The 72,089-nt window shown below is 36.1% G+C and overlaps 1 protein-coding gene, 1 long non-coding RNA gene and 2 pseudogenes across 7 annotated transcripts; 3 read left to right on the forward strand and 1 right to left on the reverse strand.

Moving 5' to 3' along the window:
- Window positions 1-24,294: 24,294 nt before the first annotated feature.
- Window positions 24,295-26,000, forward strand: LOC113348350 (probable sugar phosphate/phosphate translocator At5g25400). Its single transcript, XM_026592074.1, has one exon. It carries the CDS (start codon window positions 24,487-24,489, stop codon window positions 25,534-25,536), a length of 1,050 nt encoding a protein of 349 aa, XP_026447859.1. The 5' UTR covers window positions 24,295-24,486; the 3' UTR covers window positions 25,537-26,000.
- Window positions 26,001-29,264: 3,264 nt separating this feature from the next.
- Window positions 29,265-37,302, forward strand: LOC113351586 (annotated as a pseudogene).
- A 14,542-nt stretch (window positions 37,303-51,844) lies between these two features.
- Window positions 51,845-53,974, forward strand: LOC113351587 (annotated as a pseudogene).
- An 8,470-nt stretch (window positions 53,975-62,444) lies between these two features.
- LOC113348351 lies at window positions 62,445-67,004 on the reverse strand. Of its 6 annotated transcripts, none has more exons than XR_003359587.1 (7): window positions 66,681-67,004; window positions 66,283-66,452; window positions 65,947-66,179; window positions 65,072-65,130; window positions 64,786-64,982; window positions 63,227-63,303; window positions 62,446-63,130 (listed from the first exon to the last, which is right to left on the reverse strand). It is a non-coding gene; the product is annotated as an uncharacterized LOC113348351 (long non-coding RNA). The 6 variants fall into 6 exon arrangements; XR_003359585.1 differs by having other exon boundaries at window positions 62,447-62,849; window positions 62,936-63,303; XR_003359586.1 differs by having other exon boundaries at window positions 62,449-62,849.
- Between the last annotated feature and the right edge of the window lie 5,085 nt (window positions 67,005-72,089).

Genomic DNA, 72,089 nt, shown 5'->3' on the forward strand with positions numbered 1-72,089 from the left:
ATCTTTTCTCTCATATCTTGGTCTAAAAATCTTAAACTAATCTCTCAGTTCTCATCATCTCCACTCTCAATCACAGATCGAACCACGAAGGAGAAGAAACAACGAAGTTTCTCTGTTGGAGTTCGGGGACTAAGAACAAAAAATAATGAAGGAGAATAAACTAGATTACTGCTGCAGCAGTGGGCCGATTGCAGTTCCGAAATAATTTTATTCCAAATCAATTTTGACTAATATATATTATTTTGCCGGAAATGAAATCTATAATTTTATGTATATGTCGTACTAATTATCTTTAGATAGTGAAGATCACACTTATAGCTCGAGAAAAAAGGTTCCTAAACTGTTTAGCAATGGTCAAGCTTTCACTATATAGTAACGCTTATATGTGTTGTAAGGAGATCAATATACTACTTATTGATAAATGACGAACACTTTTAGCATGATAAAACTGTTCCTAAAGTATTTTGCAACAGTCTGCACTATTACGACATAGCAACACTTATATATGTTGCAACAGATCCATGGACTCTTTCTTCTTCGCCCCCATTTAACCCGATTGTGACCCGTTTTTCTGGGTAAAATTTCAGACTCTAAAATCTTCCATTTTTGATGGAAATTTTCAAAATATCTTTCAACCCAAATACTATTTTAACTATCATTAATCATTTGCTGGAAAATTTTTTAAGAGAAACAATCAACAATTGATCAAAATCGAAAAAATTAAAAAATTTAGAAAACTTTTTTTTGATTGAAATTTCAATCTGGGAATTCTCTAATTATCGATGATATTTTATGAAATTTCTTTCAATTTATGACAGATATAATTATTAAGATCTCTCTGTTGAAAAAAAAATCCGAAAGAAAACGATAGAGAATCGGTTAATTTCGATTTTTTCTTCTTCTTTTTTTGGATCCAATTTTGAGGACCATGAAAGTGTGACGGACAATCACCCTATAGAAGGCCTCGTAGAATCGGCCAATAAGAAGGAAAAAGAAAAAAAAAAAAGAGGTGGACGGGATTCGAACCCGTGGCCTTTGAGTTAATTTGACAAAAAAAAACCAGCTATAACAAGGGCTTTTTGGTCCAAAAAAGAGACCAACCATGGACACCAAATTCAACCTTTTTGTATCAATTGATGTCTTAGAATTTACAAAAAAGTGTCCATATAAAGGTCCTCCCTTGCTTCGCTCGGTCTGCCCAATTATAAAGAAATAGAATGGAAAAAAAGACCATTTAAACTTATTAGTGGAAGCGTATGATAGTAAAATTAATATGGAATATACTGTACATTATCTCTCTAGAAATATTTTAATATACTTTACTTCGTCCCGTAAAAGAGTAACTAATAATTAGCTCTTATCTTATGTATGGGTGCACAAAATTACAAGACACTAACGTCATTAAGTGATATCTAAATGGTCTTTGAGCCGTAAATAATCTTTGTGCATTGTTGTGGAATTCGTGATCTATTATTGATAAGACTATGTAACAAACCTATTGCAATAAAACCTCAATTTTGTGGGACGGGGTGAAAAATAGACATCTACTATCTCATTAATTTTCATTTACAGAAATCTTACTGAATTTTTTGTCAGTAAAAAGAGAGATGGGAGATTGCGAATCCAATGATTCCAATCCCTTTGCATTTTCTTTCTCCTAGGTCCCAAATAGTGTTTTTCTAAAAACGAAAATAAAAATGAAATCCTCTTCTCCACCTAGTTAGCAATTCGGGATTCGGCAAACGTACGAGTATTATACGGTTTTGTAAAATCCAGATTCGGTCCAAAATTCGGTCAACGGGACGTGATTCGTCATTAATTCGGAACGGCATACGTACGTGTATAATTCGATTTATAAATGTGAGTGCGGTTCTGAAAATTCGGTATCTATATATAACAAATAATTTGTATTTATAAGGTCATAGACCAATTTTTATGCATATGTGTGAGTTATTTAAGGAAAAAATAAACTCAATATGATGATATTAATAATATATACAAAATTAGTTATCCAAAAGGACGTCGTATGGTGGTTTAGATGCTTGGTTAGTGAGTTTGAGATCTCTCTCACCTTCACCTTCAAATCTCTTCAGTCGTTTTTGTTTCATAAAAATTACAACACGTCTAATATTCGGTCGTGTATGTTCGGGAGGCAGTAAAGCCCAAAAAGTGGAGTCTTTTAAAAGTAAAAGCTAAAGAATTTATGGAGAATTAAGCGGATGTATCATTCGGGATACGTAAAATTCGTGAACGATTCGCGAATAATCCGGGAATGCCACATAATACGCGACTTGGGTTCGGAGTTGCAAACGTACGCGAATAAGACGGTAAAATTCATGATACGGAAAAATTCGCGAATGATTCGCGAATCATTCGCGAACTTACTAACTAGGCTTCTCCATAGTTTCTTCTCTAGCAATCATTTCCTTTTTTTCCGGTGGTAAAATAATTGCCTTTTCTTCTTCATTAGCCACAGTTAGGTAACTATATGAAGTGTTGTTTTATGGAAAATGTCTGACAATATTTCTCTTGAACATCTTAATTACCTGGTTCCTTAAATATGTGAACTTAAAGTATCCAAAATTTCTCTGTTTCTTCTTGTGTGTGTTTGGTAGTGCAGATGCATTTGAGATGGTGCAGGGAAGCAATGTTGCGTCATCATGGCGCAGTATTTAGATTGGCATGTGCAACTCTGGCCTAATCCAAGGAAATTCCGGCGAGTCAGAGCAGCTGACTCGGTAACTGACTCAAGTCCATGACCGTTAACTTGATCGTTAGATTTAACGGTCGACCGTCAATGATTTGACCAGTGACCTCCGACACATTTTCCAATCACCTGGTATGATTTCTCCGGTCAACTTCCGGCGATGACCCCAATTTTCCAGCGACTAATTTTTGGCAAAGATTTTATTGGCCTATTTTCACATACTTGTTTGATGGGATTGGTGGACTTCTTGATGATGGATTTTGGAGGATTTGACCTAGTTTTGGAAACAAGAGAGATATTAAATGAAGACTTCTACAACTTTTTAAAAGATCATGTATTCTACAACTATTTGGAGCTATTGGAGAGAGCCGGATATAGTCCAAGGGTTTACTTTTTTTTTTAATTTTTTTTTTATAATAATACTATGATGAACTCCAAAGCTATGAGTGGTTAAATTCAATATTATTGGTTAAGGATGTAGTCCTATATCTTCAACTTGTGCTTGATTTATGGATTAGTTTTCTCTCTTTGTTATCGTTCAAACTTCAACTGTTTTTATAATCACATGATTGATGTATTGTGATACAATTTTGATGTTTATTTAGTTGAATGGCCAATTAATTGAACTCACATCCTTGTCCATAGCTAATTTAGGATTTTTCATCAAACGATAACTCCAAATTCAATTAGCATAATATGATCATGGTTTGTAGTGATACTCTCTTATGATCAGATGTAGAGTCTGAATATTGTCCGAATTGTTTGCCCAATGTGTGAAAATTACATTGATTAGCTTATTTCTGAAAACTTAATTCTCATAGGAATTGAACTTAATTAGCACAAGAATTAGGTTATTCATTAGGTAGAATTCACATCCGCAGCTCTATTGTGTTTGTTGATGAACTTAGGAAATTAACGGAGTATCTTGCTCTCTTGATAATATAGGTCTTTTGATAAAAAAATAAATAAATTGCAATTCTAATTATTTTTTCAACAACTTGTTTGAGATTCAAGATGAATTCCTTGAACAATATCTCAACTCATTGATTACTTTGCTTTTGATTTACTTTTTATTGCTTTCATAAATTCTGAAAAATCCTCCATTGTTACTTTGGAAATTGAAAAATATAATAACTATAACCACCTCTCTATGGAAACGAACTCTTTCTTATCGCATACTTCATTTATATTTAGTTGAATGAGAAAGTGAAATTATTTTTGTCGCATACCACAACGATCAATCCTGCACATATTCAAAAAATAAATGCCGATGTTGACATTTGAATAACAAAATTTTTACTCCCCCTGAAGGAAAGCTAGGTAAATACTCTATCTGAACATCTTTGTTATTTCCCTGTCGTGATCTTTGTTATTCCCCTTTTGTAGTAAGAAATACCACAAAACAAGATGATATGTTTCTCCGCCTTAGTCTATGCTTTACTCTTCCGTTATATAAAGATTTAAGCACATATATCCTTTCCTAGTGATCATAAATCACTTGTTCACTCCATATATTTCTCCCCTTTTTAGTCACAAAAATGACAAAAAACGAATAAACATAAGAGCAAACTGAAAGGATCTTACAAATCCATAATACTTGTACAACCTATAGAGTTAAGAATGAAGGATTCACATACCATTTTAGATAACCAATACTAAAACCGAAACTTTGTTTTAATATGTTACCAAGGAAACAATTGCCCGAAGCAATTTTTCCTTAGTCTGATTGATCAACCAATATTAGTTAGTTACAACTGAACCAATTATGTATGTATAATCACTTTATTCGATTAGACACAAAAAGAGATCATAATTAACTCAGTTTCTCTTATATGGTTCTAATTATTCATGGAATAACTTAGACATTCTTTTAGATAAGACAAAAAATATGTTAGTTAACTAGTTTTTCTTATCAAGAAATCAACTAGACTTGAATAATCGAATCCTAACTTTCGATAAGCCTAAACTAATATCAGAATTAACTTAGTTGCTCTTATCAGGAATTAAAGAGACTAAAACAAATGATCCCTATTTCGTTAAGCAAAAACAATTGATACCAATCAATAACTAAGATACCAATTCAATAAGTCAAAATAGAATTGACATAGTTTTTCTTAACCGAAACAATTGGAACACAACAATCAATCCATACAATCATAATGGAAATATTAATTGCACCAAATTTCGTTAAGAAAAAGCAAAATATATGCAAAAAATCAAGCTTTTCTTAACATGATAAATGATTAACTAACACAAAATCGTACCTTATGTTTCGACATGACAAACTAAGATCACAATTAACTTAGTTTTCATATCAGGAAATATTAGAATCATAATTCTTCGCTTGGTTCTCACAACCACTCTCCCCATAAAGATATATCATTGAGCACCAGTTCAATAAGAACTCCCCCCCTGTAGTAGTGGGATGCAAAAACAAAAAAACAACAACCAAAGCAATCTTTACCAGAGAAAGGGTGAAACTGGTTTTTAGCTAATACGTGCCAACAGTAAAAGCCTAAACTGAAACTCATATGTTATGTTAATACACAACTGATGTAGACATAAATTGATAATAACATCATTATGAATTTCACACATGAACTCGGATCGCTATTATCCAATGTTTAGGCAAAATAATTATTATAATGATAGTTTCAAGTTTTGCCTACCGCTCGACAAGGTCATATCATAAAAGACCCGATTATAGAAAGAGAGAAGATTTTCTAAATACGAAGACAATATCTGATGTTCCAAATTGGAGAAAGGTTGTTTCGCAAAGTATCCAAAAGGTAAATTGTCCTAATGGTATGAATAGAAATCCGCTCCTACGAAACTCATCTATAAATGGGTCCCAAAGTCTTCCTTTTTAAAGGAGGGACCAAAACTTAGTCACAAGAATGACAGTCAATTGATAAATGTTGGGAAAATATTTTTGAGAGTCTTCTTGAAAGACTAAGAATAAACATCTTGTTGTATAAAGTCTCTTGTACGAATTAATGTTGTGATAATGACACTCTTCATCACAAGTCAAACAATAAATACAAGATATGGAACAAGAGAAAGCAAACCAAACAAGAGGTCAAGAATGATGATTTTGTCTTAATCACCTGTGACGAACAAGACAAGGCTCAACTCAACACAACCTAATTGTATTGAAATATGCATGTTCACCTTTATTCTCAATATTTTTAAAGGTGAGAAAGCACAAGAAAACTGAGCACATGACCTCTCGGTTATTATATGACTAATTAACATCTTCAGGGAGATTTTTCTCTTCTTTACTCATACCTTATATATCCATAATTGAGAATTTGATATAAATGGTAATTTTGAGTTTATGGTGCTTATATATACAGGTCGTATATGTGTATCTCTTTTTTAGACGGTTAAAACGAGCCAAAAATCACTTAATTCAGACATCATGTGCAAAAGGTATTCCTAAAACAATTTTGTATGTGAATTCATGCTAGGATCAGTCCCTACCTAGCCTAAGGAACATGTTAGGATCGGTCACTACCTATCCTAAGGACCATGTTAAGATCGGTTCCTACCTAATCCGTACGAAGGAGTGGAAAAATTGTTTTTCCCATAAATTCTTCGTTTAAACTCGGAATGACCTCATTCTTATTGCGTTGGTTTTGTATTTTCATTTCCTACAATATTGAGATAATTGCAATTCTTGAATTTTTGTTAAATATTTATGGTTTATTACATTTGAATTTATGAGATAAACCGTTGTGTTTCAGTCTCATTTAATTGGCTCAATCTCTTTATGATTCGTGTGACATTTTAATTTAGCGGGACTAAGTTCTAGCCTTTTTGAATAGGATTTATCAAAGGATCATGAAGAGATACTGATTAAAACTCATTAAGGGAGCAATCTTAGCCAATTAATTTGATACAAAAGATAGTGCATCTTGCATCTTACGAACTTTGCATCCCCATTGCAAGTGTCATTTATTACTACAAAAACAACAGTGTTTAGTAACATAAAAAGTATGAGTTTTAATGTCACCTTTTTGTGGATCCACTTGCATTGGAGCTTGACGAGTTTTCTTCTTCTTATCTTTGTTCAACGTTGTTGATTTCTTGACATTAGCTGAAGTGCTCTCTTTGAGGTCTGCACTTGAAGAGTCTGGTTGAACATGAATCTTAGGCATGACATATTTTATTTCTTTACAAGAAATATGAGCATCATTGACATCAGTGGAAGCCTCTGGTTGAGAAGAATTTGTAGCTTTGACAAATTTTACCTCTTTACTAATATTTGAAACATCTATTCCCTTATAACCCAATCCTCATGTATCACGATGATTTCTACCTGCTTCTAGCATTAAGGTTAAATTTTTTGAGCTATCATTGCGCTTTTTAAATTTTAAATTTTTTTCTTCCAACGTCTTGATTTTATCAAGAGCACCAGTTAGATCAGTCTCGAGGAGTTTTTCTCGAGTGAGATATGCACCTTCTTTTTCTTTAGAAGATTTTATCTTCAAGGAAGAATTATCCCTGTGATAAAGAAGCTCTGCTCTTGAGGAAGCCAGATCAAGAACAAGTTGATCATTTTCGGCTTTCATTGAATCGTAACTTCAAATTTTACCTTCTCTTTCAAGTGCAAGATTAAGTTCTGTTGCACAAGATAAAAAATTCTCACTTAAATCTTGTAGCTCGGAGGTTTTTGATACACACATGATCCCCAGAATTTTCATCTCATATGAAAGGTTTTTCAGAATCAAGGTCATTGATCATCAGTACAGGACTTAAGTTAATCTCATATTGATATTATTCATATATATTTTCAACTAAGCCGGTAGAGATCAATGAGGATGTCATTTCTAAGAATTTCTTAAAATCAAAACTTCCAAAGCCTTTTGTTACGTTAATTGAGTTTTTTCTTCTCTTTGCCTTGATCTTACTTTACTTTGAATCATGTCTTATAGGTTGGATCCCACTAAACACAGATTCTTAGATATTTTCGTGTTTGCCTGCTCTGATACCAATTGAAAAGACGAGGGTACCACTACGGGAAAAATCATCATTGACGACACAAGATAAGAGTTGCAGTACCCCTACGACAACTCCATTTCATGCATTGTGGAACGGGGGTATTTTAGAAAGTCCAAGTTTTTCTACAATGGTTGACAAGTGTTGTAAAGGGTGATGTGATTCATGGTTCGACAATAGTTTGTCAATGTTGTGATTCTCTTTCGATTTTTTTTGATAACCTAACACAACTCTTGCTTGTATTGTAGAACAATCGTGGACAACATAAGTAGCATATCGTAGAAACATATGCAACAACAATTACCAGTATTATGAATAATATTTGCAAAACACTTGTATGAATTGTCGAACTATCTTGGACAACACAAACTTATGTTGTAAAGTAACTGTTTCGTAGTCGAAAACTGGAAGACAACATCGATTAGTATTGTGAATACTACTATCATTACACTTCCTAGAGTTGTATAACTATACTGAACAACTCCTACTTATGTTGCAAGATTTGTTTTTACAATACCCTTAACAGTTGTAATATTTGAAGTAACAACTTCTGTTTTCTGTAAATGAATGTGTAACTACAACTTTTATTAGAAATTGTGCGCATAAAACTATTTTGAAAAAAAAAATTATAGCTGAAACTGGATTGCCGAAAGTATTTCACATTCACATTAACCTGCCAGTGCAATACACTTACATTCATTCAAGTTAACCTACTAGTGTATGCATACTAGGATCCGTCCATCCATTTACAGGTAAGATTCCTTCGGAATATTCTACAAAACCTTAAACAAACCCTATTTATGCATATTGTATGCATACTAGGATCCAAGATCAAAACCTCGCCGGGAGTGGACTACTCTAAGACAGAAACTTAGTAAGAACGACGAATCCCTCAATTTACAGGTAAGATTCCTTCGGAATATTCTACGAAACCTTAAAGAAACCCTATGTCTTCATATTGTATGCAAACCAAGCTCCAAGATCGAAACCTGGCCGCGAGTTGACTACTCTGAGTCAGAAACTTGGTAAGAACGACGAATCCATCCATTAACAAATAAGATTCCTTCGGAATATTCTACGAAACCTTAAACAAACCCTATTTTTTCATATTGTATGCATACCAGGCTCCGAGATCGAAACCTGGCCACGAGTTGACTACTTTAAGTCAGAAACCTTGTAAGAAGGACGAATCCATCCATTTACAGGTAAGATTTCTTCAGAATATTCTACGAAATCTTAAACAAACCCTATTTGTGCATATTGTATGCATACCAGGCTCCGAGATCGAAACCTGGCCGGGAGTGGACTACTCTAAGTCAGAAACTTATTAAGAACGACGAATCCATCCATTTACAGGTAAGATTCCTTCGGAATATTATACGAAACCTTAAAGAAACCCTATTTCTTCATATTGTTTGCAAACCAGGCTCTGATATCGAAACCTGGCCGCGATTTGACTACTCTAAGTCAGAAACTTGGTAAGAACGACGAATTCATCCATTTACATGTAAGATTCCTTCGGATTATTCTATAAACCTTAAACAAACCATATTTCAGCATATTGTATCCATACCAGGCTCCGAGATCGAAAGCTGGCCGCGAGTGGACTACTATAAGTCAGAAACTTAGTAAGAATGACGAATCCATCCATTTACAGGCAAGATTCCTTCGGAATATTCTACGAAACCTTAAAGAAACCCTATTTCTTCATATTATATGCAAACCAGGCTCCGAGATTGAAACCTAGCCGCGAGTTGACTACTCTGAGTCAGAAACTTGGTAAGAACGACGAATCCATCCATTTACATGTAAGATTCCTTCGGAATATTCTACGAAACCTTAAAAAAACCATATTTCAGCATATTGTATGCATACCAGGCTCCGAGATCGAAACCTGGCCGCGAGTTGACTACTCTAAGTCAGAAACTTGGTAAGAACGACGAATCCATCCATTTACATGTAAGATTCCTTCGGAATATTCTACGGAACCTTAAACAACCCATATTTTTGCATATTGTATGCATATCAGGCTCCGAGATCGAAACCTGGCCGCGAGTTGACTACTATAAGCCAGAAACTTGGTAAGAACGACAAATCCATCCATTACAGGTAAGATTCCTTCAGAATATTCTATAAAACCTTAAACAAACCCTATTTATGCATATTGTATGCATACTAGGATCCGAGATCAAAACCTCGCCGGGAGTGGACTACTCTAAGTCAGAAACTTAGTAAGAACGACGAATCCCTCAATATACAGGTAAGATTCTTTCGGAATATTCTACGAAACCTTAAAGAAACCCTATTTCTTCATATTGTATGCAAACCAGGCTCCGAGATGGAAACCTAGCCGCGAGTTGACTACTTTGAGTCAGAAACTTGGTAAGAACGACGAATCCATCCATTTAAAAATAAAATTCCTTCGGAATATTCTACGAAACCTTAAACAAACCCTATTTCTCCATATTGTATGCAAACCAGGCTCCGAGATCGAAACCTGGCAGTGAATGGACTACTCTAAGTCGGAAACTTGGTAAGAACGACGAATCCATCCATTTACAAGTAAGATTCCTTTAAAATATTTTGAGGCTTAGTCACCTGAGCATTTTTTTTGGACATTATATTTTGTTTCACAACTCTTATAAAGGGTTGTCTTAAAATTAGTATATTAAAGAACCACAAACTTGACAGAACTTGTGATAGTGTAGGAATGGTTAGTGGTGTAGACTTTCATGCAGGAGGCTGAGGATCAAATCCCCCCCATCCTCATTTCTTCCAACGTTCTATATTTTTACTTCAACAACACTTATAAGTGTTGTTATGCATTTTTATTAAGAAAAAAAAAACAACCAAAACTTGTGAACGGTAAGGATGGTTGATGAGCTAGACTTCCATGCAGTAGATTCATGTTCGAAACTCCCTTCTAATCTCATTTTTTCCAACATTCTATATTTTTACTTCAACAACACTTATAAGTGTTGTTATACGTTTTTATTAAAAAAAAAGAAAAAAAAACAGAACTTGTGAACTGTAAGGATGGTTGATGAGCCAGACTTCCAAGCAGTAGGTTCATGTTCGAATCTCCCCTCTAACACTATTTTTCATCATCATATTTTGGTGTTCTTCAACAACTCTTGTGAAAATTGTGATAGGCTTAGTCACTACCTTTATGGAACAGAGTTGTTATAGCTAAATGTCGTCACAACGTTTTTGCTTAAGGAGTTGTCGTTTGTTTTCTTAGCGCAACCCCTTGTTTCCTAAGGTTTGGCAGTGATGATATACGACAACTCTTCCTTTGAAACCAGTTGTAAAACATATGACTTTCTACGATGTTTAGCGAAGAGTTGTAAATCTCCAGTTGTAGATGTATATTTTTCCCGTAGTGTACCCAAATACACCACAATTTTTTTGTTTCAACCTATAAGTCTTATACCAAGTGTGATCGTCTATGGACAAAGTCGAGACAATACGACAACTTGATATTCATTTGATAATAGTTACAGTATAAGATCGAGTGGCCATAGGATCAAAGTCAAGTGATTAGGATTAACGTACAAGTGTAATTTACTTTATTATAATAAAACAATGATAAAGAAGAAGTAAAGTAAATGACACAACAAGATTCTGTTAACGAGCAAACCGCAAATGCAGAAAAACTCCGGGACCTAGTCCAGTTTTGAATACTCTCAGAATTAAGTCGCTACATAAAGTACAATGCCAACTTCGTATATTTGAGACTAAGTAAACTACCCCTAGTTACGTATCCATGCGTCTACGACCTACCGGTCACGCACGTGAATCCCAAGATAGAAAGTCAATCTTGAGTTGATTTATCGATGCAAAATCTTAAGAAGTCAACTCCTTTTGATTATCTTCCAAACAGAAAGGAACAAATCTGTTTGGTAACCATTATATTCAGTTTTTAGCACAAAGATATGTTGAGTTATGACAAAGGCTCTTCCATTTAATCTAATAAACTCCTTTGTCGGGTAAGATAAATCTGAATCAGTAACTTATATTCAGATTCACAACTATCAGATTCAGATATTGTAAAATACCACCAAATGAAGTGATCCACGTGGCCCATAAAATCTCTTGATTTGGTTATACCTGCTGGATTCACTTCTACGAGATGTTTTTTTTTCTAACTCCACTAGTTATCTCATCCGGAACTTACTTGTTACACATGACCTAAGTGTTAGAGCGTTGCTCGGTCGAACTCGCATGCGTTGCTCGGTCGAACTCGCATGCGTTGCTATCTCAAGCATGTTTGTCAATGTTAGTGATCAAAACTATATGTCTATTATAGATAAGTCTCGTACTAGGATAGAAAGTGTAGTTGACCTCAAATACTTCATGGAGATTCATCATACAAGTAGAAGAACTACTCAAGGAACCGGTGGAACTTCTCGACAAAAAGGTATGTGAATAGTTGAACTTATCTATCACTCAAAAGTTTATCTACTCTATCTCTTACTCTTTGAGACAAGAAGTCGTATGCTATATATATAAACTTGGATTATACATATTTGGTATTTCGAACCGAGTATACCTCGCCTATCTATATCTCGAAATATGTGTTGGTAAGCTTTTCGCTTCGATCAAGTTTATCTTTACCTAGTGACGAAAGTCATAATATGTTTCAATCATCTTGAAAATTGCTTTGATGAGAAATGGTGTAACAACTGTATAACGTCCTCTAAGAATGTTTCAACGATTGAAATGAGAGTTTAAATTACATAACCAATGGTGGACATAAGCATTTTTGTAGAAACACATTTATGTATAAGTCCTATTCCTTGAACCAAAGTTTACGAACTTTGTTGATCAATAGAACCGTAAGAATGACATGATCCAAGTCCGCGAACTCAGTCCCCGAACTTCCGAAGTTCTCAAACCCGAGAATTTCTGCTGGATTTGACAAACTACTTGCGTGAAGCTAAGTCCGCAAACTCAGTCCACAAACCGGCGAAGTTCTCATACCCGAGAATTTTTGCTGGAGTTTGTAAACTCTGCTCGGTAACTTAAGTCCGCGAACCTAGTCTGCGAACTTGAGAAGGTTATATATCTGAAGATGATTTCTGAACTTAAACTTAAAAAAACTAAGGAATGCAGTTTGCAAACCGTGGCTATAAAAGTTCATGAACCGATTCAAGTGAATCAAATCATCTTTGCTTCAATTGTGTCTTGTGTAGTACATAAGATTTCCTTGCAATGGAACAACTCTCTAACTAGTTCATATTGAAGTCATTTGAACCAGTTATGGTAAAGAAGAACATGGTTCATATGAAATGCTCATATGGCTAACCTTTTGGTTAACTATTGTTGAACCAACAAGTGCATACGTTTGTGTACGGTTAACAAACCTAAAAACGTGCATTGTGAAGTGTGTATAACAAGCTAAGTTTTCGATCTAAGAGGTTGAGAAATATTAGCTTGAATATAAATCAGGTTTTCATCTAAGTTGGATATTGATTGCTTTGTTACCAAGGTAACTTAATTGCAAACCCTGATTTGAAAGACTATATAAAGGAGATATCTAGTATTGTGAAAAACTAATCCCCACACCTTACGTGTGATACTAGTTTGCGTGCTAGAGTCGTTTCTCCTTTAACCTTTTGTTTTCTTCTTCTAAAACCAGGTTAACGACTTAAAGACTTCATTGGGATTGTGAAGCCAGATCGATACTACTTTTATCGTAGTTGTGTTATCTGATCTTGCACCTTCTATCGTACGAGTACAATCAGATTGATTGGCTTGAGATTATATCTCCGATGGGCAAGATATAAAAAGTAGTCACAAACATCTTCGTCTCATTGTTTGTGATTCCGCAATATCTTGTTTCTCTACCATACGATTAAGATTGTTGTGAGGTGATTGATAACTCTAGGTTGTTCTTTGGGAATATAATACCGGATTATCAATTGGTTCCTTTTCACCTTGCTTATTATCAAAAGACGGAACAAAACCTTTAGGGTTTATCTGTGGGAGACAAATTGATCCTTTGATAGACTTGTCTGTGTGAGATAGATTTGTTTATTGTAAAAGCCTGCGATTTTGGGTCGTAGAAATTCTTAGTTGTGGGTGAGATCAGCTAAGGGAATCAAGTGCACAGTATCCTGCTGGGATCAGAGGCGTAGGGACTACAACTGTACCTTGGATCACTGGGAGACTGATTGGGGTTCAACTACAGTACATTCCGAAGTTAGCTTAGAGTAGGCTAGTGTCTGTAGCGTCTTAATACAGTGTGTGTTCAATCAGGACTAGGTCTCGGGGTTTTTCTGCATTTGCGGTTTCCTCGTTAACAAAATTTCTGGTGTATGTGTTATTTCAATTTACGCATTATATTGTTTTATCTTTATAATTGAAATAATACAGTTTGTTCATTTAGATCGTCAATTAGAATAATCTAACCTTTGGTTGTTTATTGTCATTGATTGATCCTTGGATATTGGTCTTTGGTACCATCCTAGTTATTCCTTGTGTTTGATTAAATACTCGCTGATTTCTATTAGCTTGAGTAAATCAAAAACAAGAGAGAGATATTAACTCCTTGAGATACTTTTACCTAGATTGAGTCTGTCTGTCTAGTTGATTCTCTAGAAAGTATTTCGGAGTTAGTCCATAAAGTATTAGGTGTTGTTGTTAGACCCCCGCTTTTTCAGTTGGCATCAGAGCAGGCAAACACGTTCAAGACCTTACAAGTCTGTGTTTGTAGCGATCTGACTCTATGGACAGAGGTGCTATCTCTATTAACGTACCACCAATCTTCGATGGCTCTAATTACTTATGGTGGAAAATTGTTGTGCGATCTTTTCTTCAAGCGCATGATTTTCAATCATGGGTATATGTTGTTATGGTTATTATGTTCCCGTTGTGGCAGTTGGAGATGTAATCGTTCCCAAGAATATTGGTGAATATAATCCTGCCGAGATACTTGCTGCAAAGCAAAATTCCGACGGCTTGAATGCCATCATGCATGCCATTACCCCGGATCTTCGGTACCATATGGCTTCATGCTCCACGTCTAAAGATGCTTGGGATACTTTAGAAACTGTATTTGAAGGTAACACCATCGAAAAGGAAGCTATTCTTCAAAACCTTAACTTTGATTGGGAAAACATTCATATGGCAGAAGAAGAGTCATTTGACGAATTTTATCATAAAATGTCTGAAATTGTTAATGCATCTTGTGCATTGGGTAGGACTATTCCTGAAAGGGAAATTGTGATGAAGATTCTCAGATCGCTGCCATCTAAATACGAATATAAAAAACATGCTATCGTTGAGGGAAATAACCTTGATACTCTTTCGCGAAACACGCTTGTTGGGAAGCTTAAAATTTTCGATCGCGAACTTAAATCAAGAGATAAACATCACTGGTCTAGTGGCCATGTTACTACTCCTGCTGGAAAATCTCATTGTCCTAAATTGATTGATAAGAAAATTGAGAATTGCTTTGTGTATACGTTGTCTCGGTTTATACAACAACTTAAGAAAATTCTTAGACAAAGTAAAAGAAAGTCTTAAAAATAGGTTCGATCAATCAAAAAGGAGGATAAGAGAGTTCAGAAAACTGTACTAGTGAAACTGGTCTCGTGTGCTATAAAAGTGTTCATACTTCCAAAGGTCCAGATACTGAGGTGAATAAGATAACTAAAGCATGGATGAATACTCTTTATTATTGTCCTGATGATGAAATCTGTGACTGTTCTCTTAATCTCTTTGCTGAAAATCACAATCGTGATTCTTATACGACATGTCGAATAACTCTGACTGTGTCTCGTAAGCCGTGTCAGCAAATGCCACCAATCACAATCGTGATTCTTATACGACATGTCGAATAACTCTGACTGTGTCTCGTAAGCCGTGTCAGCAAATGCCACCCGACTATGTATTAATCTCCAGTCATCTTGACAACAAGGGTGATACAGAAAAACACAAGATGCTACCAAAACTCTCGGTTTCCTTGTGTAAAAATCAGGATCATCTTAGCACGAATGATCAAAAGCAATCCTTCTCTGCTAAACGCTGTGTGCAGAAAAAGAAGAAGAAATCTCCTGTGAAATCTTTTTTCCCTTAAAAAATAATTTCTAGAACGGTGCAGGATTTGCGCAAATCAAAAATCAAGTTCTTCAAAACTGTGATTAAAAGGGAAAAGAATGTTGTGCATAACTCTTATTTCGAAAGAATAAGCAAAAACTTGGATTAACAAATAATTCCTCCCCTCACGAGATATATCCAGTCCTATATTGGATTGGAATGATTATGATTTGTAATCTTGTTGTTCATGATTCTTTCGTCTATCACTCTTAGGCAAGAATCATGATTTTCGAGAGGGTTGTGTTGGAATGTGTATGTTAATTCTCTAGGAGTTTTTGGCTTTTGTTTATTCTCCGTTTGTACCGTTATTGTTCATGTACGGTTATGACTCTTTAAAAGACTTTTTCTGGTGATAACCTAATTCTGTTAGGGTTTGGTAAAAGGTCGTTTTAGGAAATTCTTCATCTTCATTCTTTTAAAATGAAGTTTCTCCTCTTCTGGATGATCATTTCATTTATCTTCTCTATCATTTCCTCCTCTAGTCTTTCAAGCAAAGAAAGTGATGTATGGATTGTTTTATTTCCCTCTAAGAAGATTCGTTTTGATTCTTCCGATAATGAGATGTGTTAACCATGAATCTTGTCTTGGATCAAGTACGTGCCCTGAAAAGTGAACTCTAAGCTTCCTCCAAAAGACTTGAAGAAAAGGTGGATAATCTTGAATCCAGGATTGATCTAATCGAAGATGAGCCTGATGAATATAGGAAATATGAGAATAATTTTCAAAGTAAGTGAAATGCATCATAGAAGTTTGTTTGTTGCCTAGTTTGTCTTCTTTTTGGTTTAGTTGGAAGAATAACTAGTGCTTTGAATAGCAATGATTGTGACTAGACATAGCTATTATTTTTCATCTTCTTGTTTTTTTTAGGTTTATTGGTATTAAATTCTAAAAATATTTGGAGGATGATGTTTTTGCAGTATTAATCTTTATGATTTGTTATATTGCAATTTGTGATGGGATTGGTGTTTACTACCGTGAACTATGTTTGTCACATACTTTGTCAAAAGTAACGTCGTTCGTGGTCGGTTAAAATCTTGATGGAAGATAGGTTAAAATCTTTTGTTTTCAAGGATTATGTCAATTAATTGTCAATTATCTTGATGGAAGATAGGTTAAAATCTTTTGTTTTCAAGGATTATGTCTATTAATTGTCGTTATGCAAATAGTGATTGAAGATAGAATGAATCCTTGTGTATTCCGCAGTATTGATCATCCCTGATCCATATTTTATGTATTACTGTGAGGCTCCGTAATGTATCTTATGTTGAGCACTATACAAACAAGTTGATTTTTTTTAGCTTAGTTGGTGTTCCGTGAGGTATGTTATGTCGAGCATATTGAACTAAATTAATCATCTTGTTTGATTATTTAGTTATTGCTCCGTAAGTTTTCTTATGTCGAGCAAAAAAAATGACAATTAAATTGATTACTTTTGTGATTAGTTTGGTTGTGTATTCCAATTAGATTAATTATGGGTTCTCTTGTAATTAATCTAGTTGAGTATTTTCGTGTCTCCATAAGTTCTCTTATGTTGAGCACAATCAATTGAATTGATCACTTTTTGTGTTTAATTTGGTTGCGTATTCCGATTAAATTAATCATGGGTTTACTTGTGATTAATTTGATTGAGTTTTTGGATATAGGAAATCATTCTTATGGTTTTTGGTGTACAATAAAAATCCTTATTTTCTTTCGAAATTAAGGTCGCTCTTGTTGTTCTTTCGGGATTGACATCAAATGGGGGAGAGTTCTTTTGAACTTGTGCTTAATGGTCATATCTTGAGGGGTCTGCGGATGTGGAATTTTAGAGGGGTTATCTTGTATCTTTAAACTCCTTGATGAATGCATTTAGCTTCGGCTTTATGATTGCATCTAAATTAGTTGGTATGTATTTTTTTCCTTTTGTCATGAAATTTCTCTTTTGGAAATTTCATCATGATCCCGTTCTTGTACCTTTGCCAATTTTATTGACAAAAAGGGGGAGAATTAATATGTAGTTCACACTACAAATACATATGGTTTTCAGATCATTGTGTAAGGGGGAGTGGTTTCCATGTGAGATGGAGTATTGACTAAGGGGGAGTGATACATATCACCATAGCATTATTGTTGAAGTTGTGATACAATTGAACTTTGACGCTGTGTAATAATACTATGACATTGTATAACAATGATTGAGAATTATGTTTTCTCATTGTTATAGATACATATCTTCAACAGCGGTGATGCTAAACTTACAACCTTTGGGATCATTGGAGTACTTGGAAGTGACGAAGATTTCGAGGAATGTTGAAGAATAGACATGTGGAATATGAGGTACTAAAGTTTCTTTATCTTTTTTGTATTCCATATGTATTGATAATTTTGTCACTAAAATTGACAAAGGGGGAGATTGTTAGAGCATTGCTCGGTCGAACTCGCATGCGTTGCTATCTCAAACATGTTTGTCAATGTTAGTGATCAAAACTATAAGTCTTGATTTCTAGTATATTATAGCTAAGTCTCGGACTAGGATAAAAAGTTTAGTTGAGCTCAAGGACTTCATGGCGATTCATCAAACAAGTAGAAGAACTACTCAAGGAACCGGTGGAACTTCTCGACAAATAGGTATGTGAAGACTTGAACTTATCTATCACTCAAAAGTTTATATACTCTATCTCCTACTCTTTGAGACAATAATTCGTATGCTATATATATAGACTTGGATTATACACATTTGGTATTTCGAGCCGAATATACCTCGCCTATCTATATCTCGAAATATGTGTTGGTAAGCTTTTCGCTTCGATCAAGTTTATCTTTACCTAGTGAAGAAATCATGATATGTTTCAATCATCTTAAAAATTACTTTGACGAGAAACGGTGTAACAACTATATAACTTCCTCTAAGAATGTTTTAATGATTAAAATGAGAGTTTAGAATACATAACCAATGGTGGACATAAGCATTGTTGTGGAACAAATTTATGTATAAGTCTTATTCCTTGAACCAAAGTTTGCGAACTTTGTTGATCAAGAGAACCGGATGAATGGCATGAGCCAAGTCCGCTAACTCAGTATACCCAGTCCGCGAATTGGCGAAGTTCTCATACCCGAGAATTTCTGCTGGAGTTTGTAAACTCTGCCCGGTAACTTAAGTCCGCGAACCTAGTCTGCGAACTTGAGAGTTATATATCTGAAGATGATTTCTGAACTTAAACTTAAAAAGAATAAGGAATGTAATTTACAAACCGTGGCTATAGAAGTTCATGAACCGATTCAGGTGAATCAAATCATCTTTGCTTCAATTGTGTCTTGTGTAGTACATAATATTTCCTTGCAATTGAAAAACTCTCTAACTAGTTCATTTGAAGTCATTTGAACTAGTTATGGTGAAGAAGAACATGGTTGATATGAAATACTCACATGGCTAACCTTTTGGTTAACTATTGTTGAACCAACAAGTGCATACGTTTGTGTACGGTTAACAAACCTAGAAACGTGCATTGCAAGTGTGTATAACAAGCTAAGTTTTCGATCTAAGAGGTTGAGAAATATTAGCTTGAATCTAAATCAGGTTTTCATCTAAGGTAGATATTGATTGCTTTGTTACCAAGGTAACTTCATTGCAAACCCTGATTTGAAAGATTATATAAAGGAGACATCTAGTATTGTGCAAAACTAATCCCCACACCTTACGTGTGATACTAGTTTGCGTACTAGAGCCGTTTATCCTTTAACCTTTTGTTTTCTTCTTCTAAAACCAGGTTAACGACTTAAAGACTTCATTGGGATTGTGAAGCCAGATCGATACTAAATTTATCGTAGTTGTGTGATCTGATCTTGCATCTTATATCGTACGAGTACAATCAGATTGATTGACTTGAGATTGATATCTCCGATAGGCAAGATATAAAAAGTAGTCACAAACATGTTCGTCTCACTGTTTGTGATTCCGCAACATCTTGTTTCGCTACCATACAATTAAGATTGTTGTGAGATGATTGATAACTCTAGGTTGTTCTTCGGGAATATAAGACCGGATTATCAATTGGTTCCTGTTCACCTTGATTATTATCAAAAGACGGAACAAAACCTTTAGGGTTTATTTGTGGGAGACAGATTGATCCTTCGATAGACTTGTCTGTGTGAGACAGATTTGTTTATTGTCAAAGCCTGCGATTTTGGGTCTTAGCAACTCTTATTTGTGGGTGAGATCAGCTAAGGAAATCAAGTGCGCAGTATCCTGCTGGGATCAGAGGCATAGGGAGTACAACTGTACCTTGGATCGGTAGGAGACTGATTGGGTTTCAACTACAGTCCAGTCCGATGTTAGCTTGGAGTAGGCTAGTGTCTATAGCGGCTTAATACAGTGTGTGTTAAATCTGTACTAGGTCCCGTGATTTTTTTTGCATTTGCGGTTTCCTCGTTAACAAAATTTCCGGTGTCTATGTATTTCAATTTCCGCATTATATTGTTGTATCTTTATAATTGAAATAATACAGGTTGTGCATTTAGATCGTCAATTAGAATAATCCAACCTTTGGTTGTTTATTATCATTGATTGATCCTTGGATATTGGTCTTTGGTACCATCCAAGTTATTCCTTGTGTTTGATTAAAGACTCGATGATTTCTATTAGCTTGAGTAAATCAAAAACAAGAGAGAGATATTAACTCCTTGAGATATTTTTACCTAGATTGAGTCTGACTGTCTACTTGATTCTCTAGAAAGTATTTCGGAGTTAGTCCATACAGATTGCTAAGAGAAATATTGAGTGGTGTTGTTAGACCCCCGCTTTTTCACTAAGTATTAACAGGGCATATTTTTTTCTTATATCTTGTCAAATATGTACCATCAAGTCAGATATAATTTTAAACATGATTCAAACATCCTCTGGATCAGATGTATGAGTCAAGTTAGACCTTGAGTAGGATATCAACCAGGAAAGATAAAATAAATTAAGAACCTTATTTCTGACTCAGATAGAATTAGATTCAGATCCCGAACCAAATCCCAACAAACAAAAGTGTTAATACATTGTCAAAGGTTAAGTCTAATATTGATAATTCAATACTTGAATTCAACCTCAAAAAATGCATTTTTACTTAGACCAACATGTGGTTCAAGAAGTAGCTTGGACCAAAGATTGAATCAAAAAAAATTCATGAAACCATTCGGCGCAAATGAATTCCTGTAGTTAATATATTTTTTTTTGTAACTAGCCCATCATCGGAGATTAATAGTTGATATTCTTTTTAACTGTGTTTGATAACATGTAAAGTATTTCCATGTAATCAATATTGTGGGAGAGTCAAGGAAAGACTTTCGATGAAATTTCATGAAATTGAATTTAAAATATACTTTAGGCCATAGTTCTTTTTACAATTCTAAGAAAAAATATATTTTTTATCAAACGACTAAGAATGTGCTATTTCCGTGTAAAAATTGTTAATTCCATGTAATCAACCCCGCTTTAAATATTTCCAAAATCCAAATCACTAATAGTGGATTTGGACGCAAAATTTTAAAGATGGAATTTATGGTTCCAAGGTATTTGGTGGAATTACGTTTCTCACGGTACGTTTCGTTGTCCAAATCTCTGGAATTACGTTTCCGACGGGAATCACTTTTCCAGAAAATCCTCCATATGGAGTCCAACCCCTTCCTCCTAAGAGATTCTCCAATGGAATGTGTGTGAGAGAAATTGTCTTCATCCATGTAGGATACACTTTTATTTTTCCTAAAATGTATCTCCAACCCTAACCTCTTTAACTAACATGTAGATGACATGGCACATTTTTATGTAGACATCCTCTTGCTCAACCTCTTGTTTCAGAGGTTCACCAAGAGGATGTCTATCCATCCTAGATTCCTAATCAACATTTTTTAGTTAAAATTCCATTAATAAAAGGATTATTTCAAAACTAATATCCATTATTTACATGATTTTTTTATCTTCTTCTCATCCTTTCTTCCCCATTTGCTTTCTTTCCATTAACACTACCGAAATCAATAACTTTAATAGAAAACTGTTAGAACAATTGCCGAATTATGCATGCACAACAAATAAAATCAAACACGAAATAAATAACGTTATGGCTGAGTCGCGGATTTGATCGCTTTCTTTAAGACGTTTCGCGGCTCTGCCCAAGATTGTGCAAGCAGTTCTTCATTGGCGCATTGTCCCCAGGATAAAACAGCCGCGATCAATCTCTTACACAATCACTCTTTGCACGGTGAGAGGATGTGAAACTTCTATACTTCATTCTTGCTCAGAAACTCTTTAAAAAAACCAAGGATGATCACACACTTGTTTTCTTTCTCACAAAAACTCATTTTTCTTTGAAACTCAAGTAACATAAAAGAAAAAAACTCTCTCTAGAAAAAATGTTTCATCAATTCTCTAAATTCTTTTCATCAAAATATGATTTATAATGGTCAAAGAATTAAATAATATTAAATGAAATGCATTTATAAGTTGTTAATTAGCATCATTAACCAATTCAACAAAAAACGGTTTTTGACATTAAAAACGTAATGAATTTATTCTTTAAAGGAAGAATAAATGTCACAATAAATCCATTTAAATAAGACACTAATTTATTGGAAATTAATAATGTTTTTAAAACATATATTTCCAACACAAACTTTTTAAGCTCTAGACAGAGAGAAAAGATCGAATGGTGATACAATAACATAACTTTTATTTGTTGATTAAGCTTTGGAAATTGTTTACATATACATATTAGCAGGCGACGCAATCAAGTGTTCGCAAGGGGAAGATAATTGGGCTTACAAATTCTCAAGGAATTAATAAAACCAATTTTTCTGTCATATGTTTGAGATTGATGTGCTTATTCATATGCATAAATCAAGCCAACATCTTTCAATGTTTCCACGACCAGAATTAACACAACCATCAAAGAATACTATGATCGCCATACAATTGTAATCATGTTTTAGTACAACATTGGTTATATAATATCCATCGATAGGAAAAAAAATGTTCTCCGTGATCACTGCCACACAACATTGGAGTTCGGGAAAGACTGTATGTATCAACTAGCCTTAAAAATTAAAATAATGGAGATTATTACATTTTCTGATAGTACCAAATCAAATAAAATCATTAGCCGGAAGACAACTAGCCAGGAAAAAAGTTAATAGATAGGTGGGTTGGATAAAGATTTTTTTCCTCCTTGTATCTAGGAAAATCGATTGCCATATAAGATAAAGGATGTCTTCCGCCGTACAGCGATAAGAGCTTCTCCAATGGTGGTTGTGGATTTTTCATATGTGGCATCACTTTTAAGACATCCTCTAGGTATAAAATCCTAAATGTTAGGAGAAAATAAATTTTGTCTCCAACCCATAAAATGTTGTATCATCCTTTTACTTATTTGTAGACATACGATTGGTTAAAATTATTTCTTTTCTTGTTTTTAATGATTTTTACTAACAAAAATGTGACTAGGATGGGAAGACATCCTCTAAGTGAATGTCTAAAACTAGAGGTTGACCTAGAGGATGTCTAACTTTTTTTTTGCCACATCATCCTCACATCAATGGGTTGGAGATGATTTTTTGTAAAAATTGTTGTGTATCCTATGTGGATGAAGACTTTTTTATTCACACACATTCCATTGGAGAAGCTCTAAAGTCACTGGGTGATGCTATCAGCGACTTGAGTTCGAAACTCGCTAGCACCAAAAATTCTTTACCGATCAAAAAAAAAAAAAAGATGTCTTCCCATAGTGCCACGTATGAAGCTGACCACAAAACCATTGGAGAGCTCTAAGATTTGCTTGGAAACTTATCTGGGAATTTATGGACCCACTTTTTTAAACTCCAAATTCCCTATAAATGCTATTTTATGATTCTTAGGGCAATGACAAATAATATCATAGCTTTCCTTTGGATTATAAATTCGGATAAATTTTATGAATCCTATTAAGAATCTCAAACATACGATCCCTCTGGATTATAAATTCGGTCCGCGAGTTATAACCCCAAATGTGTCACTATCCGTCCACAAAAATCCCGCCAAAACAAAAGTAACACAAAAATCCCAAAAAACAAAATTTTGATGAAATCAAATAAAACCTCATAGAATTTGACGAAACCAATTTTTGGCTTCATCATAAAATTTGATGAAACCAATTTTAAAATTTGAGCTTTTTGTATCAATTTTTTAAAATTTGAGATTTTTGTATCAATGTAGTCTTAGATGTAGTTTTAATGAATCTTAACATTTGAGTGGGTTTTTATACCATAAATCTGATCACCTTGGAATTTTATGACTAATTTTGTTATAAATTTGGAGAAATTATGAATCCGGCATAAAAATAATCCCTCCAAGCTAACATCATGGTACATGGAACATTAGATAATCAGGACCAAACCAGAACTCGAGATATGTGCTCATCTGGATCTGGTTTACATTTGGTGGGGGCCAAATATCCTCGCTTCTCTTTTGTCGTGTCCAGTTCTTCCTCGTTCTTCCACAGTAAAAGCCAAACAGAAACAGAGTTTATGATCTTACTTGCCAACACTTGTGACTTGACTAATTCTTTCCTCCTTATCCTACGCGCACTCCCAGATCTCTCTTGACTAAACCCCTTTTCTCCAATCTCTTCATACCAATCTTCTTTCTCTGTTTCTCTACAGTTAGGGTTTTCTCTGAAAACAAAAAAATGGGGAAAGGATCTTCATCTGAAATGAGTGAAGGTGTAGTGAAGAAGATCTTAATATCATACGCTTACGTTGGAATATGGATCTTCTTAAGTTTCACTGTAATTGTTTACAACAAATACATTCTAGACAAGAAGATGTTCAACTGGCCATTTCCAATATCTCTAACTATGATTCACATGGGTTTTTGTTCTTCTCTAGCTTTCATTCTTGTTCGTGTTTTGAAATTAGTTGAACCAGTTTCAATGTCAAGGGAGCTCTACATTTCATCCGTGGTTCCAATTGGTGCTCTTTATTCACTTTCATTATGGTTCTCAAATTCTGCTTATATCTATTTATCGGTTTCATTTATACAAATGTTGAAAGCGTTAATGCCTGTTGCTGTTTACTCAATTGGTGTTCTTTTCAAGAAGGAAACTTTTAAAAGTGAAACAATGGCTAATATGCTTTCAATTTCGTTTGGTGTTGCAATTGCTGCTTATGGGGAGGCGAAATTCGATACATGGGGTGTGATTTTACAACTTGCTGCTGTTGCATTTGAAGCTACTAGATTGGTTATGGTTCAGATCTTGTTAACTTCGAAGGGTATAACTTTAAATCCAATTACATCTCTTTATTATGTTGCACCTTGTTGTTTGATGTTCTTGTTTGTTCCTTGGGTAGTTGTTGAATTTCCTGTTTTGAGAGACACTTCTAGTTTTCATTTCGATTGGGCGATTTTCGGTACGAATTCTTTTTGTGCATTTGCTTTGAATCTTGCCGTGTTTTTGCTCGTGGGGAAAACTTCTGCACTTACTATGAATGTAGCTGGAGTTGTCAAGGATTGGTTGTTGATTGGGTTTTCGTGGTCAGTGATTAGAGATACAGTGACACCCATAAATTTGGTTGGTTATGGACTTGCATTTTTGGGTGTTTGTTATTACAATGCTGTGAAATTGAAAGCTTTGAAGGCGAAAGAAGGACAGAAGAAGCCTCCACCTGAGGATGAGGAGGCTGGGGAGTTGTTAGATGAAAGAGATGGAGAGAGAGTTCCAGGGAAGACTGATTCTTAAGATTGATTGCAGCGTCATCTTTATATAGATAGAATCTCCATATGTCATTAAACCAAAGAGAAAACAGCAGAGAAAATTAAAAGAAGAAGAATGCATCGATGGTTCCAGGAGGAGCGAGGAAAATGTGGCCGTGTTAGTGTTTCCAGCTCAAATGCGTACGCAGGTATCTGGTTTTGATATGTTTTATTGTAGTTGTAACTTTGTGTTCATTTTGGCTGTTGTTTCATCCACCAGAGATTGGATCCACATTGTATTACGGTTCTTGCTATGCTGACTGAGAATGCATCTGTAAGTGAGTGGAGAGAACCCGTGAAATCCGCTGGATGATATCTCTGTTTCTTTAAAATTATGGATGTTTACTTGTTTAGGATTCTCTTGGACGATAGTTAAATGTTTTTTTTTTCTTCGATTTGTAAGTTTGAATCCCATGGTCCTTTATCCAATTATGCATTTTTATTGCAAAATGTTGTTAGTGTCAATGGTATAGTTAGGAAAATAACGCAGTAGATAGCTTTCAAATTGCCGCATTTTGAACTGTGTCTCTTCTATATATCATTGTTTTCAACGAGCTTCTACCGGACTTCTTTTTACCCGACACCGGAATTGAATTATCCCGATCTTGAGACATCCTTTGAAATTTAACATATGCTGTCATCAGGAAATATATATGTGTGCCTCAGGTTAGTAAACCAGTAGTCTTGCTTCTAGGTTTCAGTATTGTTTTAACAGAAATCAGGTTAATGTATGCTGTCATTTTTTCGTAAACCAGTAGTCTTGCCTCAGGTTAGTAAACAAAAGTCTTGCTTCTAGATTAATGTATGCTATCATTTTTCGAGCTGCTAACTATTTTGTGCACCAGAACTCTGAAGTCTGCACTTGCTTTACCCAGAAGATTTTGGCTGAATAACTGTAGTTCTGACCAGTTGAATGCATAATGAAGTTGCAGACTGTAAAAAACTTAAGTTTACGTGGTAAGCCGAAAAAGAAGTGTCAATCATGTGATCTGTTCTAGTGCATTAGGCTGAAGGTTCTTTGATTAATGTGTGTGACCTGTAAGTTAGACACCTTTCCATTCTGATTTAAAATCTTCATGCTAGCGCAATATCTTCGGTGCCATGCTTGTGGAATAGAAATTACTGGGATTGCCGACTTTTGAAGTATGTCAATCTGATAGATGTTACTAGACAGGTTAAAGAAGATGCACGGTAGTACTTGACATCTGAGTTCTTTCACATTCTAATTTACAAAAGAAATCTGACCAGATTAGGTATATCTGTGTCTATATTGACTTTATAATATACATATAGTTTATTTTACTGGAAGTGCCAAATTTACATTAAGAACTGGCAAAAGTTACAGGCAATTGCACAATGGCCAACTTGATATTTTTGTTAACCAAGTTATCCTGTATGCAATGTATCTCGTCGTTTGCAGCCAAAATTTTCTTCAGGTTGGCGTTTCCATATGAAATTGGCCGCCTCGATCCATCCAGGGTGAACCAAGAATTTCTGCACCAAGCACCACATCAAGACCTTTTTGATGTTTCTTGGTGCAATCACCCTGCGAAATGACTCTGGAGTTGAAGTATGCATTATCTGGATCAAGTAACCGTGCCATTTCCATTGCATAACGCTGCTCACCCATCGTGTAAATATAGAGTTCAAACATGTTGCTGGCTTGTTTTAGGAAATCCCTGACAAATGGTCTCAGCTATGTGAACATGTGGATTAGATCCAATTGAAATAGGTCGTGTGAATCAATTTGGTTTTTAAGAAGATAATCTTCATCAGGTGATATGTGTAGGAAGTGCGTTGAATTAAGCAATGTGTGATCCAAGTCCAAGACCAAGATTAGCTTCTTGTTCTGGAACAAGGAGTTGAGATCCTTCAACCTTAGTCTGGCAAGTTCTTGAGTACCTACCCTTAAGTCTCTGTGGATGTAACTGAGTGGGACAGCAGAAGGATCATCATCGTCCACAACCTGCGCGCATTTGACACACATTCCCTTGATGACTGATGGATGTGCACACTCTTACCTTGGCCTTTTAATCTTCTGCGTATCTTCTTCTTCACAAATGTCTGCCGCTAGTTCTTCTTCTAGCAAAGCAGCCAACTCATCACTCGGATCAAACACATCAGTCGGATCTGGGTGGATGCGCCGATACGGTTTAGTTGCCATTTTTCGTCCCATTGTAAATTCTTGTTTTTTCTGTGTGGTAGTCCCCTTATAAAGGGAACGGAGGTGAGAAATTTATGATTTTCGACCGATGTGGGACAATAAAGAAACAATTCGTTTCTCGTCTCCTCTTTTTACGTATGAGTATGACCGGCTAATGCCTAGATATTTCACCACTTTCACTTTCGCAATTGCCATTTCTAGTTTTGCGATCCATATAATTCATCCTGGTGGTACTAGTAAATTTCTCTATGGAATATTTGCAAATAGTCATTCTCATTACCTATTCAATTCAATTATATGATGTGGCTTTTCTTTGATTGAGGTTGACAACTACAATTACCAGCATTACTGATTCTAACTACGAAAATTGACTTGACTAGCTAATAGGGCATGTGTTTCTACATTCGGCTTTTGCGTCACTCGGCGTATTCACGGTGGGTTTTCCACGGTGAGTATATCGTTTTCCTTCTATATTTGTGTCAACCTCATTTTAAATCTCCTTCACCTACTCCAAAGAAATTTTTCAACCGCAGACTAAATTTTTATTATGGCTTAAAAAATGCTCTTTGACTGATGGCTGATTTTGTGAAGGATAACAAACTTGGGCGAGACACAACCAGAACTCCGATACTTGTTCGTAGAAGTGTGAAAGAAAGTGTAGGTTCTGTGAAGAGAACTTCCGGTCACATTCTAAAAATGGAAACCATACTTCTCCGGTGCATCTACTAACTCGTAATGTCTGAATATCTCTATATTTTTCTTCCTTTAGCACACGGATGATGATATCAAGTAATGAGAGACTTTCTTTCTCACCATGTATAGGTTGAAATCAACCCACCACTGATTTCTCTTTCATTCTTGCCGTATAAGAAAGGTCGAGTACTGTTTATATTATTTTTTCTTTATATGTACAGTACAAACTTTGTCATTTTTGGAAAAAAAACACATATTGATTTGGTCTGCACATATATATGCCATGGTCAGTCATCAGTTCAGGTGTACCGCTTCGACATTTCTAACTTGACCAGTATAGTTCCATCCATTCTGATTTCGGATTCTGTCAAAACTGTTTTTTCAAAAAAAAACAAAAAAAATAATAATAAAAAAAGTAGAAACCATTCCAGGCGAAGAAAAGAAAAACCCTCGTATCAAAAGTATTCGTGCTGTGGCCCGAGTAGACTTGACTCGTTTGCGAATTTATGAGAAACAATAATACGGGCTGCTAGTCTGAAACCATAAGTGCATGTCCTACGCGCTTTTGATGTAAAAGCCTTTAGACCAGTAATAATACTGGCTGCTAATTTGGAACCACGCTGACTTCCAACATTTACTCGACTCCTCATGATAAATATAATGGTCTGTACTTTTAATTGTTTCTTCTCATTTCATATCATCCGATTCCTCTTCTTCTCAGTAGTAGTAGTCTTCTCTTTATCCACATACATTTTTATCAGTACTACTCTCTGAAACTCTTCGTTTTCTAGCTTGTCGACTAGACTAACCGTTCAATTAGTACTCATACCATACTATTGGTCAAGAAGCATCTCATCATGGTACTGGTGGCACTGGTGTTATCAGTTCAATCTTTGTTATCGTTGTCACAAGAAGTAGTACAAATTGATGGTATAAATAATGGAGGTGGTTTTGTCTACAATGGCTTTAAAGATGCAGCTTCTAATTTGAGATTTGGTAATGGCATAGCAGACATCACATCTAATGGACTATTGAGGTTAACCAACAACTTCAGTGGTTCGCATGAAATAGGCCATGCATTTTATTCACGTCCCTTGCGTCTTAAAAATATAGAACAAAATTCATCTACAGCACCAAAGAATAATAGACCCAACGGCACAGTTTTTTCCTTTTCCACTTCATTCATCTTCTCTATAGAGCGGGAAGATCCAAAGACACCGGATTCCGGTTCAGCTGGTGAAGGGATTGCTTTTGTTCTTGCACCTCAAGCAGAATTACCAGGAGTAAATGAAAACGGATATCTAGGCTTGTTTAATTCATCAAATGTTGGACGCTCTACGAACCATGTCCTCGCAGTTGAACTAGACACCGTCTACACGAAAGAATATGATACCATAGAGGGTCAACATATAGGAATCGACATCAACAACTTAAGATCCGAGAAATCGGAACCTCCAAAGTACTACACCGGCAGCGACGGCACGTACCGCAACATTAGCCTTACAAGTGGGGATCGCATTCAAGTTTGGATAGAATATGATAGCATGAGTAAGAAACTTAACGTCACAGTAGCTCCGATCACAGAGCCTAAACCGGAGATCCCTTTATTGTCTTACCGTAAAGATCTTTCAGCTATAATCTTAGACTCGATGTACGCTGGCTTCTCATCATCTACAAGTTCTGCTCTAACATCTCATTACATATGGGGATGGAGTTTCCGGATTAACGGAACAGCGCCACCCATCGACCTCTCTCCACTTTCTGAATCTCCTCGAAGAAAAATGGATGATCGAAAACAAAATATCTTTGGAGTTGAGTTGCCTATAATGATCCCAATTCTCGTGTTAACATTTATCCTTGGCATCATAGTTGTCGTAGGAGTACTATTCAGATATAGCAAGTCCACAGATGGGGTGGAGGATTTGGAACAAAATTATGGGAGGCTGAAATTCTCATATAGAGATTTATTTATAGCTACAAAAGGATTTAGAAAGAAGCAACTTCTTGGGATTGGAGGCTTCGGTATGGTTTACAAAGGCGTGTTACCATCATCGAAGACAAAAATTGCTGTCAAAAGAATCTCCCATGATTCGAAACAAGGCATGCGAGAATTTATATCTGAGATCATTAGCATTGGTCACCTTCGACACCGAAATTTGGTGCAACTGTTGGGCTATTGCAGGCGGAACAAAGAACTGTTGTTAGTGTACGATTTCATGCCAAATGGAAGTCTAGACAAGTTAATATTTCGCCATTCGGAGTCAACCTCAACATAACCAGTTCTCAGTTGGAACCAAAGATTTCAAATCATCAAAGGTGTAGCTTGCGGATTGATTTATCTGCATGAAGAGTGGGAACAAGTTGTGATTCATAGAGACATCAAGGCAAGTAATGTACTATTATATGGTGAAATGAATGCAAGGTTAGGTGATTTCGGTCTCGCAAGATTGTACAATCGCGGAACGAATCCTCAGACGACCAATGTGGTAGGCACATTGGGTTATATGGCACCAGAAATGACTAAAACCGGAAGAGTAACAACAAGCTCCGATGTTTTCGCGTTCGGTGCTTTCTTACTCGAAGTTGCTTGTAGTAGAAGACCAGTAGAGTTGCATAAATCGGAAACGTAGGGAGAAGTTATTGTTGATTGGGTCTTATGTTGTTGGAGACGAGGGGCAATATTACAAACAAGTGATCCAAATTTAGTGAATCAATATGTAAAAGAAGAGATGGAAATGGTCTTGAAGTTAGGGTTGTTATGTTCACATGATGATCCAAAGGCTAGACCAAGCATGAGACAAGTTCTGCAGTATTTGGAAGGAGACTTGCCACTACTTGAAACTGAGTTGTGGGCACTTTACCATGACGTCTCCACGATGACAATGAGTACTGTTGAGGGTGAAATTTACAGTCCTGAATCTCCTGATTGTTGGTTAAACTTCAACATAGAAGTCACTAACAAGTTGGTTAGGAAAAGATTAGAAAATTGATGTAATCCTAAGGGAATTAGAAGTCATCTAGTTCTAAGAAAAGGAAAGACATGTAATAAGGTAATAGGACTAGGAAAAGGAATTCATAGTTCTATATATATATGATCACCAAAGTTGTGGTTGATCATATGAGCAAGATTAGAGCTTGTGTTTAGTTTTGAGAGATTTTCTAAACATCAATAAAGAGAGTTGTCTTTATATAAGCTAAGTTTCATCTTGCAGTTGCCATTAATTGGTATCAGAGCTTGTTTCTGAGCCATGGAAAACGAAACCACCATTGTGGGTGCAAAACAGTTCACCCCACCATCAATACAAGTTCCAATCCTCAACGCCACAAACTACACAGTATGGGCCATGAGAATGAAGGTACTGATGAAAATCTACGAAGTTTGGGAAACAATTGCTGGTACATTAGACCCAGACAAAAACAATGTTGCCATTGGATTACTCTTTCAAGCAATACCAGAATGTCTTGTTCTACAAGTTGGTGAACAGGAAACTTCAAAGAAAATTTGGGATGCAATAAAGGCACGTAATCTCGGAGCTGATCGAGTTAAAGAAGCTCGTCTGCAAACCTTAATGTCTGAATTTGAAAGAGTGAAGATGAAAGACACTAATACTATTGATAGCTTTGCAGGAAAGCTATCAAAGATAGCCTCAAAAGTTGCGTCACTTGGACAATCCATTGATGAAGATAAACTGGTAAAGAAGTTTCTCAATAGTTTACCAAGATCCAAGTATATTCATATCATAGCTTCTCTCGAACAAGTCTTAGATTTAAAGAAGACTAGCTATGAAGATATAATTGGAAGATTGAAAGCATATGAAGAAAGAATCCTTGACGAAGAAAACAATGGAGAAACTCAAGGAAAACTCTTGTACACAAACTCTTACCAACAAAACTCTGCGACAAGAGGAAGAGGTCGTGGAAGAGGTGGTAGAGGAAACAGAGGCCGAGGAAGGGGAGGAAAGTTTAACTCACAAGATAGAACAACAAGTCAGAATGATCAAAACCAAGGGAAAGAAAAGAAGGATAGATCAAACATTATTTGTTACAGATGTGATAAACCAGGACACTTCTCCTCTGTATGCCCTGAAAGAATACAAAAGATGGAAGAAACAAACAAGAATGAAACAAGGAAAGCAGATACAACTATTTTCATGCACGAAGTTGTATTCTTAAACGAAGGGAACCTAACACCAAAGAACTACGAATCAAAGGATGGAGAAGAAGGAATATGGTATTTAGATAATGGAGCCAGCAATCACATGACTGGTAAGAGACACAACTTTTCTGAACTCAATGAGAAAATCAAAGGACAAGTGAAGTTTGGGGATGGATCTTCTGTAGAAATTGAAGGGAAAGGATCAATTCTATTTCAGAGCAAGACCGGAGAACAAAAGCTTGTCACAAACATCTACTTCATCCCAGACTTACAAAGCAACATTCTAAGTTTAGGACAAGCTACAGAAGTTGGATGTGATGTTAGAATGCGACAAGATTATCTAACAGTTCATGACCCAAGTGGAAGACTTTTAGTTAGAGTCTCACGCTCACAGAATAGACTCTACAAGATAAGTCTCATGATTGGAAGGCCATTGTATCTGAATATGAGACTGGAAGATCAGACATGGAAGTGGCACGCAAGGTTAGGACACATAAGTTTCAGAACCTTAAAAACTATGTCTCAGAACAAGATGGTTCGAGGGCTACCATAGATAAACGATGAATCAAGGATCTGTGAATCATGTTTAGTTGGGAAACAAACGCGTCAAGGTTTTCCAAAAGCAACAACATTCAGAGCCTCAAAGCCATTAGAGCTTCTTCATGCTGATTTATGTGGTCCTATTACACCACGAACCCTTGCAAATAACAAATACATATTTGTTATTATAGATGACTTCTCAAGATATATGTGGTCTATTCTTATGAAAGAAAAGAGTGAAGCATTTGAAAGATTCAAAGCTTTCAGAAATATGATAGAAAAAGAGTTAAAAGAGGAGGTCAAAATGCTTAGAACTGATAGAGGAGGAGAGTTCACTTCCTTAGAGTTCAACAAGTTCTGGGAGTCAAATGGAATCAAAAGGCAACTCACAGAACCATATACACCACAACAAAACGGAGTGGTGGAGAGGAGAAACATGACTCTAATGGAGATGACAAGAAGTTCTTTAAAGGCTATGAAGGTACCTAATTATATATGGGGAGAATTTGTACGACACTCCACATACCTAATAAAAAGGATACCTACGAAAGCTCTGAAAGACATGACTCCATATGAAAGCTTGCGAAAGAGAAAACCAAACATAGATCATTTAAGAGTGTTTGGTTGCAAAGCATACGCAAAAGTTGATTCTGCAACTCTTAAGAAACTGGATGATCGATCTCAGACTCTTGTGAATCTAGGAATTGAGCCTGGACCAAAGCTTACAGATTATTCAATCCAACAACGAAAAGAGTGATAGTGAGTCGAGATGTGGTATTCGATGAAAAATCAAACTGGAACTGGAAAGAAACTAATGATGGACCAAGTAGGGATCCAGGAATGTTTCACATAAGATGGGGTCAAGTAATTGATGAAGGCGAAGGACCCATAATCATCAATACCAATGGAAACAATGATTTTAATCAAGAAGAAGAAGAGAATAATGAAAACACTGAGAATAACGAAGAAGTAGAAGAAGAAGAAGAAGAAGAAGAGATCGATGAAATAACTCAACCCATTCCACTGCGAAAATCAACAAGACAGATACAAAAGCCACAGTATCTGGAGGATTATGTTCTTCAAGCTGCAGAAGAATGTGAGATAATGCTACTTTCTGTTAATGATGAACCAAGGAATTTTCAGGAAGCAAAGGTCTCGACTAAATGGACACAAGCATGTAGAGAAGAAATTATTTCAATCAACAGAAACAAGACTTGGTTTCTAGTTGATAAGTGGCTTATCAACAGATTTGTTAGAAGTCCATCAAGGAGTAGATGGGATTCAGATTAAACAAGAAGCTTATGCAAGGAGAATTCTGAAAGAAGCAGGACTTGAAACTTGTAATCCAACTAAGATACCAATGGAGTTTGGACTTAAATTTTCAAAGGCACAAGAAGAAGCTGAGATTGATCCAACGAGTTATAGAAGAAATGTTGGATGCCTTAGATACTTGTTACACACAAGACCGGACTTGGCTTTCTCTGTGGGAGTAGCAAGCCGTTATATGCAGAGTCCACGCAAGTCTCATGGTGATGTAATAAAGCAAATATTGAGATATCTAAAAGGAACAATCAGGTATGGATTGAAGTATGGTCGAGGAGGATCAAAAGGAATTGTTGGGTATAGTGACAGCAGTCATAATCTTGACCAAGATGATGGAAAAAGTACAACTGGTCATATATTTTATCTAGGAGAAGCACCTATTACATGGTGTTCACAGAAGCAAGACACTGTAGCCCTCTCATCCTGTGAAGCTGAGTTTATGGCTGCAACAGAAGCAGCTAAACAATCAATATGGCTTCAAGAACTGTTGGGTGAAATCAAAGGAAGAGAACCTGAAAAAGTTCTCATCAAGATTGATAATAAGTCTGCAATTGCACTCACTAAAAATCCAGTGTTTCATGAGAAGACAAAACACATTCACAAAAGGTATCATTTCATACGAGAATGCATCGAGAAGGAGGTCATTAACGTTGAACACATACCAGGAACTGAGCAGAAAGAAAATATATTGACAAAGGCATTAGCTCGGATCAAGTTTGAAGAAATGAGACAATTGATTGGAGTACAAGATATGTCACGGGTAAGGTTGAAGCTTAACGGGGAGAATGTTGGTTAAACTTCAACATAGAAGTCACTAACAAGCTGGTTAGGACAAGATTAAGAAATTGATGTAATCCTAAGGGAATTAGAATTCATCTAGTTCTAAGAAAAGGAAAGACATGTAATAAGGTAATAGGACTAGGAAAAGGAATTCATAGTTCTATATATATATGATCACCAAAGTTGTGGTTGATCATATGAGCAAGATTAGAGCTTGTGTTTAGTTTTGAGAGATTTTATAAACATCAATAAAGAGAGTTATCTTTATATAAGCTAAGTTTCATCTTGCAGTTGCCATTACTGATAGTGTGTCTGTATGCATAAGTAATGCATCATCAGTTGCAGAATCCTTCCTTTCTGGTCCACGATAGTCAGTGATAAAAAACAAGTGCAGGGGCTTGAACTACTAGCACCTTAAAGTCCGCCTCCTAAGTTATATAGTTAGACTAGTGTTTTCAAATTATATTCGTGTATGTACCAAAAAAAAAAAACTGTTGTTCAGTACATGGTTGGCCGGTCCGTACGCCATCTGATTTGCATGCTGGGTAAAAGTCCACAGTAATGTATATTGTGAGTTTTTTGGAACTACTCTATTCCTTATTCGGTCAGTCAATGTTAATGTGGCCAAAAAAAAAGTTATTGTGGCCATCTTCTTTTTATTTTTCTTTTACAGTGACAATACAATATCACTAGAAATACTACTTTTGGCTACAGCTGAAGCTTGTTAACAAATCTTTGCATTGCAAATGGATTTGGAGATATGGGGTAGACAAGAATGCTTTATGGAGGAAGTTGGTACATCAAAAATTTGGAGGTAATTTTGATGTTTTTTTGCCTAACTCTTCTACTAGGTCTGTTGGTCATAACTTATGGTTGGGGATCCTAAAGTCTAACGACCATATTCTTCATAACTCTAAATTTCAAATTAAGAGTGGTAATAAGGTACTCCCTCCGTTCTTTTTTAATAGGCTGGTTTGTTTTTAGAGAAATTTAAGGAAATTAAGAGCACTAATCATTGAAAGTGGTCCTCATGACACTCGTCAATAAAAGAAGTGAAGTGAAATGGTTCCCATGACACTTCTCAGCAAAAGAAGTAAAGTGAAATTGTCCACATGACACTTGTCATCAAAAGAAGTTAAGAGAAAAGTGGTCCCAGAAAATTAAAGTAACATTTGACTTTCTCAATTAGAAAACCAGCCTATTTTTTTGAAACATTTATTTATAGAAACCAGCCTATTAAAAAGGAACGAAGGGAGTAATATTTTTGAAGGAAAAATGGGTTGGTGACCAGCCTCTACAATTTTCTTTCAAAATATTGTATAAGCTTTCGGAAAAAAGATGCTACAATCAAGGATGTTATTCATTCTTCAACTGCTTGGGATTTTGGTTTTCCAAGAAACTTGAAAGAACATGGGTTTGGAGATGTTGTTAGATTGATTCAACTTCTTGGCGATCCTACTTCCATTTTGGGAGATGTAAATGAAGATGATGAGAGAATCTGGGATGCAGCAGGAGGTGAGTTCAGTGTTGCTAACTGTTATACTTCATTAGACGTGGATGGGTTTCTTTCTTTCCCTTATAAGCAGCTATGGAACAACAAAGTCCCTCTAAAGGTCTCATTTTTGGTCTGGACTTTGTATTTCAGTGGTGCACCTACTCTTGACTTTATACAACAAGATGGTAAAACTAATAATAGCATTTTCTTATTCTGCAATATAGACCAGGAAACTAATATGCATTTGTTCTTACACTTCAAAGAGACGGTTAGGTTGTGGAACTATTTTTTCACTAGTTTTGGTATCAATTGGGCTTTTGCTGATTCCGTAAGGGATACCCTTTGGGAATTTCCTAATAAGAAGAGTAGGGTCATGGTTAAGAAAATTTGGGGCATGCTTCCCTTTGCTATCTGGCGGACAATTTGGAACGAGAGAAACGGGAGATTGTATGGCGGGAGAAGAAGAAACTGGGAGCAACTAATCATTTCTGTTGAATGCACTATGTTTAATTGGGAATCTATTACCAAACTGTTTGATGGTTTTTCACTCATTACTTTTATTTGTAATTGGGATGCTGTTGTTAGCAATAGCAACAGTTAGCCGAATTTTTTGTATATTGCCTCTTTAGATGTCACTATTTTGGTGACGTCTATTTTTTTTAATTAAATTTTCCCTTTCCTCGTCAAAAAAATAATACTACTTTTGGCTAGAAATAAATCTCAACTTTGAAATTAAGACCACATGATGTCATTGGAAAAATCTTGTACCACTAGGATATCTTATCATAGTTTCAAAAAACTTGGACTATCTTTCTCTACAAGCTAGAGATGATTATGAATGGAATGGGTCATTTTTGTCTCTTCTTCCATAATTGTGTTTCTTTAGTTATACGGGTAGATTTTCTTTTGATGGAGAGTCGTGTTGTCAAGAACCAGTAGTATTGCAACGGTTACCTATGAGTGCGGACAACGTGCGGACACAAATCGACTATATCCTCGCAATGAGGGAAGATAGACAAGAGTGCTCCGATTGCGAGGTCCTACTGGGAGCATCTGTTAGTCGTCCAACATAAACTCCTAGTGAATGACTTCTTTATCAAGACGTGTTGCCAACAGAAAAGGTACTAACGCACCAGGAACTAAATGGTGGAATCTCAAGGAGGATACCACGCGTGCCTTCAGAGAAAAGGTTCTTTCTGATGGTGTGCTATGTTCAGCGGAACACATATGGAAAGAAACTGCTAGTCGTGTTCAACAACTAGTGGTGAAAGTGCTAGGAGTATCAAGAGGAGGAGAAAAACGCGACCCCAAAGACGCTTGGTGGTGGAATATAGAGGTACAACAAGCGATCAAAGACAAAAAAGACTGTTTCAGGGAGGCCCATGCTCATGAGAGTGAAGAGAATTTGCAAAAGTATAAAGCGGCTAAAAAAGCAGGTGAAACCGGTGGTGCGCGTACCTAAGGGACGCGCATATGAGGGATTTTACCGTAAGCTTAGCACGGGCGAGGGCGAGAAGGACATCTACAAGATTTCTCGATTAATGGATAAGAAAATACGCAACATAGTCCAGGTCATATGCATTAAGGATGCGGATGATCGAATTTTGGTGGAGGACGCAAAAGATGAAGGCACGATTGAAGGCGATACTCCTTCGGTCGATCTTGGGGGTCCTATTGAACTTGCTGACACGAGAGAGGATGTCATTGTCCGAAACATCCACAAGAGCGAGGTGAAGGAGGATTTAAGAAGGACCAAAGGTGGGAAGGCGTTGGGACCTGACAACATCCCTATCAAGGTGTGGAAGTGTCTGGGAGATGAAGGGATAACTTGGTTGACCAAGTTGTTCAACATAATCTTCTAGTTAAGTCGGATGCCAAATGAATGGCGAAGAAGCATTATCGTTCCCGTCTTCAAAAACAAAGGGGATATCCAGAACTGCTCGAATTACAGAGGCATCAAGCTGATGATTCATTCCATGAAGCTATGGTAAAGGGTCATCGACCGTGGTTTACGAAAAGAAACGTGCGTAACGAAAAACCAATTTTGTTTTATGCCGGAAGATCGACCATGGAAGCAATTTTCCTGGTAAGACAAGTAATGAAAAGATAACGATAACAAAAGCGAGACCTGCACATGGTGTTTATAGACCTCGAGAAAGCATATGACAAAGTCCCACACGTGGCATTGTGGTGGGAACTGGAAAAGAAGAAGGTATCACCGAAATATGTAAACTTAATCAAGGATATGTACGACGGAGCTATTACTGGTATCCGGATGTGCGATGAAGTTTCAAGCGATTTTCCTATAAAGTTAGCCTACATCAAGGATCAGCCTTGAGTCCGTATATATTTTCTTTAGTAATAGATAAAGTAACGAGGGACATACAAGGTGAGTTCCCATGGTGTATGTTTTTCTCTGATGATGTGGCACTAATTGGCGAGTCCAAGACTGAGATATAGGAGAAACTAGAGTGCTGATGAAAAACTATAGAATCGAAGGGACTTAGACTCAGTAGAACCAACATTGAATATTTGAGCTACGACTTCAAAGATTCCAGGCCCGATGATGGGAGCGTTTTGCTAGACGGAGCACCTAGGAAGGATTCCTTTTGATATCTGGGATCGATGATCCAAAGCGATGGTGGGATTGAAGAGGACATTCGCCAAGCAACATGGGAAAAATGGAGACTGTCATCGGGGGTTTTATGTGATTGTAAAGCCCCCATAAAGCTGAATGGAAAGTTCTACAAATCATCGATTCGACCCGTGATGCTGTATGAAGCGGAATGTTGGGCGACTAAAAACCGGGACATCAAAGAACTGCATGCAACAGAGATACATATGCTGAAGTGGTCATGCGGGCACACGAGGCACGGTCGAATCAGGTTTGAATATGTACGTAGGAAACTGGAGGTAACACCAATTAAAGAGATGCTCACCCAGCTTCAGCTGCGCTGGTTTGGGTACCTCCGGCGGAGACCGCGACCGCATGATGCACCGGTTCCCGCAGGACGCGTTATGCGTGCCGAGGGTTGTATGAAACGCAGAGGCCGACCGAAACTTACTTGGGATGAGGTGGTGAAGTGGGACTTGAATAAGTGGAACTTTACAGAGGAAGTGGCGTTGGATAGACATAAGTGGAGAGCGGCAAATTAATATTTCTGCATTCGGATTTCATGAACTTTACGGAGGAAGTGGCGTTGGTACAATTATTGGGCTATTGCAGGAGGAACAGAGAACCGTTGTTGGTGTACAATTTCATGCCAAATGGAAGTCTAGACAAGTTAATATTTCGCCATTCGGATTCAACCTCAACGTCACCAATTCTCAGTTGGAACCAAAGATTTCAAATCATCAAAGGTGTGGCTTGTGGACTGATTTATCTACATGATGAGTGGGAACAAGATGTGATCCACAGAGACATCAAGGCGAGTAATGTATTATTAGATGGTGAACTGAATGCAAGGTTAGGTGATTTTGGTCTCGCAAGATTGTATAATCGTGGAACCAATCCTCAGACTACTAATGTGGTGGACACTTTGGGTTATAAGGCACCAGAAATGACGAAATCAGAAGAGCAATAACAAGCTCAGATGTGTTCGCATTCGGTGCTTTTTACTTGAATTTGCTTGTAGTAGAAGACTAGTAGAGTTGCATAAATTCGAGACGGAGGGTGAAGTTTTTGTTGATTGGGTCTTATGCTATCGGAGATGAGGTGCAATATTACAAACAAGTGATCCAAATTTAGTGAATGCACATGTCAAAGAAGAGATGGAAATGGTTTGAAGTTAGGATTGTTATGTTCACATAATGATGCAAAGTCTAAACCAAGCATGTGACAGATTCTGCAGTATTTAGAAGGACACATGCCTCTGCCTGAAACTGAGTTGTGGGCACTCTATCATGACGTCTCGACGATAGCAACAATTACTGTCGAGGGCGAAAGTTAGAGTCCTGATAATGTGTCTGTATGCATAAGTAATGCATCATCAGTTACAGAATCATATCTCTAAAACGTACACGACTCCGACCACTGAGAACTGCGATATTAGCTTGTCATTGCATATTTTTAATGTGTTATTTATATAATATTTAAACGTAAATCATACTTTTATATATATATATATACATATTTATATAATATTCACTGTAACCTTAAAAATGTATTTTCTATTAATTTGATGTACGTCGAATTTTCCATACCGAATTTTTATCTCTAAAACAAATTATATATATACATATGCCGTTCTAGACTATTGTCAGATTCCTGATACTTTAACGATTTTTTTTGACCGAATCTGAATTATGCGAATCCTTTCTCCTCTCCCGAATTGCTAACTAGGGCCGTGGGCAGTAAATTTCTCCATGGAATATTTCTTTGACAGAGAGCAATCATTTTCATCACCTATATTCAATTATACGATGTGTCTTTTCTCTGATCGACATTGACAACCACAATGACTTCACAGATTGTAACTAAGGAAACTGACTTGACTAGCAACAGGGCATGTGTTTCTATATTTGTGTCAGCCTCATTTTAAATCCTTATTCAATACTCCAAAGAAAATTTTCAACCGCATATTATTTGTTTTTATCATGGCTTCAAAAATGCTCTTTGATTGATGGCTGATTTTGTGAAGGATAACAATTTCCCAATGCTAATATATCCCATGACTAAGATTTTTAGTAGTTACTTACAACTTGTAAGCAACCCACACAACTAAAAAAACGTCAATCACGATTCAAGATTACCGGTGAGTTTCTTTCATTGTTCCTTTTTTTTTTAACTGGATCAATTATTTATTATTGGCAACTTTCTGCCAATACCACAAAGCAATTAAGTTTATGAATCTGGACTTTCCAGCTACACTTTGCAAGAACTCCACACACTAATCCAACCAAGTGTAACCGAAAGCCGAAAGCGCAAGCTCTGTACAAAAACCATAGTAGGCGAGACACAACCAGAACTCCACGCACTTGCTCGCTGAAGTGTCAAAGATATAATGGTCTCGTCGATTCAAAAATTTGATAAATTGCAATTAGGCTTTTGACACTCATGGGAGCTAGGATTTCTAATATTACATCATAAAGAGATGATGTTTCTTACTGAGTAACTTGATGGCAGTGGGGTAGAATGGATCGAACCATCACCATTTGAATCAAAACTCCAGATGCTTCGTTAACAACAAGGAAATTGTAGTCCAGACCAAGTAGTGCTCCAGAAATTCATTCAAACTAATGAAACACAAACTATCGAAAAGTGATCCAAATTTCAACAATAAAATTTATCTTCGTCTCCGTTAATGTCAAAATTAAGAAACCGATCATCTAAAGATTTAAAAGCCTAGATAAATAAAGCTCTCACCTTGAGGAAACCCTCAGCTTTTTATTGATCGAAATAATTTTTTTATAGGTTTTGTCAAACTGAGTGTTTTGATGGGGACACTTGACAACGTATTGTTGACTTGAAATTTTTGGAAATCCAATTCTATTAGGAAATCCTTAACCTACTATATTAGGACCTCCATGAAATATAGTAGAATCGTTAATCCTAAGCTAAATTAATGTATAATTGGTACTAATCACTAACCACCAGCCCCACTACCAATTTCTCTAACGACAGTAATCCTTAATCTTCCAGTTGAAGGTGTTATTTTTCTTTTTTTTTGGTATAAAGTTAAGGTGTTGGATGTGGTATCCGATGACTATACATAAACTGTACATGGGTACCGTTTTGTGTTGGAGTTGATTGGGCCATGACCGCGGGTCGGTAGTTGATGTTTGGTGATGGTATATGATGCGTTGGTGCTGTTGTAATGGAAGCGCAAGTTGTTGACCTGAGTTTTTTTTTTTTTTTCTTTACGAGTTTATATCTGAATAAACCGAAGTTAATCACAAATTTACAATCGTTATGTTGTAAAAAAATTTGCTGGTCTTTTGTACTATGTTAAAATAATGTTTTTGATCATTAATTCCTCTATGACCCAATTGATGTCCGTCTTCTTTATTTTTGGTTGCACAAGTTGGCAAGAATTTCTATTTTGCTGACCGTTTAAGTAAATTTAACGAGAATATATAATACCGGTTGAAACTTGTATACAAGGAATCGTACATGGGTATCCAAAGGCTTAAAAGACCGAGACATACAAGGATACTACATGGGTACACGAAGACTTAAAGACATAGACAAATAAAGTTCTCACGTCAAATGGTATAGAGATCATCTCCTTCTATTGGTCGAAAAAAAAAATTGAGTTTTGTGAACGAGAGTTTTGGTGAGGACATTTGACAATATATGACTGGTTCAAAAATTACAAAATTAAAAAGGAAAACTTTACTTATTGTGTTTGAAATTTTGTGGAAGTTCAAATTCAGTACGGAAATCGAGTACCTACCATGTTAAGACTCTTTTTTATACATGCGGGAAAAAGCTCACATATTTCACATATATTTTCTGCAGAAAGATAAATAAAATCCACACATATTTCGTATCTTTTATCTATCTATTTAATGTATTCACCCTGCAACACCAAATCGAAAATGCATAGCACGGGGCGAGGCGAAGCCTCGCGCTGACCAAATCAGTAACGCACTGTCACGGGGTGGGGCAAAGCCCCGCACACACCAAACTGAAAGAAAAATAAAAATATCGGTGCGTAGCAAATAAAAAACATATTCACCTGCAACACAAAATAAAAAATGCATCGCCACAGGGAGAGTCGAAGGCCAACGCATACCAAATCAAATATGCATCACCACGGAGTGGAGCGAAGCCCCGCAAAAACCAAATAAAAATGCAATGCTATGGGGTTGACGAAATCCCGCACACACCAAATTAAAAGGAAAAAAACGCACCGGCACAAATCTAGCCAATAATTAAAAAAAAAGTGATTCAGTTAAGTGGGCCAAAGAATGGGATTCATTATTTTGTTAAAAGTATTTACTGTTGAATTAGATTTCTTTACCATCAAAACAAATCAGAGAGACCCATGCTCAATTAAGAAAACAATTTATAAAATTTCAGATTTGGATAGCAACCCCCAATACGCAGAAGATGAACTTGATTAGGACAAAACAAGAGAGAGTAAATATTTATTACAGTATATATATCATATGAAAACTGAAAAGTTGTAGTTCGAATTAGACCGCTGGTTTCTAACCAAAAATCCTTCCAGAATGTGCACCCAGCTTTATTTAGAGAGGGGTACAAATTTGAACCCATAATTAACCTGTTAAGTCTAATTAATCTAGTTTGGTTATTTAGTTAAACTAAAAGTTTGGCTATCTTGTTTTGTTAGATTGAACTATTTTTTGGGAAGATTTTTGAGTAATTTTTTTTTCTTTTTTTATTAGGGAAATGAAATCACACTAGCCAAACACTTCTAATAAAGGGATTGCAAAGCTGTTTAATAATCTTATTTTTCAAATTACACAAAAAATAAATACTTTCAGAAATTACAGTAATGCATGCTGGACCGAAAACTAGTAATGCATGCTCGACCGAAAACTAAGTTGAGCATTTTTTTTTGAACAGAAAGGAATTTTATTAAGAGGAGAAAGAGGAGTTACAACAATTCCACCAGGAGTGGAAGTTTAAACAAAAACTACACAAAGATGGAAAGCCAATTGTTGTGGATTCTGTTCCCAAAGTTTAAATGAACACGTCTGCCTGCTGATGCTGTCCAAGATAAAACCAAAGAACGCACTTCCAAACCCAAGTCATCACCTGTTTTAAACGTATGTTTCTGCTGAAAAATTCGATTGTTGCGCTCAGCCCATAAAGTTTGCACCACTGCCGCAGGGATCAGTTCCCAGATGAAGTTTATTATAGCATTGAAGTGACCATGGTACTATTCTTGTGCCAGGGAATTGAAATTTCTTGGAATCACCCAAGACCAGCAGTCAGTTGGCATCACCATCGACCAGACAATGTGCGCAACTTTACAGTGCAGGAAAATATGCTCTTGCGATTCCATATCATCTCCACAGAGAGCACAAGAATTGTAAATATCAATCCCTTTCAACTGCAGCATGTCTATGGTGTTCAACTTGTCATGCAACAGACACCAAAAGAGGAAATTGATCTTGGGCGGAATATATTTCTTCCAAATGAATTGATGAGGGAAATTATCAATACCTGAATTTTCAATAAGCTTAGCATATAGGGTTTTAACTGTGAATATTCTATCATTATGCAAAGACCAACGCCTAGTATCAGGAAGGTTGTCTAGAACTGGTGGAATGCTTCCAATAACAGACAGCAGATCAGCAAACCTATCTGTTTCAGAATTTGTAAGATTACGTTTGAAATTAAAGCTCCAGTTTCCATCTACTGTGACCATATCTGCAACCTTCATGTTCTTATTATTGGTTAACTTGTACAGAGAATGGAATAAGGAGGCAAGAGAGGCATCTCCTTTCCATATGTCATGCCAAAACGAAGTTGCTCTTCCTGAATGAATAGTCAAGTAGGAATGAGTGTTGACCAACTGAGCTGTATTAGCTATTGTTTTCCAGCATGATACACCATGAGAATGCTTCACCTTACTTGGGATCCAATAGGAGAAGTTATCCCCATGTTTATCTACCACAATTTTGTACCACAGTCTTGTTTTTTCTTGGCCGAATCTCCAACATCATTTCGCCAACAAAATCTGGTTCATCCTCTTCAGATTACAAACTCCCAGACCCCCCTTTCCTTACCAGCACAGACGAGATCCCAATTAACCAAATGAGATATTCTAGAAGAACCACTGTATTCCCATAGGAAGTTTCGCATCTTTCTTTCCAGGATTTTAATGACTGAGGCAGGCGCTTGAAATAACGAGAAGTAGTAGACTGGTAGAGCATTTAAAATGCATTTCAATAGAGTTAGTTTCCCTCCTTTTTAAAGAGAAATTTGCCGCCAGTTTGAAAGTCTCTCTTCAAACTTTTCAATTATTGGATCCCATATGCTATTATATGTAGGATTTGCTCCTAATGGCATGCCCAAGTAAATGAAAGGCAAGACATCAGTGACACAACCAATTTCCTTTGCCCAAACTGAGATATCTGGAACCTGCCCAATTGCTATCAGTCTTGTTTTTAGATTGTTTACCTTTAAACCAGCTATATACTCGAAGCACTTCATGGAAGAGAACAGATTATGTAATTCCTCCCTACTGTTATCAATGAAAAAGATAGTGTCGTCAGCATAGTGTAGGTGATTAACATTGATACTGTTAGGAGTCACAGAAAAACCACTGAACAGGTTCAGTGTTGAGGCTTTATCCATATATCTTGAAAATCCCTCCATGGCTATATTGAAAAGAAGTGGTGAAACTTGACATCCCTGCCTCACGCCTCGAGAACTAGAAAAGTGACCAAAAGATGAACCATTAATCAACACAGAAAAAGTAGAAGTTGAGTAACAAAATCTTAGCCACTTACAGATTTTCTACCAAACCCCACTTTGTTTAGAACAAACTCCAAGTACTTCCAATTAATCCTGTCGAAGGCCTTTTCTAAGTCAATCTTGCAGATGATTCCTGCTTTGCCAGATCTCAGTCTAGAGTCAACTAACTCGTTAGCAATTAATGTACCATCTATAATTTGACTACCCTCAATATATGCGCACTGAACTGGGGATATTATCTTTTCCATCACTAGCTTGAGTCTCGTTGCCAGCACTTTTGCGATGATTTTATAAACACTAGTGAGTAGACAGATTGGTCTGCAGTCCTTGATCGACTCCACATAATCTTTTTTTGGAACCAGAGTGATGAAGGTGGAGTTATGTTTAATGTCTATTGTCCCGTGGAACAAAATTCATTGACTGTGCCCATTATGTCTTGCTGTAGGAAACCCCAACAATTCTTGAAAAAAACAACTGGGAAGCCGTCTGGACCAGGTGTTTTATCACCTCCTAGCTCTTGGATGGATTTCCAAACTTCATCTTCAGTAAATGTTGATTCTAAGATTACGTTTTCTTGGTCGTTTATCTTATCAAAGTCTATGCCTTCCAGCTCCGGCCTGATAACCTCCTCTTCAGTGAATAAGGTGCGATAGAAGTTAATGATATGTTGTTGTAACAAAGATCTATCGTCTACAAGTGCTCCATTTATGTATAATTGTTTGATCATGTTACTTCTTCTTCTTGCCGTATCTTTACTCATAAAAAACGCAGTATTCCTGTCACCCTCTTGTAGTCATTTAGTCTTTGATTTAATCTTCCAAGATATTTCCTCCATTTGCGCCGTTTTCTCAAATTCAGACTTTAGGTAGATGATATTATGTTTTTCTTCTTCAGAAAGAACGCTATCCTCTGACATATTGTCTAATTCCTGGATTTCAGTCAAAATGTCATTGAGCCTAGTGTGTGTATGTTTGAAAACCTCCTTGTTCCAAACACGTAGTTTTTCTTTTAGGGCCTTTAGCTTTAGCCATAACACCGTACTTGGAGAACCTGTAAAGGAAAAAGACAACCACCAATCTTTCAAAAGGGTTAGTAAATCACTCTCTAATAACCACATTGCCTCGAACCTAAAAGGACTAGGTCCCCAACTGGGATCTGAAATGTCTAGAAGGATTGGGATGTGGTCTGAAGTAGGTCGAGCTCTGGCTAGTTGGGAGATGAGGGGGAAATGGGTTTCAAAGCATGGGGTTATAAGAAATCTGTCAAGCCTACACATCACTGGATTGGATTGTCCATTTGACCATGTAAAGCGCGCACCTTTCAAAGGAAGATCCACCAGATTATGTTGCTCAATGAAGTCATTGAATTGTGTCATGCTTCTGGAGATCTTGGTGCAATTCTTCTTTTCATCACACTTTTTAACTGTGTTAAAATCTCCACCTATGCACCATGGTAAATTCCATAGTCTACATGCAGTATCCAATTCTTCCCAGAAGCAAATTCTCTCCACAGTATTGTTGGGTCCATACACACTGGTAAGCATCCAATTGAAATTGTCTGACTTATTTGTGCACGAGACTGATAAAGTATATTCCCCAGTAAGTGTATCATGACCTCCATAAAGTTTTTGTCCCATAGGATAATCATACCTCATGAACTACCAACAGACTGTTGAAAAGTCCATCCAACATTGTTGTATCCACAAATTTGACTGATATCTAGCTGAGTGCATTGCATCATTTTAGTTTCTTGAAGAATGGTGATAGGTGCTTTATTCAACTGTATGATTTTTCGAACTGCGGACCTTCTATTGGGGAGTTTAACCCTCTCACATTCCAACTGGGGATTGAAAGACTCATTGACATAGGTGTTGACCCCTTGCTTTAGCTGCTCGTTTGGGTGATGGGTAAATAGAATCCAATTCTGTGACGTCTAAACGCTTCCATTCTGACTTGAGTCTCTTTGGGACTACTTGCGAAGAATCTGAAATTATCATGACCTCTTGATCCCTCGATGATGCATCGTCTGATGTTTCATATGATGTATCATGTGTTTCAAAACCAGGAGGCAAAGATGGAGTATTTCCAGAAGAAGTGTCAAGACCATTTTCATCATCAACGCTCTGCATGAAAGTGGCATCATCAACAATCATCATGAAAGTGTCATCAAGACAGAGAAGAGGAATAGACTTTTGTTTTGGTTCATATATTGAGACTTCCTCCATATCTTCAACCCGGACCTTTAGTTGGACTCCATAGTCCTCTCTAGGAATGTTTTTGATAGGCAAAATTGGTATAGGTTTAATGATTGGTCCTTCTGAGTAAACTTTCGAACAAAGAAATCGTCTTGTGTGATTGGGCATTGAATTATAACTAATTCCCAGCTGGACACCCAAACAAAATAACCTGTTGACCTCAGTGAGAAGCCACTTGGGGATGATTGAACATGGTATTTGATTCATATTGAATGTTCTAGGAGAGATTGTTATAACTGTCGTGGGGAAAGTGTTGAAGTTGCTTATCCTTGGGATGGTAAATTTCTCTATGTATTGGGAGTTGAGGGTAATATGCATTGGGAGGGATGTGGGTTCTGATACTTGTCGGGGTGAATCTGATACTTGTGAGGATGCTGGAGTTGAGGGTATTGTGCATTGGGAGGGATGTAGGTTCTGTGTCAAGTTTGTGGGTGGGGAAAATGGTTGATTTTCAGATGGTTGATTGAATCCTGTCGACTTAATTGTCAACTTGAATGCTGGTGCATCGTGGCTAGATTCCACGTCTATTTCCATGTCAACTGACACATCAGATGGTTTTTCTTTTGGAGCAAGTTTCCTCCAAATTTGTTTTCTTTCTCTTTCATATCTTTTCTTGCGCCATTCTCTATTTCTGTTGGAACCATGGTGACCAGGTCTTCGATGACTGGTTCTAGAGTGATTGCTATTGAACTTACCCGTTATAATATTTGAAGTGGCCTCCGAAGACATAGCAGTGAATGATGCATGTTGACACGTACTTTCATTATCACTAGTTGATTGCGTGAGATGAGGAAGAAATTTCCGTTGCTTCATTCTACTGGTTTCCAGAAGTCCCGCTGAATGTGCCGGACGTTTCTCTGATGACATTAACTGCGACAGCTTACTCGGTGACGGAATAATAACGACACTTTTAGGATTGCCTGATCTTGCCTGTGTTACTGCAACCTGTGCTGTGAACATATGCTTCTTAACAAATATCTTTATGACTCTAGGAATGACATTGATCCCCTTGTTATTTCTGATTTTCATGCGGATTGCTTTTAAATCTTGTAGCCTTAATGTTGCAGGGTCAATAAGTAAGATTTCTCCACAAATATTTCCCATAGCATGAATAATCTCTAGAGGCAAAAATTGAAAAGGGACACCGTGAAGCTCAATGTGGAAGTCATACTGATGAGTGAAGTGTGAACTCCAAATGTCTGTCCTCCATCTAAATACCGAACAGATCATATTATTTGACGTGAACTTGAATTCCAGATTTGCCTTAGCAAGTAAAGAGTCCGCATAAAAAATTGCTTGAGTTGAATTGATAGGGTACAATGTGAATTGTGATCTAATCTGTAGGATGGAACAGAAATCAGCACCTATGGGTTCCCATGAATGTACCAATGATGGAGCGGAGATAATGAACGCATTTTCCCAGTTCCCCAGTTGTTGTTTTGATTCACGGACTTTTAGGTAAGCACCAAATTTGGAAGAGTCACAGAGAAATTGACATGAGCAGCAACATCGTCACAGATGAATGGTGATTTACCCTGTAAATGTTTACCCACTATTCTTTTGACCGGAGCTAACAAATTATTGGAAACAGTTTGAGCATAAGTTTTTATGGGACTACTGATGGGATTAGGCTTGGTTTGGATTGGAGACAGCTGATGAACTGCAGAGACTTTTTTTGAGGCTGAGTAAGTAGTGATTGATTCTAAGGTTGTTGATATAGCGAACCAGCCCTCAAAATTGACACCAGCAGGTATGAATATGGAAATAGGATCAAATTTAGGATTAGGGACAGCCAAAAGGATATGAATGTAATGACCTTTTTCATTAGATAATTTTGAAGCACAGAACCATTTTTGGTTATCCTCAAACTTCCATACATGTCGTCCACCATCTCCATTTTTTGCTGCTTCGAACATCATGTGTTGGAGATTCTAAGCTAATGAAAAGGTAAAGGTTGCACTGGTAGAACCATGACTATGGAATTCTGTAAGGGTGATCGGAGCAGAGGTAATGGATTTACTACATGAGAACCTAAAGTATTTCCTATCTATTTGAACATATGGATTGTTCATGACTTTGAAAATCTTGGTTATAGGGTTTGTGGATTCTAAGGATTCTAAGGATTCAATGGATAATGCCTATGGTTTCTAAGAAAAAGAAAAAGGATTAGGGTTCTAAATCCTAGAAGGGATGAGGCAATGTGAAAAGGTTGAAGAGAGAGAATCTCTCATCGTCTACCTACAATGAGAAGTTTTTGGTTCCTAAGTTGAGCATTTGTGTCCTATCCTAATTTGATTCGATAGAAAGAAACTACTTGTCTATTACAGCACTCAGTTATGCAGTGTTCTCCTGCACACCATCTCAATTTTCGATTCAACTCTTATGCAGTGGTCTGCTTTATTCCATATCTGTCTATATATATAAAAGCGAAGGTATGACTATGGCATTAAAATTGAAGTTTGGTTCGTAGTCCATGCGCGTCGAATCCTGCAAGCTTTTACATGGAAACAATGGTCTGCTTTATTGATATCCTTAGCAGTGCGTAGTGTTCTCTTTATTGCCCCATCTCAACTATGGAAAGTCTCCAGACTCCCCACACGTGAAGCATTATTAGGTAGACCCAGCCCAGGTGGTTCCAGTAAATTTCTCCGTGGAATATTTCTATTTCTAAGGTACCCCTCTTAAGTATCTTTTTTCAATGAAATTTCTACTCGACCGATGAAAAAAAAGAATATTTCTATTTCTTTGAAAGAGAGCAAATAGTTCACCACCCATTCAATTATATGATGGCGCTTTTCTTTGATTGACATTGACATGGATAATTACTAGTGTTACTCATTCTAACTAAGACTTGACTAGCTAATAGTATTATTGGCAACTTTCTGCCAACCCCACAAAAATTAAGTTTATGAACCTGGACTTTCCCGCCATACTTTGCAAAAAAACTCCCCACACACTTATCAAAAGTATATATGTGTCGTGGCCCGAGAAGAAGACTTGACTCATTTGCCATGATTTATAAAATGGATATCAGTCCTACCAGAGGTTGATATCATTTTATCTATCTAAAGGTTAGGATCGTTTAATATTTTTTTGTCTTATATAAAATGGTATCAGCTCTAGTAGGGCTGGTATCCCCTCTATAAATCATGTCATTTGCTTGCGAGCTTACGAGAAACAATAATGCGGGCTGCTAGTCTGAAACCATAAGTGCATGTCCTACGCGTTTTTGGTGTAAAGCCCTTAGACCAGTAATAGTACTGGCTACTAATTTGGAACCACGCTGACTTCCAACATTTACTCGACTCCTCATGATAAGATATAATGGTCTGTACTTTTACATTGTTTCTTCTCATTTCGTATCATCCCATTCCTCTTCTTCTCAGTAGTACCAGTCTTCTCTCTATCCGCATACATTTTTATCAGTACTACTCTCTGAAACTCTTCGTTTTCTAGCTTGTCGACTAGACTAACCGTTGAATTAGTACTCATACCATGCTATTGGTCAAGAAGCATCTCATCATGATACTGGTGGCACTGGTGTTATCAGTTCAATCTTTGTCAGAAGAAGTAGTACAAATTGATGGTATGAATAATGGAGGTGGTTTCGTCTACAACGGCTTTAAAGATGCAGCTTCTAATTTGAGATTTGGTAATGGCATAGCAGACATCACATCTGATGGACTATTGAGGTTAACCAACAACTTCAGTGGTTCGCATGAAATAGGTCATGCTTTTTATTCTCGTCCACTGCAACTTAAAAACATTGCACAAAATTCATCGTTGGATGGTAAAAATAATAGGGCTAACGGCGCTGTTTTTTCCTTCTCCACTTCATTCATCTTCTCCATAGTGCGGGAAGATCCACAGGCGCCGGATTCAGGTGCAGCTGGTGAAGGGATGCTTTTGTTCTTGCACCTCAAGCAGAGTTACCAGGAACAACTGAAAACGGATATCTAGGCTTGTTTAATTCATCAAATGTTGGAGACTTGTCCTGGCAGTTGAACTAGATACCGTCTATACTAAAGAATTTGACACCATAGAGGGTCAGCATATAGGAATCGATATCAACAACTTGAGATCCGAGAAGTCAACATTCCAAAGTACTACACCGGTATAAATGGCACGTACCGGAACCTCAGCCTCACAAGCGGCGATCTCATTCAAGTTTGGATAGAATATGATGGCGTGAGTAAGAAACTTAACGTCACAGTAGCTCCGATCACCGTGACTAAACCAGAGATTCCTTTATTGTCCTACCCTAAAGATCTTTCAGCTATAATCTTAGACCCGATGTACGCTGGCTTCTCATCATCTACAAGTTCTGCTCTGACATCTCATTACGTGTGGGGATGGAGCTTCCGGATTAACGGAACAGCGCCACCCATCGACCTCTCTCCACTTTCTGAATATCCTCGAAGAAAGACGAATGATCGAAAACAAAATATCTTTGGAGTTCAGTTATCTATAATCATCCCAGTTCTCGTGTTAACATTTATCCTTGGAATCTTATTCGTCGTAGGAGTATTTAGATATAATAAGTCCACAGATGGGGTGGAGGATTTGGAACAAAAGTATGGGAGGCTGAGATTCTCATATAGAGATTTATTTATAGCTACAAAGGGATTCAGAAAGAAGCAACTTCTTGGGATTGGAGGCTTCGGTATGGTTTACAAAGGCGAGTTACGAGCTTCGAAGACAAAAATTGCTGTCAAAAGAATATCTCATAATTCAAAACAAGGCGTACGGGAATTTATATCGGAGATCATTAGCATTGGTCACCTTCGACACCGAAATTTGGTGCAACTGTTGGGCTATTGCAGGCGGAACAAAGAACTGTTGTTAGTGTACGATTTCATGCCAAATGGAAGTCTAGACAAGTTAATATTTCGCCATTCGGAATCAACCTCAACGTCACCGGTTCTCAGTTGGAACCAAAGATTTCAAATCATCCAAGGTGTGGCTTGTGGACTGATTTATCTACATGAAGAGTGGGAACAAGTTGTGATCCACAGAGACATCAAAGCAAGTAATGTACTATTAGATGGTGAAATGAATGCAAGGTTAGGTGATTTTGGCCTAGCAAGATTGTACGATCGCGGAACCAATCCTCAGACGACCAATGTGGTTGGCACTTTGGGTTATATGGCACCAGAAATGACTAAAACCGGAAGAGCAACAACCAGCTCGGATGTTTACGCATTCGGTGCTTTCTTACTTGAAGTTGCTTGTGGTAGAAGACCAGTAGAGTTATATAAAGCCGGGACGGAGGGTGAAGTTCTTGTTGATTGGGTCTTATGTTGTTGGAGACGTGGTGCAATATTACAAACAAGTGATCCAAATGTAGTGAATCAATATGTAAAAGAAGAGATGGAAATGGTCTTGAAGTTAGGGTTGTTATGTTCGCATGATGATCCAAAGGCTAGACCAAGCATGAAACAAGTTCTGCAGTATTTAGAAGGAGACATGCCTCTGCCTGAAAATGAGTTGTGGGCACTTTATCATGACGTCTCCACCATAGCAACGAGTACCATTGAGGGCGAAAGTTACAGTCCTGATAGTGTGTCTGTATGCATAAGTAATGCATCATCAATTGCAGAATCCCTCCTTTCTGGTCCACGGTAGTCAGTCATGAAAAACGAGTGCAGGGACTTGAACTACTAGCATCTTCAGGTATTTCTTTTTTTTTTTGAAGGAACAGGAGCAGATGCTCCCAATTTCATATATTGATAAGATTTCTTACAAGAAACAAATACATCTTAATTGAAATACATGAACAAATACAAAATATATGTATCCTAGAATACAACAATAGTACTAAACTCATGCAGTTCTTTCAGGAAATCGATGTTATTTGAGTGATGGTGTGAATTTTCTGATTCCACCATTTGTATCGTTGTTCTTCATTGTGAACAAGTTTATCTTCTTCTTTAAGATTTGATGCTCCCATAACAAAAGAGGAATATGCGTTGTTTATCGAAAACACGATCACATCCGGAAGCCATGGATCTTCACAGTAATGTAGATCTACGTCAAGCCAATGTAATTCGTCCTCGAAGATGTCTTTGAAACGATTGCAATAATCAATAGAACCGCCTTGAAGACTATATGAAATTGTTATAAAAACATATAATAAGAAACCAAGATGACATACATAAGCCATCTGATTAATCAGAAATATAAAAAGAACCCTAAAAATTGTTGGAACAACAATTTGTTTTATTGAAAACTATACAAACTAGGAATACAAACCTTAATCTGCTCAGAAAATCCGAAAAATCAGATCAAATCCGGATAGATCAGGGTGAAAACGAAGAAGAAGATGGAAGTTTTTTTTTCCCCTTTGTATCGAAAGTACGCCTCCGAAGCTATATATTTAGACTATTACACGAAAGTGTTTTCAAACTATAGTCGTGTATTTTAATGTTTCACTATGGTTCGCTAGTCCTTCCGCTTGATTTACTTACGGGTCGGGATCATGGGACGTCATATTTTGACAAAGGGTTTTGACACATGATAATGGCCACGGATTAACTTTCATCCAAAGGCTAGAAAAAGGTTGATGTGGCGAAGGGTTTAGTTATGGATCAGACGAGTTTAACCGAGTCAATCAACCGGTTGCTTAAACCACCACCACGGACATCTTACTTTTTTCTCGTACTTCTCACTGTATAATTTGGTTTCAATGACTAAACCTAAGCAATATATCTCAGTTTTCTCTCTCGATTAAATCTTGTTGAAAATTTGATCAGATCACATGTTTTATAATCGGGATTGCTTTATGGGGTACAGATTTTCAGTTTTGACTTCGGTTTCTTCTCTTAAAATCCTATTCCCGTTTGTCCAATTTATCGAAAAATTAAACAACTCTAAACCAGCCGACTGTTTGTTGAAGGGATCCGATCTAAAACTATCAATTCAAATTTTACAATACTAATTCAAATTGCATTTGGTCCACTTTACAATACTTAATCCAAATTTTGAGAAAATTTAATTCAATCAATCAAACATAATTCCTTAAGCGTATCAAGGGATCCAGTCTGAAACATTTTGTTAGAGTGTTTCTAACAAATCTTTCCTTGATTATAGTTTAGTAAAAAAAATCATCATGAAAATGCCTTCCATCAATTATCAGTAATGTTGTCGGCGTAAAGAGGAAAAAACACTCTTTCCAATCGTGGAGAAAAGAAAGTCGTATCATCTCACGATTCTCGATACTGTATTGGCTCGGTTTAGTTCCTGAATTAGTAAAACGCTTAGAATTAGTTCCTGAATTAGTAATACCCGTCGGATGAAAGTTAATCTATGGCTATTATCATGTGTCAAAACCATTTGTCAAAATGAGACGTCCCAGGATCCCGACCCCTTATTTAATGCTGTAAATATACGTTTGCTGGGGAAAAGTTCGCAGTAATATTGTAAGTTTTTGTGGAACTATTTTTTGCATTAAAAAATAAATGAAAAAAAGGATTGCGGCTATCTTCTTTGAGTGATGATACACACATCCAAGGAGTGTACCACGATTTGCGCCGCAAATAAATCCAAGGGATGTTAGGGCAGCCCTATGGGATTCGCAGGGGATGGGGCCCTTTTTTTCTCTCTCTCACACAGTGCAGTCGTGGGATTTCCTCCACTATACACCAATCATCTTCGATCTTCTTTTTATTTTCTTTGACAATGACGATGCAATACAACCTATTTACCACCCACAGTTTCCTATTTCCCGCCCCTTCACAATTTCTAAACTAAGTTTATCTTTTAATTCTAATTTTTCCTATTTACCACCTCCACTTTCATCAATGTATTCTTAACTCATCATCTTCCATGCAAACTCCATTTATCAACTTCATTTGTTTCTGTTGGAACAATTGCTGAATTATGCCTGCAAAACAATCACAAAAAAACAAAACAAAACAATGTTATGGCTGAGTCGCGGACTAGGTCGCTTTCTTTAAGACGTTTCGCGGCTCTGCCCAAGATTGTGCAAGCAGTTCTTCAATGTCGCGTCGTCCCCAGGATAAAACAGCCGAGTTCAATCTCTTACACAATCACTCTTGCACGGTGAGAAGATGTGAAACTTCTACACTTCATTCTTGTTCAGAAACTCATTTAGAAAAATAAGAGATGTTCACACACTTATTTTTCTTTCTTTAAAATTCTTTTCTTTTGTAAACTTAAGTCATAAAAGGAAAAATCTCTCTCACTACAAAAAGGATTTCAATAACTCTCGAAATTCTTTTTAACACAAAAGCTTAAAGGAAAAACTCTCTCATTTGTTTTTCCAACCAAAATTCTGATTTATAGTCAAGAGTTTCAAATGTCATTATGGTGGAGTTAACACCATTAAAACCCACAAATATGTAACGATCAAAGTTAATGATAACAAAATTAATTTTTTCTTTTATGAAAAACTTAATTGCTATTAAAAACATTTTTATTGGGAATTCATTTTATGTTTTAAATATATATTCACAACAATACCTCACTTATATTTTTAAATCATTGAGCAAGAACTGTATAGTATTGTTGTGCATAAGCAAAGGTGCCTCGCGACTTGAACCTTTACATAGTGTTAATAGGCTATCTTAAAACTGACCATAAAGTGAACATAAGTCTTGAACTCTAGGAGATAAGAAGATAGCTTAATACACATGACTATACTCGTGTAAAGTCTAAAGCCAGCAAATTACGGCCCTGTGCTTGTATCCCAGTTTAATGAATGATCTAGAGAACTGCTCATATTCTCATAGAAAGCGGCCACAATTTCACATTCATATAGGTGAGTTTATCAAGAATACACTTGAAAGTACCCTACTCTGAATAAAGATATAAACATCATTAAGAGTGTAAAATTTTGAAAATAAAAAATTAAACTCAACCTTTACTCGCTTCAGGATATCATGCCGTATGATGAATTCTTCAAAAGCATGATTATCGCATCTCCGTATCATCCATGACTTCGTCTAGTCCCTTTGAACCTATTTCTATGTTGGGTATCCATCACAAATGACCCAATGTCAATGGGCATCAACCTCATCCCTAAGATGTATTCACATCTTCTTATCAAGCCTTTCATCAAAGGACTAATAAAAACTGTTTTCAGACAATATATAATCCATATTCTCATTAAATCAACTCTTATAGTTGTCGTTACGTTCTCAATTCATGCAATAGCCGCGATACTATCACATTGGATTAATATATCTATTCCTCTATCTATTAGATGATCGAATCGCTCCATCCTTTAAAGGATTCATCTGAAAGGATGTCAAATCAGCTTCGAGATATTCTTAAGGGATTGCGGTAACCATTTATATAGTGTATTTCTAGGCGTAATATGTGTTTGAAACATCTCATAACCTTCTCAATATTTTACCAATTTTCCATTCTAGGATTGCTAAATCTGAATATAAAACCCCCACTATGGAAGCAATATATTACACCCCCACTACAAAAAATATATATATAGTAAATCATGTAGCAAATAAACATACTAAGCTACCATACTCATATCTAATGCAATCACACTTAATCTCAAAAACATTGGCACTAAATCAAATGAGTGAAAACTACTTTACAGTCAGAATATATATACTTTTATTTCTTTTAGAAATATGTTTTCGTTGTAATGAAGTAGATCCAAAGAATAAAAAAATTCATTTAAAAAACATACACCATCTTCACTCAAGTCTTTCATGTCAAATAGTAAACTAAGCATGTTCTCAATTTCATTTTCATCCTATAAGTTAGAATAAAAATTCAACAAATCACTTATGCAAACAAAACAAAGAGTATTGTGCATTTCACTTTCATCAATTCTGAAATCATTCTAATGAATCAAGTAAACAAATTTTTAAATTGTTTTAAAGTTGTTTTCAGAATATAAATGATAACTTATCTAACTTATATGTTTTCTTTTATTGTAGAAACTACACAGTTCTCCATGCTTGGTTTACATAGATTCTCATTTTTAACTTACACAAAAGTATATATTTCTACTTATGACTATAACAAGTCATACATTGCAGAACCAACGTCAACAAAACAATCATGTAAGTTAATTTAGCGACATCAATGCAAGTGTCAACAATTTCTGTTTGCTTGTCTAAAAACAGTAGGCTCGCGAATTTATTTGTCCAAAGATTAAACTTTTGAAGAACAAAGCTAATTTCTATTAGAAGTTATCTTTCAAATTATAAGCAACAAATATTCATGACTAAATTTTAGTCTCACTATAAATATGCTTTTCTAGGTTCATTCTTAATGAATACCTTGTCACCTTTATTTTTCTAGTTTCTCTATTTTAAACCAAAGTTGGTAAAACACAAGGTATGGAACCCCCACCAATTTTTGACTCAAACAAGAGTTTCAAAAAAAAAATCCAAAGTTCAAAAATTATGAAAGCTAATGAACCAATGATCTAAATCTGAAACGTTTTACACAATATAGAGGATAAAAATTCAAACAATTTTCTTGAAAGCAACATTGCCTAATTCACTACTCAAAAATCATATTTGATATCAGGACAAGTTACTCGAAGCATCTTTGTAAAATTCTCAAACACTTTATTTCATCCAATATCATTGCAAGTTGCGTAAGATTTGAAAATGTACAAGCTTTTATGAGTTAGGTAAGATTACATACATGTTACTCAAAAAATTCACCAAGTTTATAAGAGAATATAACATGCTCATATTCATCACTAACTCATTGATTTCTTAAAAGCATGACAAAAACTCATATTTCAAATATTCAAAATTCAATTCATGTTATGATAAAATTGTAATATTATATTCGAATATTTTATCCATAACATATTATTTATAGTAGTGCAATGATCAAATTCAACAAAATTTTGATCTCCATTTTGTTTATAACAAGATATCCGGAAACTAGATTCACGCTCATTTCAAAAGTATGAACATCTTTAACAAGATTGTTTTACCCAAAGTAAATTTTAGATCGTACCAATACCAAAAATCCTAGTGATGTGAGTGTATCTCAACACCACTTTCTTCCGATCGATTCAATTCGATTTAACTTTTGAACCTATAACCTATCAAAGCAAACATGGTGTAAAACACCAATATATACCAACCTCTCACGTATCCACAATTACATTAACTAAGCTTGAAAAGCGTTGTTAATAACATTTGATATCCTTGCAATGCCGTGCAAGAATAACAAATAATCTCATAATCAATATTATGTTCATTTCTTAGTGAGAGTTGATATTCACATTTGTTTTGACTAGGTTTCTAATTCTTTCGGTTTTTGGTTTCATATCAAATTCTATCTCATAAGTTCCAAACTTATATGAGTCACATGTTTATTGTCATACACAATAATTCTCAATATATTGTTTCCTTGAAATTTATTCTAAGATTGAACAATCAATTTATTCAATTTAGAATGCCATTATTTGATCACTACAATAACTACAAATAGTCCATAAACCATACCTCAATTGTTGTTAAATCTCAATTGGTTATAAACCATTGTCCAGTCTTTGCACACCAACATAGAAATCAGCAACCCCATTGCTCCACACATCTATTAATCTCCCGCAATTTTTTTTCATTGCAAAATAAAAATTTACTCAAGCAAGTGAATTTTCACCTGTCACAATCATTTAGATGTGAGCATTTGTAACTAAAAATAAGTAAGGTATGAATATACATAATTACTTGAAAATCAAATAAAATATAGTACTCCAAGTTTCTCTTGAGTGTCAAATAAATATTAGTTATAACATCATATATTTATAACTCACTATCAAGCATTTTATCAAACATTTGTGGTGCACTAGTTTGATTTTTAACAATAATCTTCCTTTTCATTACCAAAACAAGAGTACGAAATACTAGAATCAAAACATGATTTTTAAAGTAATTTCTTACATCTCTAATCTCAAGTATCATATATGTCTTATATTTTTGGAAAAATATACACAACGAATTCAAAATCACTACATCTCTCAAACTAAAAATCCAAATGGAAAATTTCAAAGTGGGTTTTGAAGATAAGTTCCTTATCTACAAGTTTCATATTATATACTAATCCAAAATATCAACACAAAGATCATCGAAACGAATTCAACAAGGACTAAATTTTTGCTCGTCGGAAATTTTCAGCAACGTTGTGCAGTTTTCTAAAATACTTTAAAAATATTTTTAGGACACCAAAAAATTCTGAAATTTGACATGGATGACCCTCATGATGTCTAATATATCAGGTTAAAATATCTAGACCCAATTAATTTCCATATAGGAGATAAAAATACATCTCTACAACATGTTAAAAATATTCATTTCACATCAACAATATTTTACTATGTTAGATATTCATAATAAAAATATTATGCATGTTACAATCCTAATCCATCAAAATCAGACATAAAATTTAACTCTAGGTTTCAGGTTAGCTAAAATTTCAAGCATCATTTTCAATTGTCAAAGAAAAATTATACAAATTATAATTCAATAAACAAAATTAACAATGATACTTATCGCGTTTCAGCAATTGTTTTTCTTTCGATATGTATAGCAGAATTAACGTCTTAAAATTGTTGGAACAATTGCTGAATTATGCCTGCAAAACAATCACAAAAAACAAAACAAAACAATGTTATGGCTGAGTCGCGGACTAGGTCGCTTTCTTTAAGATGTTTCGCGGCTCTGCCCAAGATTGTGCAAGCAGTTCTTCAATGGCGCGTCGTCCCCAGGATAAAACAGCCGAGTTCAATCTCTTACACAATCACTCATGCACGATGAGAAGATGTGAAACTTCTACACTTCATTTTTGCTCAGAAACCCATTTAGAAAAATAAGAGATGTTCACACACTTATTTTTCTTTCTCTAAAATTCTTTTCTTTTGTAAACTCAAGTCATAAAAGGAAAAATCTCTCTCACTACAAAAAGAATTTCAGTAACTCTCCAAATTCTTTTTAACACCAAAGCATAAAGGAAAAACTATCTCATTTGTTTTGCAACCAAAATTCTGATTTATAGTAAGAGTTTCAAAACAATTAAAAATTCTTCAAATATCATTATGGTGGAATTAACACCATTAAAACCCACAAATATGTAACGGTCAAAGTTAATGATAACAAAATTAATTTTTTCTTTTATGAAAAACTTAATTGCTATCAAAAACATTTTTATTGGGAATTCATTTTATGTTTTAAATATATATTCACAACAGTTTCTTTGCCATGATTATCGTCACCAATCCAAGGAAAATGGTTAGACTAGGTTTTGGGATTTTAAACCAATTTTATTTTTTATGCAGTTGAAATTAAAACTGCTGTTCCAGTTTGAAATAGATAGAAAAATTATTTGTCAATCTGTTAATAGATTTGTTCTCACGGTGAATCATCTGATCAAGGCAAAGAAAATAAGAGTTCTAAACACAAAGGCATCTTGAATTATGCTCGATCAATATCACTAAAGTTTCCTAAATAAATGGTATTCCTTACTGTAACAGGAAAACAAGCACTTACGAATCTCTTTGTCGTCGTTTAAATTGGAGTATTATGATCGATCACCTGTGCTGACCTATGACTAATTAATCAGGGAGTGTGATGATATACTACGCATCTATTAAAACAACTCATTCGAGAACGAGATTTTTTCTTATTAAAAAGAATAAACTATTAAGAAGATGGTCATGAACTACTTCTCTGTTTTTCTATCTAGATCATGTGATTTGAATGTATTGGGTGTTAGTAACATCGTGTTAGTTCCGGTTCTTATTGTTTGGGCGGAGATTAGGAGATTTGAAAAATTTATGGGTGGTAAATAGGATAATTAGGGGTGGGATTTAATGTGGGTGGGAAATATGAAATATGAAGGTGGTAAATAGGGAAAACCATACAATATCACCAGTAACACTACTTTTAGCTAAAAATAAATTGACTCTGAAATTAAGACTACCTAAACTTTGTCGTCTTCCCCATAGAGGCGTCGTTGCGAAAATCTTGCACCACTAGGTATCTTATCATAATCCAAAGAACATTTATTTGATCTTATTTGTGTTTCATAAGTTACATGGATAGATTTTCTTTTGATGAATCTGATAAGTTGTATGGATGGATAGACGAAAACAGTACAAAATTGGTTAAATTGGTTTTCTAACTTATTGTTTACTTCAATCTTTGCCCAATAGGTAGAAACCAGTCAAAGTCACCTTTTTCAACAAAACTGTTGCTCAAAGTAGTTTTGGTATGTTTCTTTTGTTAAAGGTGTTGGACCCTTCCAGAAACCAAGTACAAGAAGGTGTTTGACCCTTCCAGAAAAGAAATCAACTAACAAAATAACTAGAAAGAGAATATGTAAAATTAAGTACAGCAACGAGATGAGACCAACTAAGGATGCCTCAAACATACAACCATGCAACAAACATTCATCTTCCTGTGCCCAAACATTAAAGCCATAATCCAAAAAATCGGAAGAAAGCTTCAAGTACTCCTTGACCTGGCTGGCTTTGTAAAGGTAGTTGCTGTGCAAACAAATTAAGAATATAAGTCTTAAAAAGAAACACAGAAACTCATTCAAAATTAAATTGCGGCCATTACAAATCCTTACCTGCTAATTTCAAACACTTTATTCCTACAGTTAATATTCTTGATATTTGAATCCCCGGACACAATCTTAAAACTCGATTTGAAATTATAAACAACCACACCAACACCATACTCATCTCCATAAAAAACAGAATCAGCAGGCCATGCCTTGTTAGGGTGTTTAGCGTTTTTCACAAGCTTTAAACCTAACATTAAACTTAATAATACAACCGCAATGTAACCAATTTGAGCATGATACCAAAATTAAGTACGTGATAAAATAAAACCAAAGATGCAGGGTTACTAGCAACACCTCTTATGCCAGTGCAGTTGGCCTCAATAGCATCCAAAATTTCACCAACACAACGCTCCTGGAAAGCTAAAGGCTCCCTGAAAGATAAAATTAAGAGTTAATGCAAAAGGTGATTAACCAACATAATGGGAAACTACTTACTGCAAGTATTAAGTATATAACTTGGAACGCATCTACTGCTATCTATGTACTGCCAGCCTAGGTCATTTTCATTTCTCAACTGATATAACCATCCAGTGGGTTTAACCCAGATGATAATCCGGTAGGAACTGTCCCCATGCTATGCCTAATAGATTCTACGAAATCAAGATACAACTTATGCATGTTCATGCCACAATATCAATAACAACACAAATTTAGGGAAGGCAGAATCTAATGGTCAAATGAACAGATCAAAGAAGCAATCAAAAGAAAATAAGCAAACAAAAATAAAAATATTAGACCACCATTCTTTATCTTATTTTCAAGAATAATGCCATCTAGAAAGCTAAACAGATTCCAGCATGTATGGACAATCACAGCGTGATTTAATGTTTTGAGCATCTGACCACATAAAGAAAGATACCCACAAACGTGCTCTAACAATGAAGTGATAAACATAAAACATTGGTTACCAACTGAAAGAAAAGTATGGTTTCTAGGTTCAATCATAAGATAAATTGAAGGACTAAAAAAATGAAGAGTATAAGAATTTATATCCAGCATAAAAGCCAATCAGAAGGAGCATGTTCATAGGAAAAATTTCTGTGAGCAAGATGATCATTAAACGAATATCACGGTGCTTTAAAACCATCTAATGGATATAGGAGATAATTGTACCCATTTATGAAGAAATGAATGTCAAATAAAGTATAGAAATTCAAGACAAATACATGCAAGCACAGAAAAGAATCTGTTTGAATAAACGGTGCCGCTGATAAGTGTTGAGTAGCTAGATTCATAGAAATACCATCTAAACAGCAGAAAGATGTATGCGTCATCACTGATTCTTATCCTAGAACAGTGACACAGTAAGACGTAAGTGTTAAAGACACTCAAGTTCATTGTGTCAGAGACTCAGAAACTTGTCATACATAAATATTAAACACGGCCAAATGATTAGATGAGGTTAAAGCTCAAACATTAACCAAAATAGCAATAGCAATCCCAAGTCCCATACTATCCTACAAAAGTAAAACATGGATTCTAGTACATTTTCTTACCATAGCAAACTAACAAGTAACAAGAAATAAATAAATACATTTTTGCAGGACGCGAGGTCTATTTACTGCACAACTAAGAATTTATGCAATTGTAAGCAAAGGCATAACAGTCACAAATCTGATTAATACTTTGCCACGCTATCAGTCACATATCCAACATATAGACGTAGTAATTCACATTATATTATTCATAAAAGCCGAGCAAACTAAGACATCGCTTATTACCAAGCAAGCAAGTCAAGTGAATATTGGTCTAGAACAAAATCCAGGAACTCATCGAATGTTTAGCATGAACGCGTTGCTCTTCAGGAAAAAAATAATTTAAAACATGCTCGGAACTCTGACACGGTAACTTACTGTTTTATCTCGTAGGAGGCATCTAGCTTCCATTCATCTTTTTCTTCGTGCAGTGGGCCATATACATCCCCCCCTGGAAGCACGAATACCACCTTTTTACTTTAACGAACTGCTTTGTAAAAGTCAATGGAATAGAACCACAAATCAATATCTTTATTTGCCTGCTCCATGAATTGCTGGTGTAGACAGCCTCTCTCCTGTCATGTAGAAATGGAGATATATGAAAAAGACAGGCTTTATGCCATTAAAATTAATGTGCAAAACCATAAAGTTGATGGAACCGAACCATAATTCAAAATTTTCTGGCTTCCCTCCTATGAATCGCTGGTGTAGACCGTCTTTTTCCTGTCACATAGAAATGGAGATATAATGATGAACAGAAGGCAAAGGCTTTATGCCACTAAAAGTTAACATGCAAAAAAATAAAGGTCCTCCTGTGAGTCATGTAAACTACTCATTCTCTGTGGATTTGTAGACTTAACCTTTCGACAGATCCTGTCCTTGCTTATGATTGTTGGCTATTAGTTCCCCCGATGTTCATTAACATCTCACACTTCTTTATCTAGATCTCAAAGGTTTACTTGTGAACTTTGTAAGACTCGATTAATATCGAATATGGTAAACTACCATGGTGGTGCTTCATTATGAATATATACACGCAGAAACCAAGCTCTTCGAATTGGTAGCTTTCATAATCACATAAAAGAGAGTGCTGAATCATGCATATGGACAGTGATCATCAACGATTTCTCGTAGGCCCAAAAATGGAGAGTCACCGCTCAAGCATAGGTTGACTTAAATGTCAGATAAAAAAAAGTTCTCCACAAAATTGCATGTTTAAGTGAGATAAGGATTAGTCTAACTCATTGGCCACTAAAAGAGATGAACTGAAATATGATGATCTAGTAGAAACCGGAGTTTCTCATAGTGACTCTTGAGTCTACCCCATTGATTCTTGAGTCTCTATTTTTTGCAACGTTCACATTATACAACCTCATTTCTGCACGCCATGGATTTCCAGTAATTCTCATTATGCAGGACTAGAGGCTCGGCATAACAACAAATTTGTGACATGGATTTTGTACAGTCGTAATTTTAAATGGCGAATACGTTGTTTTGGAATTGAAAGAAATTGGAAACAGCAATGAGTTTTAAGCTTACTCGACAACCCAGAAGGGTGGTTGTTGCTTCTTGGATATCAATTCACAAACTTTTTGAACAGCATCATCTCCCTCCAGTCTCCAAAATCATAGCACCAATATGACCAAAAGCTATGCAGTCAACACAACTCCCAAAGGGTATAGGTATATCTTCGAAGAAAGCCTCAGGATCCCATCCAATATTAACAACGTGCTCATGAGCGAAATCTCTAGTCACTTCCATACATCTCATCTCTAGTAAAAAAAAAATGCTAGCATATTAACTTGAAAGCATCAATTAAGATGACATGAAAAGAGCACCGAAGAAATAAATTTCTTAAAAGAAAATTATATTTACCTGTAATGTTCAAATCCAATTTCTCAAATTCCGACACGAGAACACCGTAGAGCCATCGCGGAAGAGACAAGAATAGGCCAAGACAAAAGTCTTTTGATGGTCTATCATTCTTTCTTCTGTCTTTTGCTGGCGGGTTCCTCCACCATCCTAGATGAAGCAGATGAGTCTACCTAAATATTCATTAAAAATAAACGAAAAAATATTTACAGAAAATAGAAAAACCATAATTTGTATGGATAACACAAGAAGTGATCATAATCCGTAGCGATCTATACAAAATAAACTCAAAACCCTAAATGAAAGAACGAAAACCCTACAATCAAATGATCGATTGGTAGATAGAAATTAAGGAGAAGATAACATTGAGTCAAGGTGTCGCAAATTGAATGAGGAATTACCTAATTGCAGGCAGACTGCAGAGTTGTAGAGGAGGTTATTTTTCTTCTTTACTTCAACATTTTTCCGGTGGAGTTGTAGAGGTTCTGTACAAAAATACACAGTAATTCGGCGAGACACAACCAGAACTCCACACACTAGTTCGGAAAAGTGAGGAAGAAAGTGTAGGATCTCTGAAAAGAAATCTCGGTCACACTCAAAAATGGGAACCATACTGTCTGAATCCCAATCCAGGTGAAGAAGGTCTTCATCGAAGTTGGATTTCATTTTCAAAAGAACCATCATTTCGGGCATACAATAAAATTCTGGGGCATTGTGAATAAGATAAAAACAGTGTTGGAAATAATGTTTCTAGGATATTTCTTATCCAACCTATTTTTATTAATGCTAAAATACCTCTGAATGATTAGTGTTTAATTAGTGTTAATTTAATTGATTAGTTGTTAATGATTATAGTTAGGATTAGAGTTTAATTTAGGATAATAATTTTCTTTTTAAATAGATTGAGTGAGTAGAAAAAAGAAGAAGAAGAAGAGAAGGAGGAAGTAGAAAAAAAAAAAAATCTTTGAGATTTTTGTGATTGTTGATAGATGTGTGATCCAAATTCGAGTGAGGAAGGTGAATCTTCATCATGTAAACCTAAGAAAATACATATCAATTACGATGGAGATCCGGAGATGGCTTATTAGTTGGATTATGAAAATGATTTTACCCAAACTCAATCTCAAATTCAACTTTTTTCTCAAGCTCAAGATGATGACTTCTTGGAGACAAATCCCGAAGATGAGTACATGGATGAGGAACCCAATGATAATAATACATAGGTATGGTTGTAGACGTTGTTTAATGTCCGTTTTGTAGCTTGAATTCACCAAAAGTTTTGATTTTTGTATGTAATTCGGCGCAACAGAGTTACGTTCGGCATATAATTTGTATGCCGAACCTTGATAAATAAGAACAGTTCGGTTTGTACGATTGAATTCTTTATAAACCGAACTGTCATAGAATTATTTTCGCACCAAATAAATTTCATGGTTCGGCTTAAAGAGGATGTGCTAATGAGCCGAACTTCAAAGATCGACTTTCAAATAGTATTGCGAATGAGCCGAACCTAACCTCAAACGATAGTGAAGTCTACTAATGGAGAACATCAACGTCCAAATTAAACTCATTCAAATCAATGAGATATTATCATCATCTTCAAGAGAATGAAAAGACGAAAACAACGCAAAAGGAATGAGGCCATTCCGACATCGGACGAAGAAGTTATGGACAAAATAAAATCTAAAAACTTGCGTGTACAGAGATAAGTTCAGCTGATAACTCATCATCACGATTTAGCTGAACCTGGAGCCTACAAATCAAGATTTTCGAAGTGTTTACAGAGATAAGTTCGGCTTAAAAGTAATCTAATCGAGTCAACCGAACCTGACAACCACCTGGGGTAAATTTCATTTGTCAGGTTCGGCCGGGAAAGATTGGCAAGGTATTAGCCGAACCTGACACTGTTATGGGGCATGTTTGGACGTAAAATTGACTTTTATCTCAAAGAAAAACAGTTTCGGAAGTATTCTAAAGCCTAAATTTGAGAGCTCTATATAAGAAAATCCTTAAAAAGAGATCTTTCAATCTTTATCATCTCTCTACACCACATTTTATCATTCATATTATCTTCCACATCATAAAAAATACATTCAAAGGTCTAAATTCACATGCATCAATTTTGAGAAGAAAAATCAAGTTAGAGGTTCGCGATCACCACCATATTCACCATCCCCTCCTCCCCCTCCACCACCATCTTCATCATCACCTCATACTACACCCTTATTTTCATCATTATCATCCTATTGTTCTACAGGAAAACATCCACCCGTGTCATTTCGCCTTTTCCCTGCATGCAAGTTTTTGGTGCCACCACCTCGAGGTTTGGAAGTTTTTGAATTAGAAGGAGTCACTTCCATTGTTCTCCTTTTAAGCTTCTCTTTGAATTTTCCCGGATGGGTACTAAAACAAATGATACACCTTAATTAATTTTCCAAAATAACTAAATATGACTCTACTAAATGGTAGGTTGGGAAACCTACAATAAAATACTGCAAGTGCACAGCGTCTAACTAGTAGACAATGGCAAGTACAGTTCGTTCCCACGAGGAGTGTGAAATACTCTACCAACTAATACCAAGAATAACTAATTAACAAGATGATGTTTTAAAGAGTTTTCGGAAATTTGGAACAAAATGAAATAATAACAAGTCTAACAATGAATAAAATGAAAATGGGTTGTTAGGATTTTCGGTTTCCACCAATTAATTATGCAAGCTCTACTAATCGTTAAAAATATATTTCATGCTTTTTCAAATACTGTTTCTCCGCTGTAATCTTCTTCGCTTCATGGGTAGTGATTCTAAAGCATTACCTATCAATCCTAAAGCATATCACGTCAAGGGATTTAACCAAAGTACGAAATATCAATTGAAAAGCATAAATAATCAACAAAATCACATAAACAATTAGATACCAAGTTTTTGTGAAGATAAATTACTAGTCATTCAAATCATTATTTAAGCATATAAATGTAGAGTTTTCATAATAAAATTGGGTTCTACCTAAACCCTAACATGGTTCTAGCTAGCCATGGCTTTCTCAAAAGCCATAAAAAAATTAACAAAAGAGGAAGGATTAAACCGATATCGACTTTGTCGCCTCTGGTTCTTGTACTCTAAAAACTTCCAAAGCGGCCGCACTTCTCCCTCTCGTCTGTCACTAACAGAGAAGTACTCTCCTCCGCGCCCTCTGGCCGTTTTTCTTCTTCTCTGTATCGGCCTTTTCACCGCAGCCTCTACCTCTCCCCTTATTTTGTTTCTTCTCATTCCTTTATAATTAGTGCTGCAAACAAGTCCGACTAAGACCTAGTATAATTACCTAAGCCCAGTCCATCATGGTCCATATAGCCTCAGGTCCAACATCTCCACAGTAACAGTCGAAAGTCAGAGACCCCAAATTCCACACGCTGGCGCTGCAATCAATCTTCACCATCATTTAATACCAGCACTGCCATTATTTTCCCAGCAGATTCGATCCACCACCAATAAGATTTGAAGCTCGATTCCATCCCCATACTCCTCTGCAAATCCACTACTGTCATTCATGCCCGAAACACTGCCTATTCAGCCACTGTTCTTCGTTTTAAATCTTCTACAGAACTTCCAATCTGTCGTTTACAGTCATGAGTCAATGACAGCAACACCAGTTCGACTTCTCCATTCATGCAAACACGATCCTTTCATCTGTTGCCGTAAACACCACTGCTTCTCTACTTCGCAGGCATCTCGTCGTCACCAGCAGAGACTCAACCAATGAATCCCATGCAAACCCATCTTCTCAGCGTACGTATATACCTTCTCTGTACGTTCACTGCCTGCTGCAAATGAAACACCACTTCCTGTTCCGAAACAGCATCTTCTCGAACCAACCAAACTGAGCCAGCCATCGACCAACGCCAATCATCACCTTGTTTTGCTACTGCTAAGTCTGACCCAACACAATCATCTCTTCATTCACATATAGCCTCCATCTGCCAAATCCGGGCACAGTATACCCTTCCATACCCGACTCCATTCAGATCCAAGATCTCATTGATGTTGTTGTATGCACAGAAAACCAATCTGTTCGGCAGCTGCTTGCTTGAGAAATGCAAATTTCTTCTTCTGTTTCGACCAAAAAGAGATGTGGTAGAAAATACCACAGAATAAGCCACGTCCCCCTTTTCATCTTAGCCATTAGTGGGCCGTGCTTGTGTTAAACAAGTGAAGGCTTCTCTCGTCCCCACTACTCTGGACTGTACGTGAACTAAGTGAATGCAGCAACTTGATTGTTCGCAGGGATGCCAATACCAGTGTAGTCACAAACTCCATTTTAGCTCCAACTTTATCAGTTTATTGTTCGGATGGTCTAATTTTCGTGTACTTTTTACAAAAGCACTAAAATAGTATTATTAGTCAAATATCGAGTCCTATCTAATATAAATATGGGTATAAAATGTATTACTTACGTACTTATCACTAAACAATGTGATAAGTCACCTATAAATGGACAAGTTTATAGGAAGCTATTATCCATACACAGAGTAAAGTTCGGCACATTCGATATTTATCAAAATCAACCGAACAATGTGCCGAACAGTGTAAGATGAATTATTCAAGTTCGGCTAATTATCATAATAAATATTTATAAGCCGAATATGTAGGTTCGGCTGATTCGATATTCAAAACACAACATGTTTTTCATCTGTAGAAAAAAAATAAGTTCGGCTGATGAATGTCAGCCGAACACTACTCTGTAACTACCAAAATCGCAAGGAATCATCGATTACATGTCATGAAATCAATGAAATACGAAGAAAAAAAACAAGCAATGGGTTTGTGGGAAATACATTTCTATGTGCAATTTATGGAATCGGGGTCTATTTATCGCTCTCCAACACCAATTAATCCATTATCCTCTTCATCTCCATCTTTTCCAAAAACCCTAGATTGAGATGCTACAGAAGCAACACCATGATGTCGCGTCTTACCTCTAGCACATCGCTGATAACGAGGTGTCATATATGGGTTTAATCGAGAGCTTAATCGAAAAATCAAATTTTGAGAATTTGGTAGCTATTTTTGGAGAAGAAGAGGAGACGAAGAGGGAGAGAGAAAGGGTTTTGGTTTTTAAAAGTTTAATTTTTTTTTTATTAGTAACGGTTAATTAGTGTATTAATTAGTGGGTAACGGTTAATTAGTGGGAGGGTAGTTAATTAGTGGGAGGATTTTCGGATTAGAAATTAATTTAGTGGAAGGGTAATAATGTAATTTAACTATATAAGGGTATTATAGTAACTTAAGCATCACTAGAACACCCTTATCATCTTGCATTGGATGGAAAGATAAGTCTGTATGCCCCAAAATTTTCATGTATGCCTCAAATGAGGGTTCTTGTGGAAGACAGAAGTGCAAGGCATGTTTGATAGTGGCACAAGCCTTACCATAAGTCCTATGTATTGGGCCTAATCACTCCAAAAGGTCCAACAGGGATAGTATCTACTTGGGGTGTACCACAACTAAACCATAAGTCTCATTGAAGAAAATTTTCTACGTAAATCTTGGTGGTATGTGATTGCTAGCGTTTGTCCTTTTTCCATATTATGTACAAAGTGTGTCAGAGTATCGGTTTCTTCGACAATTCAATCCACGAGAAAATTTCACAACACTCGGATAAATCAAGATTTTATAAGTTCTCGCTAATAGTCACCTAGTCTTTTATTGAAAAAGAGGGATACCGAGCAAATCACCAAATTTTAATTCGGAAGCCCGGATGGACAAATTTGTTACAATCACCGATCAACAATGAGATCTGATACCTGATACGAA

The sequence above is a fragment of the Papaver somniferum genome, chromosome 2 (genome assembly GCF_003573695.1).
Source record: "Papaver somniferum cultivar HN1 chromosome 2, ASM357369v1, whole genome shotgun sequence".
Taxonomy (NCBI): Eukaryota; Viridiplantae; Streptophyta; class Magnoliopsida; order Ranunculales; family Papaveraceae; genus Papaver; species Papaver somniferum.

Coding starts and splice junctions, on each gene's coding strand:
- LOC113348350 (XM_026592074.1), top strand. CDS start 24,487: ATGGGGAAAGGATCTTCATCTGAAATGAGTGAAGGTGTAGTGAAGAAG.